The sequence below is a fragment of the Ziziphus jujuba genome, chromosome 5, assembly GCF_031755915.1.
Source record: "Ziziphus jujuba cultivar Dongzao chromosome 5, ASM3175591v1".
Taxonomy (NCBI): Eukaryota; Viridiplantae; Streptophyta; class Magnoliopsida; order Rosales; family Rhamnaceae; genus Ziziphus; species Ziziphus jujuba.
This window is the reverse complement of record NC_083383.1, coordinates 26,953,952-27,026,040: the sequence shown is the minus strand read 5'-3', so window position 1 is coordinate 27,026,040 and position 72,089 is coordinate 26,953,952. Positions and strand designations below refer to the sequence as shown.

The 72,089-nt window shown below is 31.6% G+C and overlaps 3 protein-coding genes and 1 long non-coding RNA gene across 8 annotated transcripts; all 4 read left to right on the top strand.

Moving 5' to 3' along the window:
- The first annotated feature begins 21,839 nt into the window (after positions 1-21,839).
- Positions 21,840-27,215, top strand: LOC107430464 (disease resistance protein RPM1-like). 3 transcript variants are annotated; one of them, XM_060816960.1, is made up of 3 exons: positions 21,840-22,880; positions 22,949-24,829; positions 25,641-27,211. In XM_060816960.1, the coding sequence occupies exons 1-2, from the start codon at positions 22,060-22,062 to the stop codon at positions 22,950-22,952; spliced, it is 825 nt and encodes a 274-aa protein (XP_060672943.1). In that variant the 5' UTR covers positions 21,840-22,059; the 3' UTR covers positions 22,953-24,829; positions 25,641-27,211. The 3 variants fall into 3 exon arrangements, with proteins under 3 accessions (XP_060672943.1, XP_060672942.1, XP_015896790.3); XM_060816959.1 differs by having other exon boundaries at positions 21,845-22,880; positions 25,641-27,215; XM_016041304.4 differs by having other exon boundaries at positions 21,847-24,829; positions 25,641-25,720; positions 25,854-27,214.
- A 15,485-nt stretch (positions 27,216-42,700) lies between these two features.
- LOC125423058 (uncharacterized) lies at positions 42,701-43,765 on the top strand. Its single transcript, XR_007241624.2, has 2 exons — positions 42,701-43,010; positions 43,311-43,765. It is a non-coding gene; the product is annotated as an uncharacterized LOC125423058 (long non-coding RNA).
- Positions 43,766-44,942: 1,177 nt separating this feature from the next.
- Positions 44,943-48,988, top strand: LOC107430460 (heavy metal-associated isoprenylated plant protein 41). Of its 2 annotated transcripts, none has more exons than XM_025078719.3 (3): positions 44,943-45,217; positions 46,967-47,003; positions 47,674-48,988. In XM_025078719.3, the coding sequence occupies exons 1-3, from the start codon at positions 45,025-45,027 to the stop codon at positions 48,599-48,601; spliced, it is 1,158 nt and encodes a 385-aa protein (XP_024934487.3). In that variant the 5' UTR covers positions 44,943-45,024; the 3' UTR covers positions 48,602-48,988. The 2 variants fall into 2 exon arrangements, with proteins under 2 accessions (XP_024934487.3, XP_015896784.3); XM_016041298.4 differs by having other exon boundaries at positions 44,946-45,217; positions 46,805-47,003.
- A 12,176-nt stretch (positions 48,989-61,164) lies between these two features.
- Positions 61,165-66,133, top strand: LOC107430472 (NAC domain-containing protein 30). Of its 2 annotated transcripts, none has more exons than XM_016041312.4 (4): positions 61,165-61,620; positions 62,937-63,111; positions 63,764-64,035; positions 65,305-66,133. In XM_016041312.4, the coding sequence occupies exons 2-4, from the start codon at positions 62,952-62,954 to the stop codon at positions 65,884-65,886; spliced, it is 1,014 nt and encodes a 337-aa protein (XP_015896798.1). In that variant the 5' UTR covers positions 61,165-61,620; positions 62,937-62,951; the 3' UTR covers positions 65,887-66,133. The 2 variants fall into 2 exon arrangements, with proteins under 2 accessions (XP_015896798.1, XP_060673052.1); XM_060817069.1 differs by lacking the exon at positions 61,165-61,620 and adding an exon at positions 62,326-62,864.
- Positions 66,134-72,089: the final 5,956 nt, after the last annotated feature.

Sequence of the window (72,089 nt, the reverse complement as noted above, 5' to 3'; positions counted from 1 at the left end):
CATTCCCCTCGATGATTCCTCAACCAATTCTCTATTTAACTCGTTGGTTAGCGGATCCGCAACGTTATCTTTCGACTTTGCATAGTTTATGGAGATAACTCCAGTTGAGATTAGTTGTCTAATAGAATTGTATCTTCGACATATGTGTCTAGACTTTCCATTATACATAACATTCTATGCCCTGCCAATCGCAGATTGACTATCGCAATGTATACTTATTGGTGGCATAGGTTTAAGCCACCTCAGAATGTCTTCCAAAAATTGGCATAGCCATTCGGCCCTTTCACTACTTTTATCTAATGCAATGAACACAGATTCCATTGTAGATCGAGCTATTACTATTTGTTTTGAGGACTTCACGTTACAGCTGCACCCGCTAATGTAAATACATAGCCACTGGTGGATTTTAAATCCTTGATATCCGATATCCAGTTAGCATCACTGTATCCTTCTAATACAGCTGGATATCTGGTATAGTGCAGGCCATATTCACGAGTATATCGTAAATATTTTAGTACTCTAATGATTCATTTCCAATGATCATCATTCGGATTACTCATGTATCTACTTAGTCTACTTATAGCGTAAGCTAAGTCTGGTCTTGTACCATTCATTAAGTACATCAGACTTCCAATTAGCCTTGCATATTCGACTTGAGATACACTCTCTCCTTTATTCTTGGATCGGTGTAAACTCACGTCAATGGGTGTTTTGGCTATACTAATATTATCTTTACTAAAATTAGTCAGCATTTTAACTACATAATGTGTTTGACTAAGAATGATTCCATTTGAAGTCTTAGTGATTTTCATTCCTAAAATCACATCAGCAAGCCCCATATCCTTCATGTCAAATTTGGATTTCAACATTGCTTTTGTAGTTCGGACCATATTGTCGTCACTACCTACTATGAGTATGTCATCTACGTACAAACAAAAAATGACATATCCATTCTCTGTATCTTTTACATAGATACAATTATCACACTCATTTATTTTAAACCCATCACTAAGCATGGCATTATCAAATTTTTGATACCATTGCTTCGAAGCTTGTTTAAGTCCGTACAAGGACTTCACCAATCTACAGACTTTCTTTTCTTATCCTGGAGTGGAGAACCCTCGGGTTGCTCCATGTAGATCTCTTTATCTAGATCTCCATTAAGAAAGGCTATTTTACATCCATTTGATGTACCTCAAGATCTCGTAATATAGTGATAGCCAGTATCATCCTTATGGAATTTATTCTCGTTATTGAAGAATACGTATCAAAATAATCAAGGTCTTCTTGTTGCTTGTATCCTTTAATTACAAGTCTTGCATTGTATTTATCAATGGTTCCATCTGCTTTCATATTCCTTTTAAAAATCCACTTGTAACCCAAAGGTTTACAACCTAAAGGAAGATCTGCTAACTCTCAAGTATGATTTTGTAAGATAGAATCTATCTTGTTTTTCACAGTTTTTTTCCATAAATTCTTTTTAGTAGAATTTATAGCCTCTTGGAAGTTTTGAAATTCACTTTCTAGCATATACGTAAGAAAATTCAGACCGTAGGACTTCTCCATTCTTATTCTCTTGCTACATCTAAGTTCAACCTCAGTCTCAACATCAGTTTCTTGATCTTTATCACTATCATGATTATTTTCATCAATAGTATCATAAGTTTGTTTAGACGAACTCGGTCATTCTTCCACTTTATATGGAAAAATATGTTCGAAAAATGATGCATTTTTCGATTCTATTATCGTATTCTTGTGTATATCAGGAATTTCTGATCTATAGACGAGAAACTGATATGCACTACTATTTTGTGCATATCCTAAGAAAATGCAATCAATTGTTTTAGGATCTATCTTCACTCTCTTCGGAATGGGTAGGACAACTTCAGCTAGATACCCCCACACTCGTAAGTAATTATAGGAAGGTTATCTTCCTTTCCATAATTCATAGGGTGTCTTTACTTGGTCCTTTCGGGGCACCTTATTTAAAAGGTCGTTTGCAGAAAAAACGGCTTCCCCCACAAGTTCTGAGGTACTCCAGAACTTATCAGCATTACATTCATCATTTGTTTCAAAGTTCTATTTTTTTGTTCAGCCACACCATTTGATTATGGCGAGTATGGTGGAGTTACTTCATGTATTATGCCATGTTGAGCACAATACTCTCCAAGTGGAGTCACATACTCTCCACCATGATCACTTCTGATCACTTTAATTTATTAGATGAGTTGACTCTCAACTTCCGTTTTATAGAGAATAAATTTCTCTATAGCTTCATCCTTACTCTTAAGCAAGTACACATAGCAATATTTCATGCTATCATCAATAAAGATGATAAAATACTTATTACCACCTCTAGTTAGTGCAAACTTTAAATCACATACATCGCAATGCATTAAATCCAAGGGTTCATTATTTCTTTCAATTGTTTGGTATGATAACCACGTTAATTTTTCCTCTACACAAGTTTCACACTTCTGTTTGGAATCAATATCAAATATGGGAATATGATTCAAGTTAATTAACCTCCACAGAAAATTAAAATTAACATTACCTAGTCTACCATGCCACAAAATGGAAGACTCAAGCAAGTAAACTGAAGAAATATTGGCTTTATTATTATTAATAATCTTAGGCTTTACAGTCATTACATTCAATTTGAACATTCCATTAACTACATAGCCCTTTCCCACAAACATCCTATTCTTGGACAAGATAATTTTATCTGACTCAAACATTAAGTGAAAGCCATATTTGCTTAGCAACGATCTAGACACCAAACGCTTTTGAATATCTGGAACATATAATACATTATTAAGAATCAGATCCTTCCCAGAGGTCATCTTTAGGACTACTTTGCCCTCCCCTTTGATTGCAGATGTGGCGAAATTTCCCATAAACAACTTCTTCCCATTTTTCTTTGGTTCGAAGGAGGTGAACATATTCTTATCAGCACACACATGGCGGGTAGCACCAGTATCCATCCATCACTCTCTTAGATTAGATCCCATAATATTCACCTCAAATACTATAGCACTAAGGTCAATCTCATTAACCTCTCAAGTGATGTGCTCTATCACCTACGCCTCTTTCTTCTTTTTCCTCTTCAATAATCTGCATCCTGCAGCTCTGTGACCCATCTTGTCACAGTTAAAGCATTTACCTTGGAACTTAGCCTACTTGGAGATGCCTCTTTCAGGCCCCAACTTGTAACTCTTTCCAGGTTTCTTCTTATTCTTGGAGCTATTACCATGCTCCACAACATTGGCCTTCACTCCGGCCTTCATGGATCTTTTATCAGACCTCTTATTGTCATCTTCAATTCGAAGCTTTCCAATAAGAGCCTCTATGTCCATTTCGTTTCTCTTGTGCTTGAGATAATTTCTTAAGTCTCCCTAACTAGGAGGCAGCTTCTCAGTCATTGCATCAACTTGAAAGAAGTTCTTAGATGAGCACTTGCAGCTCATGTACTTGACTCATCAAGGGCTTGGTATCTACCATCATGTAGTCCAAGAAATGACCTACAATAAACTTTTTGGACCCAGCATTCTCAGTCTTGTACTTTCTGTTCAAAATTTCCCATAGCTCTTTTGCCAATTTCGTGCCACAGTATACTTTGTACAGGGCATCGGATAGGCCATTCAGGACATAATTTCGACATAAATAATTGGAATTCTTCCAGCATCCATTGCCATCAGAGTTTCTTTGTCACTCTCTTCACTAGTTGGTGGTGCGTCTTCAGTCAGGAACCTCGCAAGGCCTAAAGTAATAAAGTAAAATAGCATTTTCTGTTGCTACCTCTTAAAATTCACTCCATTGAACTTCTCCGGTCTCTCTACATGACCAGAAGGTAGAGGCACTTGAAAAATACGAGTTTGAGAAGGCATATGCACAGCAAGCACATCTCCACTAGGCATTTCTAAATGTCACAAAAACAGAAATTCAATTAGTTGTTATTTACTATCTTAACAAGCTAATTTAAACCAATTTCTAAAAGAAAAATACACAAAAATGTGATTTTTAGGGTTTCTGTATACACCATAAAAATTACTGTATACACCCACAAAATTGCTATTCATGCATACTGTTAACATGTCACTGTTCACCGTACTGTTCATTGCCACATGTCGCTGTGCTGATGTGGTTCTGCCACATGGCAGCATGCTATGTGGCAACAACGGTTGACGTGGCATGACATATGTCTGATGATGTCACAAACCATGTCCACATAGCACTCCATGACCGACACATGTCGCTATCGGAGTCCACCACGTTTCACCTGTATCAGGTCGTGGGGCCATCGTGACGTGACACATGGCTGGACATCAGGTCGACATGTGGTCTTGCCACGATGTGCCACGTCGCCTTGCCATTGTGCGCCATTTGTCGTTGCCTCGTCTCACCACATGGCGCTCTATCATTGCAACACATGGCGAACTCATTTCAATTGGGCCAGGTTTCTAATGGGCCAAAATTCTGTTAGGCCTGAGTGTTGGGCTGAATAGTAACCTATTTTAACCACGAGTTGGGCTTTAATACTGGGCCAGGTCCAACAGAATTTTAAATTCAGGCCCATTGACCCAGAATCCTACCATACCCATTTTTCCAGCCCATTAACTCGATTTTTGACCCGTCTTCCACCTCTAGCCGGGTTTTCTCGACCCGTTTCACTGGTAAACGGGTTTTTTATTTTCGATTTCTATTTTTCTCAATTTTTACACTATTCTAGCATCAGAAAATTACTGGAAAATGGCCAAAGAGCTAAAAAATTCATGCGTAATTCAATTTTGGAAAAACAATTTATTTTAAACAAAAATAAAGAATGTCCAAAAATTTTCAAACCCACGGGATAAAAGTTTCTTACAAACCCGGTACAAAAAAAATTTAGATCCAAACATGGGCATGTAAATTTTATGAAAAATAAATATCAATACATATATTTTTAATAAAAAAAATATAATGCCCACCCACAAACTATACGAGTTTGAAGCAAAAACCCTTTTTTTTTTTCCCAACCGAAACAAGCTCAAAAAAAATCATGGCATGTCAATTTATGGGAATAAATTTTATAAAACAAACAAAATAATACCCACAAAAAATCAAGCCATGGGAATTTTCCTACTCCAATCACAGATCAAATAAATCTAAAACCATCCATCCACACATATATAAACATATACAAACGGGAAGATTGTCTTAAGATTGTAATAAATATATTATGGGAATATAATATATGTGTATATATATGTGGATCTACAAATATAAATAACAATTTACAAAATTAATAAAATAAAATTGAGAACCTGAATGTCTTTAGCTTTAATCTGCCAGTTGAAAAAATGGTCTGAGACTTGTGTGGTACCACAGTTTCCTTAAGACAATTTCCATCCCACCAGTGCGAATGTTTTCCGATGGCAGTCTCTCGGAATACAACGGAATCAAAATCTCAGGCAAAACACCATCTGAATTTCCCTCAGACTTTCAGAGTACCTGATCTTTAGCACACTCACTAACCAAAAATATGCATAAAACTAATTTTTCTCTAATTTTCCCAAAAAAACCAACGTGTGTGGGAAGAGATAAAAATCACTCTTTTTTCTTAATTCCTTCACTTTTTCCAAGGAGCTTTTTTTCAAATTCCAAAACGGTAAAACCCAATTATGGCAAGCCCATTAATGCAATTAAAGCCCACTAACTCATGTCATTCAAAACCTTTCAAAACGTTACAGAAAAAACCTAGATTTAATTGTTATCTAATTTGTGCTCCTTCAGCTATGGCTTTACAATAGACCAAACCGTGAAAGATGTTATCTTGACCTCCAACTCTCAAGGCTTGTGTAGTATCTGGTGGTTTTCTAATATTATCATCATTTTGATAGAAAGCAGTACTAAAAACCTTATCGGTTCGAAGGCATGGAAAAAAGCTCAAGTTCCCTTGAAACAAGGCTTAGACGACATTAATTGTCACCTCAACAACGACATTCAAGTTTGTTTAAGTAAGTATTAATTCATTTAGCATATGTAATTGCTATGTAATAGAGGAAAATATTACTACCGTAGCTTTGAAATAATCATCAATCCTTGCAAGTTGTTCTACACTTAATTGGATCATTTAAACTTAATTGAATCATTTAAATTTAGGAGGATGTATTTAATTGTTATTTTAATTGACTTTTGTAGATTTTTTTCAGAGCTTGACTTTTGCAAAATTCATAGATTTTTATTAACTTTTATGGAATTTATATAACTCTTATAGATTTTATTTCAAAAGGTTTTGATGAAGATTAATTGACTTTTATAAATATTGATCGATTTTCATAGATTTTAATAAACTTTTATTGACTTTTAAATATAACTATAAACTTTGTAGTAACAAAATTATATATCATATCTCAATAAAAAGAATTCATAAGAATCACTTAAAAAAATGAAAAATTGGTTAAAAAAAATAGAAATGAAAATTTATGACCTTCAAAGTTGTTGAGTGATTCATAAGAAATGAAATGGGACAAGAAAACCTATTTTTCAATCTTTTTAAAAATAATATTGAATATAATTAAAAAAAAATACTTTATTAATATGTGCTCCAAAATGACTTGTGAGATAATTCAATTGTATTCATTTTAAAAATCTTCAAAAGTTTTAGAATAAATGACTAGAGAATTTTTTTTTTCAAACAAATTTTTCCATTTTTGACTTAAAGTCAATAAAAGTTATTGACATTTTGAATACTACATAACATTTATTGATTTGTAAAATTTTTTAATTCAATACATGTTAATTTTAATACTTTCAAAAAGTCATTTAAAATCTATATTAAATACCCTCAAACTTTTATAGAATCTTCAAAAATTTAAATTAAATACCATATACCTTTTTAATTCCATAAAAATTTACGAAGGTCAATTAAAATCTTAATTAAATACACTTTCCTTACAGTTTGATAAGTTGTGCTTCTTAAAGCATTGTAAGTTTTTTCAAAATTATTTTATTAAAAGCTAATGTGCATTTTTGAAATGTACAACATTACAGTAAATAGGTACGATCCGACAAGTGGTAATTGGAATAGATAGTAGTAATTTGTTACATTTTAATAAAATTTTCTAAGAGCATTGTCAGAACCCGTCCAGAATTCCTTCCCCGGAACCCTAGACAAGCCCTGATCCCAGGGAAATACCACCGAACCTTCCAATGGAAAATCCGGCAGCAGCTCCCCTAAGGTAGGACTTACCACAAATTTACCTGCATTGAAAACACACTTATAAAATTCATCCCCTTATTCCTCCCACAATACTACAAATTGATTCCACAAATTTCAGCACTTCTCAAAAACAACAACAATCCAGTGCATAAATAAAACAACTACACGTCCAATACAGTATACAGAGCATTATACAGATAAACGTGAAATTTATAAAATGACAGATAAGAATGTAATACAAGATAGAGAGAAAAAAGGGAAGAAATACTTCTTGGACTTCGGCAACGAACTGAGACGTCGGGCTCACCCCGGACAATCAACATCTCCAACCTGGACCTGAGGGAATGGAATTTAAGAGTGTGAGACGCTAATCATCTCAGTGAGTGACCCTATCTACTATACAATATAATAACACAGTAATAACGTAGATAAATAATAATTAATTAGAAATAATAATTTCTCTCAAAACCCTTACAATTCTCTCAGTTGGAAAAGTTCCCCTTTTAAAACCTTTTCATAAAACCCTTTATTCGTATTCCCCGAAAACCAAGACATCAAATAAATAAATACCAGAAACAGTAACAATTATATTTTAATTCCAATACAGTTTCAAAACATTTTATTTTTAAAACACAGTTCTGAAAATCAGTTGATGCACCCACTATATACCAGTGGCGCCGACAGTACCCAGCGTCCCAAGGTACCGCCAGACAGGAGGTTATAGAAAGAAACCGGCATACAGTCGCGTGGCATCCCACTGCGCCGCTGCTAACCTGGTGTCCCGGTCATGGGGGGTGGCCTACCCTCATCCGATGGCAACCACAGGACAACCTCATAATATCACCTACGTGCTACTCACACCCACCTGCGCGCTAATCACAACCGTGTGCACACTAACTATATCACATATAAACAGAACACCAGTACGTCCACGGTGCATCCAAAAATCATAAAATTCACAAATTTAAATTATATAACAAATTTCACATTTTGCATAAACATAGCGAGTATATTCCATCCGCTTGAACCCGGAAAATTCTCCACAATTTCTTTATAATCAATACCATAAATTCCATCATTTTCAAATCCACCAATTCCCAAATCCACCATTTCAAATATTCACATTTTCCCAAGCATAAATAATTTCTCGAAATATAATAATTAAATCTCACAATATTCCATGGGCATATTTTATAAAAATTGGAGTCACCAACATAAACAAACATTTTCCTTGAAATATTTGAAAATCAAATCATGCCCGATTTAATGTTAAAACCACAAGAATTTCATAATTCTTAAAACCATAAAATAATTTTCACATGGCATAAATTTATAGAATGCACATTTTCTTAAACCCAATAAATTCACCAATAATTCCACAATAAATCAAATAAATATTTGGCACATAGAATTTAAATTCCAAATATTCAAATCACACATAATAATCACAATTTGATTCCCGAAATTAATTTGAAGGTGGGTCACTCACCTGGGGCACGCAATTAAACCATGATCCACCATGGGATCAATTCCACGTCTCACCGGTGCTCCTAGAACACAATTCACAGACAGTCAAATAAATTAATATTTTAATCGGGTAAATAATACCCGGTACCCGGGGGGGTCAAACACAAACGTTAACCAAAATAGGCGAATAATATACCGAATCGAAGCTTGAGCGATGAGGATTATAAATCCGGTCTCCATCGACCCCAATTCCGCCGGAGGTGGCCGGAATTTGGTCGGGAAGCTTCGGCCGGTTTTAAACTTGAGGGATCTTTCAAACGGTGGGGATTTTAGGCAATCTAACCCCGGAAATGGACTCAGAGGAGTCGAAAATGGTGGGATAGAGGTATGGGTCGGGCTGGTTTGGTTGGAAACGGCGAAAATCATCGGAAAATTTCAAGTCGCCGCCGCGGACTTCACCGGCCCGATCTGGGCGTGTCCGGCGGCGGCTGGCCGGGAGATTTGGTGGCTGAGGTCGCGAGGTGGTGGGCTACACTGGTGGCCGGCGCGTGTAGCATTCCGACGATTGAAATCCGGCCAACCGGTCGGTTAAAGAGAGAGGGTGAGAGAGTCAAAGGAGAGAGAGAGAGAGAGGAGAAAATTTTCTGCATTTTGTCTCTGTCGGGCTCGGGGAAGAAGGGAAGGAAAGGGAAAGGAAAAAAAAAGAAAAAAAGAAAAAAAAAGAAAGTGTTTTCCCACGTGGGGAAAAAAGAAAAAGAAAAGAAAAAGAAAAGAAAAAGGAAAAGAAAAAGATATAAAATAAAAATAAAAATAATTAAATAATATTAATAATAATATTATTATTTAAAATAATAATAAAATAATTTGATTTTTACACATGGTTGACATGTGGCTTCTCAACATGGTGACACATGGTCACCTTCATTAAGTCACACGTGGCACATCGTTACGCGTTTAAAAATAATATTAAAATAATACAGTATTTGAAAAATATATTTTATTATTTGTTTTATGTTATGGTTTTTCCAAGAGCGACTTAGGGGTTAAGTGTCACCAGTTGAGAATCCAAAGTAGGATCCTAAAGGAGAAGTACCACACGACGATCAACATGAATTGGATGCAGACACCTACGAATGACTACGAATAAGGTGAAGATTATCCAAGAGAGTCTGAAGACCGCTCAAGATCGACAAATGAGTTAAGCCGACGTGCATGGAAAAGATGTTGAATTCAAAGTCCGAGATTGAGTTTTCTGAAATTATCTCTGTAGAAGAGAGTCGTACGCTTGGTTGACAGAGAAAGCCAAGTTCTTGTTACATTGGTTCTACAGGGTTATCAGAAGAATTGGTTTTGTGGCATGCAAGTTAGTATTTTCGGGAAAGCACGCTCCGCGACTGATGTTCTTATACGTTTCAGCGACGTAAGAAATTTCGAGGATGAAATTTTTGTACGGGGGAAAGGTTGTAACACCCCGTCCCGAATCATGTCGGAAATTTTTACACGTTGATCGAGGTTGACCGTTGACCATTGACCAAGGGGTCAAAAGTTGACTTTTTGTTTCGGTTGGAATTCTAGGTTGACTGAGGTACCGTTACGGAGTACACGTTGGCACGAGTTCGTAGACTGGTAGCACGTTGAAAACGGAGCTACGGTTTGAAAGTTATGAGCAAAACAAGTTGAGGTTCAAACTGTCCAAGGGGTGCCGGAGTCGACTTTTTATTCATGCAAGGTTGAGCTTTGACTCATGCATGGTTGTGAAGTGTTCATCGATACGATTCCGTAGACTAGCAGCACGTCCGATTTGGACATGTGGTTTGAAAGTTATGGACCTGTAAAGTTTTTCAAATACTGTATTATTTTAATATTATTTTTAAACGCGTAACGATGTGCCACGTGTGACTTAATGAAGGTGACCATGTGTCACCATGTTGAGAAGCCACATGTCAACCATGTGTAAAAATCAAATTATTTTATTATTATTTTAAATAATAATATTATTTAATTATTTTTATTTTATTTCTTTTTCTTTTCCTTTTTCTTTTCTTTTTCTTTTTCTTTTTCTTTTTTCCCCACGTGGGAAAACACTTTATTTTTTTTCTTTTTTTCTTTTTTTTTCCTTTCCCTTTCCTCCCTTCTTCCCCGAGCCCGACAGAGACAAAATGCAGAAAATTTTCTCCCTCTCTCTCTCTCTCTCCTTTGACTCTCTCACTCTCTCTCTTTGACCGACCGGTTGGTCGGATTTCAGTCGCCGGAATGCTACACGCGCCGGCCATCGGTGTAGCCCACCACCTCGCGACCTCAGCCACCAAATCTCCAGGCCAGCCGCCACCGGACGCGCCCAGATCGGGCCGGTGAAGTCTGCGGCGGCGACTTGAAATTTTCCGATGATTTTCGCCGTTTCCGACCAAACCAGCCCGACCCATACCTCTATCCCACCATTTTCGACCCCTTTGAGTCCATTTCCGGGGTTAGATTGCCCAAAATCCCCACCGTTTGAAAGATCCCTCAAGTTTAAAACCGGCCGAAGCTTCCCGACCAAATTCCGGCCACCTCTGGCGAAATTGGGGTCGATGGAGACCAGATTTGTAATCCTTGTCGCTCAAGCTTTGATTCGGTATATTATTCGCCTATTTTGGTTAACGTTTGTGTTTGACCCCCTGGGTACCGGGTATTATTTACTCGATTAAAATATTAATTTATTTGACTGTCTGTGAATTGTGTTCTAGGAGCACCGGTGAGACGTGGAATTGATCCCATGGTGGATCATGGTTTAATTGCATGCTCCAGGTGAGTGACCCACCTTCAAATTAATTTCGGGAATCAAATTGTGATTATTATGTGTGATTTGAATATTTGGAATTTAAATTCTATGTGCCAAATATTTATTTGATTTATTGTGGAATTATTGGTGAATTTATTGGATTTAAGAAAATGTGCATTCTATAAATTTATGCCATGTGAAAATTATTTTATGGTTTTAAGAATTATGAAATTCTTGTGGTTTTAACATTAAATCGGGCATGATTTGATTTTCAAATATTTCAAGGAAAATATTTGTTTATGTTGGTGACTCCAATTTTTATAAAATATGCCCATGGAATATTGTGAGATTTAATTATTATATTTCGAGAAATTATTTATGCTTGGGAAAATGTGAATATTTGAAATGGTGGATTTGGGAATTGGTGGATTTGAAAATCATGGAATTTATGGTATTGATTATAAAGAAATTGTAGAGAATTTTCGGGGTTCAAGCGGATGGAATATACCCGCTATGTTTATGCAAAATGTGAAATTTGTTATATAATTTAAATTTGTGAATTTTATGATTTTTGGATGCACCGTGCACGTACTGGTGTTCTGTTTATGTGTGATATAGTTAGTGTGCACACGGTTGTGATTAGCGCGCAGGTGATATTATGAGGTTGTCCTATGGTTGCCATCGGATGAGGGTAGGCCACCTCCCATGGCCGGGACACCAGGTTAGCAGCGGCGCAGTGGGACGCCACGCGACCGTATGCCGGTTTCTTTCTATAACCTCCTGTCTGGCGGTACCTTGGGACGCTGGGTACTGTCGGCGCCACTGGTATATAGTGGGTGCATCAACTGATTTTCAGAACTGTGTTTTAAAAATAAAATGTTTTGAAACTGTATTGGAATTAAAATATAATTATTACTGTTTCTGGTATTTATTTATTTGATGTCTTGGTTTTCGGGGAATACGAATAAAGGGTTTTGTGAAAAGGTTTTAAAAGGGGAACTTTTCCAACTGAGAGAATTGTAAGGGTTTTGAGAGAAATTATTATTTCTAATTAATTATTATTTACTGTGTTATTATACTGTATAGCAGATAGGGTCACTCACTGAGATGATTAGCATCTCACACTCTTAAATTCCGTTCCCCTAGGTCCAGGTTGGAGATTTGATTGTCCGGGGCGAGCCCGACGTCTCAGTTCGTTGCTGAAGTCCAAGAAGTATTTCTTCCCTTTTTCCTCTCTATCTTGTATTACATTCTTATCTGTCATTTTATAAATTTCACGTTTATCTGTATAATGCTATGTATACTGTATTGGACGTGTAGTTGTTTTATTTATGCACTGGACTGTTGTTGTTTTTGAGAAGTGCTGAAATTTGTGGAATCAATTTGTAGTATTGTGGGAGGAATAAGGGGATGAATTTTAGAAGTGTGTTTTCAGTGCAGGTAATTTTTGGTAAGTCCTACCCTTAGGGGAGGTGCTGCCGGATTTTCCGTTGGAAGGTTCGGTGGTATTTCCCTGGGATCAGGGCTTGTCTAGGGTTCCGGAGAAGGAATTCTGGACGGGTCCTGACAGCCTCCTTAAAGGGCTCTTTAAATGTATTATATTCTTTATTTTAAAGAGTCAACCCAAAAAAAATAATTTTAAAAGATTCTTTATTTTGATTTTTTAATATAAAAGTTTACTTCAATCTCTCAACATAGAGAGTCAAATTCACTATTTGTCTCTTTATTATATTGATTTAATTTAATGTAGCATATATCCACATGCCACTAATATAACATTTAAAAAATAATTTATATAACAAGAAAGAAGAGCTAGAAGTATAGCAATAAACGTTTATAGATATAATAAAAATAAAAAGCACCGTTAGAGCTTTTAGAATTTTGCGCATTGTTAGAAAACCTTTTAAGATTTAAATTTTTATATCAAAAGATGTGTTTTATCATAAAGAATACGCTTTTTATATAAATTATCTTAGAAATGCTTTATGTAGCAGATTATATTATCATAAGATATATAGGTTTCAGTGGTAATGATTATCAATAATGCAAAATAATATTTTCTAAGTAACAAATATATTGTCACAAGATATATAGGTTTCAGTGGTATTTATCAATAATGCCAAATAATGTTTTTTAAGCATATTATATGGATTTAAAAACAACTCGGTACCCAGGTACAATTTTTTTTATTATTATTATTATTTTGGTAATATTGATAGTATTAGTAACTACTATTCCGACCAAAAAAAAAAAAAGTTGCAAGTGGCACGTGCTATGGTGCTCTATATTCTTTAAAAAAGCAACGGAAGTTGCGATTTGTTTTCAAAGAATTAATACCCTTTTTTTTTTCTGTGGCTAAAAGCAAAGAATAAATACTTTGGAGCTTTAAAGGTGTTTGGATATCTATTTTTCTGGTGTTGGTCAAAGAATTAATTTAAAAAATCTAGGGTTCTTTTTGGTTCTAATATACTCACCCCTACTTGCCTTCAAACCTCTTATATTTTCAAGGTTCCGCATTTAAATGATACTGGTTAAAGTCTTTGACATTTTGAATATTACATAACTTTTATATATTTGTAAAATGTTTTAATGGAATACATGTTAATTTTAATAGGCTTTCAAAAAGTCATTTAAAATCAGCATTAAATACCCCCAAACTTTTATAGAATCTTTAAAAATTAGAATTAAATACCCCATAACTTTTTAATTCTAAAACAATTTACAAAAGTCAATTAAAATCTCAATTAAATACACCTTCCTTAGAGTTTGGTAAGTTGTGATTGTAAAAGAATTGTAATTTTTTTCAAAATTAATTCATTAAAAGCTAATGTGCATTCTTGAAATGTACAACATTATAGTAAATATGTATGATCCAATAAGCAATAATTGGATTAGATAAGTAGTAACTGGTTGCATTTTAATAAACCTCTTTAAAAGCATCATTAAAGGGCTCTTTAAATGTATTATATTATTTATTTTAAAGAGTCAACCCATGAAAAATAGTTTCAAGGGATTCTTTATTCTGATTTTTTAATATAAAAAGTTTATTTAAATCTCGAAATAGAGAGAGCCAAACTCGCTATTTGTCTCTTTATGATATTGACTTAATTTAATATAGCATATATCCACGTGCCACTAATATAACATTCGAAAAATAACTTATATAACAAGAGAGAGGAGTTATAAGTAAAACAATAAATATTTATACATAAACTAAAAATAAAGAGCATTGTTACAAAGCCTTTTAAAACTTCAACTTTTACATCAAAAGATGCTCTTTATCATGGAGAATCCGCTTCTTATATAAATTCTCTTAGAAATGCTTTACGTAACAGGTTACATTATCACAAGATATATCAGTTTCAGTGGTAGTGATTATCAATAATGCAAAATAATATTTTCTAAGTAACAGATTATATTGTCACAAGATATATAAGTTTCAGCGGCAATGATTACCAATAATGCCAAATAATGTTTTTGAAACATATTGTATAGATTTAAAAACAACTTGGTACCTAGGTACAATTTTATTATTATTATTATTTTGGTAAGATTGATAGTATTAATAACTATTACTCCAAAAAAAAAAAAGTTGCAGGTGGCACGTGCTACAGTGCCTTGTATTCCTTAAAAAAGGAACGAAAGGATGCGATTTGTTTTCAAAGAATTAATACCTTTTTTTTTTTTTTTTGTGGCTGAAAGCAAAGAATTAACACTTTGGAGCTCTAAAGGTGTTTGGATATCTATTTTGCTGGTGGTGGTCAAAGAATTAATTAAAAAAATCTAGGGTTCTTTTTGGTTCTAATATAGTAACTCCTGCTTGCCTTCAAACCTCTTATATTTTCAAGGTTTTGCGTTTAACTGATACTAGTTAACGTCTTTGACATTTTGAATACTACATAACTTATATAGATTTGTAAAATGTTTTAATTGAATACATGTTAATTTTAATAGACTGTCAAAAAGTCATTTAAAATCAGCACTAAATATCCCCAAACTTTTATAAAAATTTTAAAAATTAAAATTAAATACCACATAACTTTTTCATTCAAAAATTCAATTAAAATCTCTACTAAATATACCTTCCTTAGAGTTTGGTTAGTTGTGATTCTAAAAGAATTGTAAACTTTTTCAAAATTAATTCATTAAAAGCTAATGTGCATTTTCGAAATGTACAACAGTGCAGTAAATATGTATGATCCGATAAGTAGTAATTGGATTAGATAGTAGTAATTCATTGCATTTTAATAAGCCTCTCTAAGAGCATCTTTAAGGGGCTCTTTAAATGTAGTATATTTTTTTTATTTTAAAGAGTCAACCCATAAAAATAGCTTCAAGGGATTCTCTATTTTGATTTTTTAATATAAAAAGTTGATTTTAATCTCTAAATGCAGAGAGCCAAATTCACTATTTGTCTCTTTATTATATTGACTTAATTTAATGTAGCATATATCCACATGCCACTATTATAACATTTAAAAATAATTTATATAACAATAAAGAAGAGTTATAAGTAAAGTAATAAATGTTTATAGATAAACTAAAAACAAAAAGCGTTCTTAGAGCCTTTTAAAATTTCGAGCATTGTTGGAAAGCCTTTTAAAATTCAACTTTTACATCAAAAGATCATCTTTATCATGGAGAATACGCTTCTTATATAAATTCTCTTAGAAATGCTTTATGTAATAGATTATATTATCACAAAAGATCATCTTTATCATGGAGAATACGCTTCTTATATAAATTCTCTTAGAAATGCTTTACGTAACAAATTATATTATCAGAAGATATATAGGTTTCAGTGGTAATGATTATCAATAATGCAAAATAATATTTTCTAAGTAACAAATATATTGTCACAAGATATATAGGTTTCAGTGGTAATGATATATAGGTTTCAGTGGTAATGCACAATAATATTTTCTAAGTAACAAATATATTATCACAAGATATATAGGTTTCAGTGGTAATGATTATCAATAATGCCAAATAATGTTTTTTAAACATACTATATGGATTTAAAAACAACTTGGTACCGAGGTACAATTTTATTATTATTGTTATTATTTTGTTAAGATTGATAGTATTACTAACTATTATTCAAAAAAAAAAAAAAAAGTTGCGGGTGGCACGTGCTATAGTGCTCTATATTCTTTAAAAAAGGAACGAAAGATGCGATTTGTTTTCAAAGAATTAATACTTTTTTCGTGTCTGAAAGCAAAGAATTAATACTTTGGAGCTTTAAATGTGTTTGGACATCTATTTTGCTGGTGGCGGTCAAAGAATTAATTTAAAAAAATCTAGGGTTCTTTTTAGTTCTAATACAATAACTCCTGCTTGCCTTGAAACCTCTTATATTTTCAAGGTTCCTTGTTTAATTTATGCTCGTAGAAGTTATTGGCATTTTGAATACTACATAATTTTTATTGATTTGTAAAATGTTTTAATTGAATACATGTTAATTTTAATAGATTTTCAGAAAGTCATTTAAAATTAACATTAAATACCCCCAAACTTTTATAGAATCTTTAAACATTTAAATTAAATACCACATAACTTTTTAATTCCATAAAAGTGTACAAAAGTCAATTAAAATCTCAATTAAATACACCTCCTTTTGAGTTTGGTAAGTTGTGATTCTAAAACAATTGTAACTTTTTTCAAAATTAATTTATTAAAAGCTAATGTGCATTTTTGAAATGTACAACATTATAGTAAATATGTATGATTTGATAAGTAGTAATTGGATCGGATAAGTAGTAATTGGTAAACCTCCCTAACAGCATCTTTAAAGGGCTCTTTAAATGTATTATATTCTTTATTTTAACGAGTCAACCTTTAAATAAAATGCTTCAAGGGACTTTTTAGTTTGATTTTTTAATATAAAAAGTTGTTTTGGATCTCTCAATATAGAGAGCCAAATTCACTATATGTCACTTTATTATATTGACTTAATTTAATGTAGCATATATTCACATACCACTAATATAACATTTGAAAAATAATTTATATAACAAGAAAGATGTCAGGACCCGTCCATTAGACCATGTTGGACCCAGGTAGCACTCTGTTATCCTTCCACTACCATGAAGGAATATTTATTTTAAATTATTGTTAATTTCATTGATGGATTTGAAATTGATAGAATTTATATCCATGGATTTATGATGAGGATCTAAGAGAATGTGGGTTTGAAAAATGGTATAATTCCCACGGTGAATTTTGGAAAAGTTTGGTATTTTAATAAATTTAGTAATTGATTTTAGACACACTCATACAGTACTGGTGTTCTGTACTGTATATGTAGATTAACGCGCAGGTTGTAATGTCTCCCGTGAGTTGCCATCGGACCGAGGGCAGGCAAGTTTGATATTGGTTATAGCCGACCCCTCTATGGCCGGGATGACAGTTTAAGCAGCAGCGTGGTGGGACGCCATGCTACCGTATGCCAGTTTCTTTCTTTAACTTCCCCGTCAGACTGTGCTTTGGGACGCTGGGTACCGTAGGACACCACTGGTATATAGTATGTGCATCAAGTATCTTTTGTGTATACATATATATGTTATGTTTATATATATCACATCATACGAGGACAGCGATCCGATATGCTCCATGAAGAGTTAGCCTTGTCACTATGTTGCCTACGAGTTCAATGGATTGGATGGCCAATCTAGGCAACCATCCCGGACTGTATTGGTAGCAGGGTGCTGGCAACAGCTGTAATCATGGATTGCGCAACATGTTGGAGGGTATCGTTTGTATCCCTCATACGAGTGTATATTTGATAATATTTTTTGAATTTTAAAATATTATTTGATCTTGTATTATTCTATCTATTCATAATTTGATTTTCTAGCATTATACTTAATTGCTTTTATTGTCATTACTATTATTAATATTATTCTCGTTATTAATATTACAATTATTATTTATCAGAATTATATTTACAATTATTTTCATTATTACTAATATTATCATCATCATTATGATTATTATTATTATTTTATTGTTATTGTCATTATTTATTTTTATTTTATTATTATTATCGTGATTTTCTTACTATAGCGTTGAACAAGTATCACAACCAATGGGTGAGAAATATGGCCATCGGGCAAGTATGATAGTCCTTAGGCAAGTGACAGCCATCGAGCGAGTATGACAGCCTTTGGACAGGTGTGGTTATATGATAGTCTTTGGGCATGTGGGATGACTGTTAATAGCCTCGGACAAGTTATATTAATATCATTATTAGCATTAAATGGTTGGTATTATTATTATTATTGATATAGCGGTTAATTTATCTTTCTTTCTATATTACACATTGGTATATTTTTAAAACGATGTGAAATGTATTTGAGATTTGCAGCATTAAGTGGGTGGTGTGGGCGATCATGAGCCTATGATGGTATATTTTGGTTGCTTACTTAGTAAATTATTTCCATTGCATCTATATATTTTATATCTAATTTGTTATCGTAGTGCTGCCATTTGTGGAATTTATTTGTAATAAGGTGAGAGAGATAAGGTGGTAGTATATAGGAGTGCATTTTCGTGCAGGTAAATTTTGGGCATGTTTTACTCTTAAGGGAGATGTTGCTGGATTTTCCATAGGAGGGTTCTGTAGGGTCTTCTTGGGATCAAAATTTGTCTAGGGTTCCAGAAAGGGATTATGGACGTGTCCTGACAAAAGAGGAGCTATAAATAGGACAATAAATGTTTATAGATAAAATAAAAATAAAAAGCATTCCTAGAGCCTTTTAAAACTTTGAGCATTGTTAGAAAGCTTTTTAAAATTTCAATTTTTAAATCAAAATATGCTCTTTGTCATGAAGGATATGCTTTTCATTTCAAAGATTCTCTTAGAAATGCTTTACGATGCGTTAAGTAACAAAATATGCTCTTTGTCATGAAGGATATACTTTTCATTTCAAAGATTCTCTTAGAAATGCTTTACAATGCTTAAGTAACATTTATACTGGCACAAGATATATAGATTTCAGTGGTAATGATTATTAATAACGCAAAATAATATTTTTAAATAACAGATTATATTGTTACAAGATATATAGGTTTCAATGGTACTGATTATCAATGGTGCTAAATAATGTTTTTTAAACATGTTGTACGGATTTAAAAACAACTCGGCACCTAGGTACAATTTTATTTTTATTATTATTATTTTGGTGAGATTGGCAGTATTGTTCAAAGAAAAAAAAAAAAAAAGTTGCAGGTGGCACATGCTACAGTGCCCTATATTCTTTAAAAAAGGAACGAAAGATGCTATTTGTTTTCAAAGAATTAATACTTTCTTTTTTGTTTTTTGGCTGAAAGCAAAGAATTAATACTTTGGATCTTTAAAGATGTTTGGATATCTGTTTTTGCTGGTGGTGGTCAAAGAATTAATTTGAAAAATCTAGGGTTCTTTTTGGTTCTAATACAGTAACTGCTGCTTGCCTTGAAACTTCTTATATTTTCAAGGTTCCGTGTTTAACTGATGCTGGTAAATATTTGGGACTTCTTTTTTAGAGGGATGGGTTATTGTGTACTTGAGCTTTTCAATTTGACTCCATGAAGAATTTATTTAACATGATTTTTAAAAAGCTGTTTTTGACTTTTAAAGCTCAATAGCCACTTTTAGAATGTTTGGATAACTTATTGGAAGAGTTTTGGGCCTCTAAACAGCTCCTAACTAAAATTAGTACAGTTGCTTCTTCGAAAGCTCTTTTTGAGTATGTTAAAATTTTGAAGAAGCAAAACCAAAAGTTATCCCAAACAGGGCCTAAGTGAACTTTCTTGGAAGGTTATCGTATGATACTAGAAGTGTGGGAAAACTAGAGTTTATCTAGAAATTTCTCGAGAACACAAGAATCCAACCCACCATTCTTAAAAACCCACTCAAGTGATAAGGATTTAACTCTCTACACTTAGAAACCGGCCTAAACGATACCAGTTTGGATAGAAAAATCGCCACTCAATGGAATTCACCAAAGAAATAAGAGTTGAAATGAAGAAATCCGTCCCCAATAAACAACCAACCGATTATATTTCATAAAATGATCAAAAACTTATTCTAAATACATAGAGAGAGCTTAAATACTAATTTTGGAACATCCCTCCAAACAAAGTCTCATTAATTAGACTTTAATACTACTATGAAACTTGATGCTAATAAATAAAAACGCATAAAACAATATGGCAGCTGTATTTCAGAAGTCCCAAGAGTTGACTTCCCAAGAATTGACTTTAATTCTAGATCTTAATACTTCAAAATTTCCTGTGTCATCTTATTAAGGATCTATAGTCTTTTTGGGTTCTCTGCCTTAAAGGCATCTACTTTCCAAATTTTCGGACCTGTGGAAACAAGCTCAAATTGAAACAAGACTTATACGACATTGTCACCTCAACAAACAACGTTCAAGTTTTTCAAATGATTATTAATTCATTTAGCGTACGTAAGTGCTAATAACAAAGGAAAATATTATTGCTGTAGCATTGAAATAATTCTCGCAAGTTGAGCTATACTAATTCTATCATTTAAATTTTTAAAGTTTGGTAAGTTGCGGTTCTAAAAGAATTGTAGAACTTTTCAAAATTAATTTATTAAAGCCTAATGTGTTTTTCGAGATGTACAACTTGACAAAAAATAGGTATGACGATGAAGAATGCTCTTTGAATTTCGATAATTTTGGTATTTGCCATTGCTTTTTATGATCACTAATGGAGCTCATAGCAGAGATCGATACACACGATAAGCAATTGGTTTCATTTTAAATTAAAATTAAAAGTTTAATTTGAAAAAATAAGCCCCTATATGTAACCAATCATATTGTTATATGATATATAAGTTTTGTTACAAATAATATTTTTCAAATATATTGAATGGAATTGGAGACAATTTGATAGGTACAGTTGAAATTGAGAAAACTAGACGTTATTAGTAACTATAATTGTTTGTTAAAAAAAAAAAAAAAAGTTTCGGGCAGCACATGCTATTTTGCCCTATATTCTTAAAAAAACTGTAAAGAAAGATAGTATTTGTTTTCAATTTTTGAGTTTCATTTTTGTATGGTACTTTACCAACCTTAGTAACTGATTGGTTGATTTCTGCTTTTGTGAAGTAAAACCAAAAGCTCTCACTTACTCGACTTTCTTGGCGAGTAGATTTCTTTATGCTAAGAGAAAAAGATATGATGGAAGGATATATAAAAATTGTTGATTTAATTTTATTCATTAAATACAACAAGTGGCGATCAATTTATATTCCAAACGTACCAATCACACTTCCCCCTTTTTTTTTTTTTTGGGTCCATAGTATATGATCCCAAACGTGTTATATTACAAAATACACCAGCTTTCATTATGGGTTTTGGTGTCTTTCTCGTTTAACAACCTGAAGCGAAAAAAGGTATCTCCAATAAATCATATTAAACACTAAATTATCAACATCAAAATATAAAGTAAGGAATTTAAGACTTTGCTTAGTAGCAACGCTAGCTGTCTCAGACCATAAAACCAACGAGACCACACATGTGTTAATATAGGTATAAACATATCAGATCAAACAAGCAAAGCAACTTAGCAAACGAAGAGTATAAGATATCAAACTGGAAAGATCAGAGGGTGAAAAATAATGGCGGAGACTGCCGTTGGCTTTGTTATAGACCAGATGATCCAGTTTTCAACTCAAGAAGCAAAGTTGTTGAGAAGTGTTCATGGACAAGTTTCCGAAATCAAGCTTGAAGTTGATATCATCAAATGTTTTCTCAAGGATGCTGATGCAAAAGCTGAAGCAGCTGAAGAGCATCACCGACGTAGCGGCCATGACGATGGAGTTAAAATATGGGTGAATCAAGTAAGGCAAGTAGCATTTCGAATTGAAGATGTTATTGATGAATATACACTTCTCCACTTGGCACGACCGAGAGGATGCACTGCTTATCTCCTCCCCAAAAATATTGTTTGCTTCTTCACCAAGCTCAAAACCCGCCACCATATAGCCAGAGAACTACAAGAAATCAAAGAAAGTGTTTGTCCAATCAGGGAAAGAAGTGCAAGGTATGGATTCATTTCCCTTGATAACGGACAAGCAACTCAAAATCCTGAATGGCATGATCTCCGGGACTCTTCTTTGTTCCTCAAGGAAGCTGAAGTGGTCGGAATTGAATCTGCAAGAGATGTACTGATTGACTGGTTGGAAGATAAATCACCTCATCGAACTGTAATTGCAGTGGTGGGGATGGGGGGTATTGGCAAGACCACTCTTGCCAAAAAAGTTCATGATCGTGTGAAGGCGCAATTCGATTGTCATGCTTGGATCCTAGTTTCTCGATCATACAACAAAGAGGAACTACTAAAGAATCTGCTGAAGAATTTGACTGGCCAGACAAGAAATGACGAAATGGATAGGCTGACACTGATAAGCAAAATAAGAGATGCTTTGCAAGACAAGAGGTACGTTATTTTTTTTGACGATGTTTGGAAACCTGAATTCTGGGATGATATTGAACTTGCTTTATTAGATAATAAAAACGGTGGAAGAATAGTGATCACCACAAGAATATGGAGGTTGCAAATTTTTGTAAACAATCCTCAGTTGTTCGTGTCCATGAGCTAGAATATTTGCCACCACGAATGGCATGGGAACTCTTTTGCAGTAAGATTTTCCAACACGATGATGAATTTGGAGGAATATGTCCTCCTGAGTTGGAAAATTTGTCTCGTAAGATTGTTGAACGATGTCAAGGGTTACCGCTTGCAATCGTAGCCATAGCGGGTCTTCTATCAACTAAACCTAAAACAGTTGATGAGTGGCGAAAGTTGCATGATAGCTTTAGCTTTGAGTTGGAGAGCAATCCTAAACTTATAAGTATAACAAAAGCCTTATCACTGAGTTATAATGATCTACCTTACTACCTCAAATCTTGCTTCTTATACATTGGCATGTACCCTGAGGACTACCCCATCAAATGTTCAAGGCTAATCCTACAATGGATAGCGGAGGGTTTCGTAACTCCAAAAGGGGATGAAACAGTGGAAGTAGTTGCAGAAGAATACTTGACTGAGCTAATACATAGAAGTTTGGTTCAAATATCGAGATCAAGCTTGAGTGGAAAAGTTAAAGAGTGTTGCATCCATGATTTTCTACGTGAGATGAGTCTTCAGAAAATACAAGAATTAAACTTTGGCCAAGTTCTGTCACAATCTGAAACTAGTTTTACAGAAGGTAGTAGACGCATATCAATTATCAAAAGTAGTCCATTTGACGTCCTCGAGGATTGCTACAATTCTCGTGTTCGTGGCATTCTTTTTTTCGAAACATATGGCCCTGGTTATGCATCATATCTTCCTGAGTGTGGATTCCATGCAAATTATAAGCTCCTTAAAGTACTAGATCTTGAAGGCATTCGTGTAGATCGTATTTCAAAAAGTATTGGAAACTTATTTCACTTGAAATATTTTAGTGTGGCAAATTCAATAGTAAAGATGATCCCAAGGTGCATAGAGAAACTACAAAACTTGGAGACTCTAAATCTAAAGAATACATTAGTAAATGAGTTACCAGTTGAGATCAATCGACTTCATAAGTTGCGCCATCTTTTAGCGTCCAAAGGAACTAAACTGCAAGAAGGGATTGGGAGTTTGACATGTTTACAGAAGTTATATGATGTAAATTATCACTATAAGATTGGTAGTGGTGGTGGTGCTGCTGATGAGCAAATGTTAGAGCTGAGAAAGTTGACACAATTGAGAAAGCTGGGCGTCTGCAACCTCAAAAGAGGAGATGGAGAAAGTCTTTGCGAGTGTATCAATGAGATGAAACACCTTGAATCCTTAATGGTAACTGCTGATTATCTTGTGGGTGATTATGTTGATTTGGAATCGTTGTCATCTCCACCTGAATTCGCGGAGGCTGTTTTTGGATGGACGATTATTGAAGTTGCCTGGATGGATCATAAAACTATGAAATCTAGTGAAACTAGAAATTCGGCTTTCGTCTCTGGAAGATAACCCACTTGAAGTGCTTCAAAATCTGGACAACTTGCTGATGCTTTCAATGACTTGGAATGCATATGTGGGTGAGAGACTAGAGTTCAAGCAAGGAGTGTTTCCAAAACTGAAGCTTCTGAATCTGATAGATTTGGAAAATTTGAATTCATTGGTAATTGAGGAAGGAGCAATGCCCAATCTTGAACAGCTTTTCATTGGAAACGACGGCTACCCCTGGCAACTCAAGGAACTGCCCTCTGGGATCCAACATTTGAGAAATCTTAAAAAGCTTGTGCTTCTGTATATGCCAGACGAACTCCAACAAAGCCTGAAACTTGGGGGACGACATTATCATATCGTTCAACATGTACCAGAAGTGAGATTCCGCCTTTTGCCGTCTGAATTTAATTGAGGTTAGTGCGTGTATGTTTATTTACATATCTGTATCACCCGTATCCTCTATCCTATTAGGATATCTGATTTTCACGGGAAAGAAAAGGGGCTGCTCCCATCATCCTTCGGCTTAGCCATCTCCGGAGATATAGATATATCTACCGCTTACCCAACTGAATTTGTACATTTATCACCCCATTTCAAGTTTTAAATGCTTCAAATGTTCATGCCCCTACTGAGATTGATTCAAGCAGGAAACTAGGAAGTAACATATAGACTAGCATGAAAGTTCTGTGCATATATAGGTTAAATATTTGCTTTACCACTGTTGAAAATATATATTTTTCTTAATTTCTTAGTAGTACTGTTGTTGAAGAGATTACTCATGCAAGAAGCTAGAAACTATTCTACAAGCTAGCAAAAAAAAAGTCCATAGTGGCATAAACTTTTGGTAATCTCCTCAAGAAAGAGATATTTACTAGAGTTTTGTGAGCTAGCACCAACATAAAGACTTGCATATAGAAATTGCAATGTGAAGCCAGTGTTTTCTCCATTAGTGTTCTCTTCTTTTTGGTAAATGAAACTTGAGATTTAAGAAAAATAATAATAATAATAATAATAATAAATAAATAAATAAATAAATAAAAAGCAAAAATGGAACAGGAAAAACTTGTGTCTTTGATGGCTTTACATGGGAAAATTTTATCATGTATGCTTCATATCAACAATAAGTTGTTCTTCCAACTCTTGATGCTTTAATTCCTTGTCTCTGGTTTCTGTTCGCTATTAAAAGTTGCATGTTTACCAACTCCCTTATTTTATTATTTACAGAGTTATGCTGCTGCAGTTAGCACAATTTTGAATTCACTGTGTTTTGGTTGTTCTCAACCGGTACCCTTATTATTAGGAAGGTAAAGATTTTTTAGTAGTGCATTGCTTAACCATATTGGTTCCTTTTCCCTTCCAAGTTATCTCTTCCTTCTTATTCAAGTGTTTCATTAAAGTTTAGGAAGTAGTAATTGAATGCCGTTTGAATGCTGCCAGGGCTGCAGAAGTGGACTTGTCTCTACGTATTTTCTCTATTTGTATATAGACAAATCATACGTGGTATTATTTTTACTTTTTAATGTACTGTTGGAAAACATGTGTACCTTTCTCTTCTTTTTTTTTTTTTTTTTTTTTGTAATTTTAATTTCAGGTAAGTGATATGTGTGCCATATGAAAGTAGCACTAGTTTATGGATCAGTTTGCTGATTTGCAAAGAAATTTCTGCCAATTAAATGCTTTAGCTAGGCACCATATGTGTGTCATATCAAAATAGCGCATTGACTTGTGGATCTGTGTTGTCGCAAGTAGATTTATGCAAATTATATATTGCTGCTTTGATTGAACCTGGCCAAGTGCAACAGTTTTAAGTGTGTCTAGAGAAAAGTTTTCACTTGGTGGAAAAAGTTTTCAATTTCTGCTGGATATCTTTTCTCTTTATCCGATCAATTATATATGGGTTAACATCGTATAAATTGCCTGTGTTCTATATATTAGAAATAATTCAGAAACATCTCTGCCTTAGTCAATTTCTCAATTTGGAGTAAATTTAATTGAAAAAGATTAGATGATAATTGTACATTGCTAAAAATCTGAAAAAGCTGAAAATTTTTGAAAACCTTGCAATATCTTATTAATATAAATAATGTTTTTAATTAGTATTTTAACAAGACCTGGCACTCAGAAGACCCATAAAGAAGAACCACTGTTATCATTTTTACCACGTAGACCTACTCTTCTTCTTCTTCTTCTTCTTCTTCTTCGTCTCCTTGTTGATTTGCGGGTGAAGCAACAAAAAAAATAAAAGAGAAAAAAAAAGATAGAAGCTTTCTTCTTCTCGTTCTTCTTGCTTTGCATTGATATGTACCAAATTTGGCTTATGAGTCCTAATCTCTATGGTATGTGTATCTTGTATTTTTAGCTCTATAAAAGGGTTCAGTGTCAGTATCTTTATAGAAGCAGTTGAAAGTAACAGTTAATAATTTCTTTATATGCTCCTTATTTTTCTCCAAATACTAATAACTACTTATGGATAGAGAAGTGGCAATACTAATAGTTACCTATGGATAGCGAAGTAGATTTCACTTATAAATATTATGTTGACTGTACAAAAACTTACAATTAAAACAAGTTTAACTCCTAATCCAACTTTATATTTATCACCTTATCTATTTCTATCTCTTCTTGACAAAAGGGAATGTATCATGCATATATTCTTCTTCTCCTATTTCTTTTCTTTTGCTTTATGATTTGCAGATCTAATGGATTGAAGAAGGACCAAAAAATAATAATAATAATAAAAATAATCATGTGCAATGGATTTTCATTTGTGGGTTTCAATTCCTTAATTTTGGATTCAAATTTCTTTGGGTTTTTTTTTTAATTTATATTTTCTCCTTTTTTTTTTCTTTTTTTTTTTTTGGTGATATGTTTATTCTCATCAATCACAGGTTATTTTGGTTTTCCATATGGACTTAGAGCATGATTTGATTTTTGGCTTTATTTGCTATTTGCATTTTTTTCTTTTCTTTTTGGCTTTGTTTTCTCGATCTGCAAATTTGAAACCATGAGATCTACAAATCATGACATCCCTGTTGGCTTGTAATGAGAAGAAGAAAAAGAAGAAGCAACACAAGGCTCGTCTGCATTTTTTTTTTTTTTTTAAACGCAATTTTTGTTCTATATTTTGTATATTATACATTTTAGTTATAAATCGATAGAAAAAAAAGGTTTCTATAAGTCAAATTTAAAATTAATAAAAACTAAAAAATATATTTGCGCAAAATCCTAATCAAATTTTGTTATGGTAAAGTAATAAAAAACATTTATGGTAAAATAACACAATAATTGATATATTTAGTTATTTACCAAATTTTTGTAGCCAAATATGAGAATTATTACATCATAAAATTAAATTAGTAATTTTTTATTATTATAATGGTATTTGTTAAACTAATGATAAATATAAGTGTGTATATAATATTAAATGTATAAGTAATTATCAAATTATTTTTTTAATTGTAAAAGTATTTAGGTCATTTTAGGATACCACGGAGGAAAGGAAAAAAAATTTTGGACAGAAGTTAACAATATAAGAGATGTTTTTGAATTATTTCAAATCATAAAGTACTTTTTTTTTCCTTTTTCTTTTTTTTTTTTTTAAAACAAAATATGTATTATTATTAACATACATCAGTAGAGTACGTATCAGCCTGAAGCAAGGGATCAAGCCACACAGGGTCAACCTCAAACCAGGATTCAACAGTAGTTAGATTAACAAAATATTTTGCAATCTGATGCGCTACAATGTTAGCAGCTCTGCCAACAAAAGAGCATGTAAAACCAGAATGATGAAATAACAAAGACTTAATTTCCTCGATCAAAAAACAGTTCTCATCTAAACTATCTGTTGACTGCTGAATAAGACTTGTTTCCAGCTTGGAGTCACTTATGACATCCCCATGAAAGAAACCTGCTTGACGACAGAAAATTAGTGCTTCACGAATTGCCAATAATTCTGCAGGTAAAACACTGTAAAAGTTCTTTATTGGCAATGCTAACTCTCCCATTAACTCGCCTCTGTTGTTTCGAACCACCACTCCAAGCTCCACATGGCCAAAAACACCCCGAATAGCAGCAACCACATTTAATGGGAGCGTTAACGTCAGCATCCACATCATTGTTAGCAAGCCAAAAGGCATAACTTGACCTTGTTAGAAATGGTTATGTTGTTAGACTTTTACGGATCTAAACATACATAATAAATTTCATAAATCATAAATTACTAACCTCCAAACGTAGGCATTGATAAATTAAATCTTTAATCCTACAAAATAGAAAACAATATGAAATAGTGTTTATGGATACACTACTCTCAAACCACTTTCAGATCTCTGAAAATTCTAATATCAAAATACAGTATGGTATGTGTTTGTTTGCTTACCCTAGACCTTTTATAGTCTCTGCAAGTCGTACTTACCCATTAATTTTAACACACACAAAATACTAATAATTTAATAATATAATAGTACTAAAAAAAATATAGGTAAGTCAATGAGCTTATAAAGAGAGTTGGTCCTTCAGTCCAATGGGCCAACTGGAGTCTTATAAAGAGTGTGTGACCAAGGGCCTTACTACAAAATATTAAAATAAACCAGTCCCATTAATGGCATAAATAGGCCTTGTAAATGAGTAATTGATTATGCTAAGTTCACAATTATTAATTTATTTAATATTCTCCCACTTGGACTGCATAATCATCATCATATATATAATCCAAACTCACTTACTATAGAATCTTCCGAACTATAATGTCATTTCATCTAAATATATAGTATACCAACAGGGCACAACAATATACTAGACTAGGCTGTAGAGATTCTCTCAGTAAATCTCCCAAAATATGGTACCATTTCAACTGAGCACTTTGCATGCTATAAACTCAGTCTAGATAGTAGAGATTTACCTAACCATGTGTAATCCCCCAACACACAATACCATTTCGTCCGAGCACATTGTGTATCGACAGGATACAACAATATACCCAAACTAGATAGTAGGGACTAACCATGGCACCTGTGGATCAACATACACATATACATATACTAATAGTCTTAACAGGCTTGTAAACATAGGAGCAATAATATGTGTAATATATCATCTCATAAATATATAATGATCCACATACATCAATGTATCAAAATAATAAATAATACTTAACATGGATATTACTGCAGAAAATATAACAAACTCCCACTGACCCACAGTAGTCTCAGCTGTCTAACAATCCCATACAGGACGCATGCTCCTCAAATATGCCTCTAGCTAAGGCCTTGGTCAGTGGATCTGCCACTATGCTGTAAGTAGGCGTGTGAACTACAGTAATGAGGTCTTGTTCAACTTTCTCCTTAACCACAAAATACTTAACATCAATGTACCTCGCACTAAGGGTACCTTTTAAATTATTGGAGAAAGACACTGCTGCAGTACTATCACAATACATCATAATAGGCCTCTCAATGGAGTCAACCACTCCCAAATCACGAATAAAATTTTGAAGCCAAATTGCATGATGAGTAGCCTCATAACACGCCATATACTCTGCCTCCATAGTCGAGGATGCTATCATTAACTGTTTGGCACTACACCAAGATACAGCACCTCCTGCCATGATAAATATATGCCCAGTGGTAGATTTCTTATCATCCACACAGCCTTTATAATCTGCATCACTATAACCAACAACATCTAGGGAGTTGGTACGTCGATATGTCAACATATGATCTTTAGTACTCTGAAGATACCTAAAGACATTTTTAACTGCTTGGTAATTAATAGAACCAGGATTGCTCATAAATCTACCAAGCACATCCACAGCAAAAGCTATATCAAGCCGTGTACATACTTAACCATATATCAAACTACCCACTGCTGAAGAATAGCGAACATTTCTCATCGCCAGCCTTTCTTTATCATTCTTGGGACATTGATCCTTAGAAAGTCTTTTACCCTTTGTGACCAGTACACTTCCAAGTAGGGGTGGGCAAAATCCAATCCAACCCATTCAACCCACCCAATCCAATCCATTTTTAACGGTTTGGATTGGATTTTTACATCAATTGGATTGGATTGGGTTCAAAATATTATAAATTGTATGGATTGGATTGGTTATGGATTGGAAATATAAATTCAATCCAAATAATATATTATATAACTAAAAAATTATATATTTTTTATTTTTTTCACTTTTATATATTAATTTTAGAATTTTTTTCATTTTTTATATTAATTTTTAAATTTTTTTTCCATTTTTATATATTGATTTTTAATATATATATATATATATTTTTTTTTTTTTTTTTTCTTTTACATCCCCATATCCCAAATCCCAAATGAAATTGTAAGTTGTAACCCTAAACTAAACATTTAACTTTGTTGCTGCCCACCACCAATCCATCACCATCACCATAATATATATATTTTTTTTACATCCCCATCATATATATATATATATATATCTACATATATTGTACTAATTGTTACTTATATATATATATATATATAAATGTTTAAATATAATTTATTGCTAATTTTATTGTTTTGATCTTTGTAGAGCTTACAGAATCAACTAAAACTAGTGAACCTGTCAACGTTGATTGACTTATGATTTACCAAAGTTTTAAGGTTAAAAAAAAAAAAAAGGAATTATGCATTGATTCTTGAGTGAATGAATTTTGACGAATGTATTATTTTACATTATTTGTTCTAACAATTTTAATTTGATTTTATAGGAGTGAGATGATGACATTAATGTTTGTTATTTAATAAGTGCATGATGTGTATCATTTGCTACATTTTCTTCTTTATTTTCCATTGTAGACTATGTTGTATTATTCTAATTGTATTTTATGTTTGGATAATTATAATTTATTATTTATATTTTATATTTGGAAAATTTTTTATTTGTATTATATATTTATAAATTAGTAAGTTTCAAACCGATCAACCAATCCAAGCCAAAACCGATCATAAATGGTTTCGTTTGGTTTGGATTTAATGCTTCAATGGTTTGGTTTGGATTATAAATTAGAAAAACCGATATGTATGGATTGGATTGTATTTCGGTCCAAAACCAAACCAACCCAATCCATGCCCACCCCTACTTCCAGGAGAACAATTATGCATATCAAATCTCTTAAGGATTCTATCAATATAGCCTCTTTAAGACAATTGTAACACATAATTAGTCCTATCTCGAACAATCTTGATGCCCAAAACAAAAGAAGCCTCTCCAAGATCTTTCATATCAAAATGGTTGCATAACATCTACTTTGTCTCAGCCAATAGGTCAATGTCATTAGTAGCCAGAAGTATGACATCAACATAAAACACCAGAAATATAAAACTGCTCCCACTGACCTTTATATATATGCATCTATCAACAACAATAAAGCCATTTTGGATGATAACCTCATCAAATTTAAGATACCATTGCCTCGAAGCCTACTTAAGACTATAAATTGACTTCTTAAACTTACAAACCAAATTACCATTCTCTATTTGCTGGAAACCAACTGGTTGAACCATATACACATTTTTAAATAAATCACCATTTAGAAAAGCAGTTCTAACATCCATCTGATGCAACTCTAGGTCATAATGTGCCACAATTGCCATAATGATTCTAAAAAAATCCTTTCTGGATACAGGAGAGAAAGTCTCTGTGTAATAAATTCCTTCCTTCTGGCTAAACCCTTTGGCTACAAGTCTAGTCGTATACATCTCTACTTGACCATTAGAGTCTCTTTTAGTCTTAAAGACCCATTTGCACCCTATAGGCTTGCTACCCAATGGTAACTCAACCAAATCCCAAACACCATTTGATACCATGGATTTCATTTCATCTTCCATTGTATCCAACCAAAAGTTTGAGTGCGAACTGCTTATGGCTTCCTCATAAATGACTGGATCTGAATCATCACTTATGTCAAAATCATGCTCCTGCGAGTAAACCTCATAGTCATCAGGAATAGCTGACCTCCTAGTCCTTTGTGACATTCTCAAAGGCACATCAGCATCTACAATAGCTGGGATATTCTGCTCCTCAATGATGGGTTCATCCTGATCAACCGCTGGTTCATCAATTACTGGATTAATAATATCTCTATCAAAAACTACAACACTGGGAATGAATACATTTTCTTCTCTAAATTGAGGCTTCCTTGGACCATTACTATCATCAAAGCCAAAATCATCTTCAAAATAAACAGCCCTGTCTGATTCAACAATTCTCATGGTGTGAGATGGACTAAAGAATCTTGAACCCTTAGATCCTATACAATAGCCAACAAAATACCCACTTATAGTTTTAGGATCCAACTTCTTAATTTGGGGATTATAAATCCTTACTTCAGCTTTGCAACCCCATACTCGAAAATGATGCAAATTAGGCTTTCTCCCTGACCACAACTCAAAAGGAATCTTACGAACGGATTTACTTGGAACTTGATTCAAAATATAAGCAGTCGTCCTTAAAGCCTCTCCCCACGAGTAATCTGGCAAGTTATAATTTGCCCACATAGATCGTACCATGTCCAACCAAGTGCGATTTCTCCTCTCAGCTATGCCATTCTGCTGAGATGTACTAGGCATTGTATATTACGCATCAATGCCACACTCACATAAATAAATTGTGAATGGCCTTGGGTTCCATCCAGTCTCATCATATCTACCATAAAATTCACCACCTCTATCAGACCTCACAGCCTTTATCTTCTTATTCTTTTGAAGTTCCATCTTTACCTTAAACTCCTTAAAAGTAACTAAAGAATTTGACTTCTCACAGATAAGCTCAACATGTCCATAACAAGAAAAATCATCAATAAAGGTAATAAAATACCTATAACCACCCAAAGTAGTTGGAGTGAAAGGTCTACATACATCAATATGGATTAATTCCAAAACATCTCCACACCTTACTATCTTATCCTTTCTAACCTTGAAAGTTAGCTTCCCTTTCACACATTCTACACAAGTCGATAGATCGGAGAAATCAAGATTAGGAAGTATTCCATCCTTCACTAACCTTTCCATCCTATGCCTAGAAATATGTCCCAGACGCTTATGCCACAACATTGAAGAATTATCATTAACTCTTGGACATTTAAATGCAATAATAGGGGCAACAATAGAATTAATAGAAGAATTGAGACCATTACTAAATAAATCAAGTCTATATACATTGCCACATAAAGTTCCTAAACCAACAACTTTTCCATCCTTATATACTTCTCACCTTTATTATTCCCAAACAAAAAATTAAAACCTTGACTATCCAAAAGTGAAATAGATAATAAATTCCTCCTAATTGAGGGTACAGATGAAACTTCTTGTAATTCTAAACCATATCCAGTGGCAAGCTTCAACTTGATTGTTCCCATGATATCCACCTTCGCTCTTGAGTTATCTCCCATATAAACATGCTGCTCAAGATTGGTTGGCTCCCTTTGCCTTATCATCCCCTGCAATGAATTAGTAACATGAATTGTTGCTCCAGTATCAAACCACCAAGTATTCATAGGCACATTAATAATATTGGTCTCAATCATTAAAATATTATCTTTCTTCTCTTATTTCCCTTTAAATTCCAACACTCTATCTTCTTGTGTCCAACTTTATTGCAGTAGCCACACCTTTCATCGAAGTACTCTTTCCTTTCTCCTATCTAATAGGCATCATCATACTTAGTATTATTCAAAAGGTCCAAATAATAATGCTTCTCATCATATCAAACTTGATAAATTTCTTTCCTATCTCCTCAAGAAGTTCCTTTGCTATATCAACCTTAGGAATACTAGCATATATAGCTTCATCCATGTAATTCTTCATCATCATCATGCAGCACTTATTAGAATGCTTCCAATACTCATAAAGTTTCCTAATTACTGCACTACTATCATTAGTTGGTATCTTGGATGCATCTATCTCCAAAGGCAAATCCAATTTCATAAATGTCAAATTCATAACCAAGGTCTTTTTCTACTTCTGATAATTTATCACATCCAATTTCATCATGGCAGTCATAGGCAGAACATTTGAGGTGCTACTAACTGTGAAAATAGTAAACACAATAAAACATTTAATATATATAAAACAATAATTATTTTCAGCCTCTTAACACAAAACATAAAATATCAATATCGCTAGGATCTTAGTAACATAAAGATACCCTTTTGTGGGCCAGGGACAGTCAACCAAATAACCACAATCAAATGTATTGAACTGAATTACCGACAGAGCAACTCAAAACCTGCGATACATGGCATTTAATTAACTTCCACGGCCATTCCAGGCATCATGCAAAGCAACTAAAACTACCGACAGGGTAGTTTAGTTACCTGTATAGACCCTGATTAATAAGTGGGAGAAAATAACTTATTGGCAATTTCATGAAATAGGTAAATATAAAACATCCCATCCACTATGTCATCATACATTACATTGGTATACATAATGCAGACAAAATAAGTCTCACGAAAGGTGAGTACCTAAAATTCCATACTACTATACCAATTAGACACAAAATCTCTTTAGGGAAAGCTAACTTGTTCCAATTCCAAACATATATATTTAATTTTAATTCAAACAAATTGGAATAGAATAATTAAACAAATAAATAAATAAACAATAAATAAATAACATATTTTTTTTAATAATATTAAACAATAGATAAATAAATAAGCATACAAACAAATAAATAAAACAATATATATATATATATATATTTATATATATATATATATTTATATATATATATATATTTTTTTTATTATTATTATTATTTTTTTTTTGAAATATCAGCTGCTGACATCAGTAAGAGAATGCTGACGTTAGCTTTCTCCTTCCTTCAGCCGGGTCGCAGGTCGATCTGGTTTTCTGGTTAATGGGTCGCCTGACCCGCTTGACAAACTGGCTTATAAAACACAATTCCGGTAACCGTTTTCTACAATACCGGCGCCATTCTTCTCCTTTCGGTGTGGGCAACAATTTTGAAGTATCGATTTGGCTAAAGAAGAGCTTAAAACAAACACCCAAACTTAAGATTATAATTGGCCAAAACTCAAAAATAAACAACCATGGAATCACAAGAAATTCCAAAAACTTTTGAGCAAAATAGGTGCCTTTTGATTCGTCTCCCCTTGAGAAAGTTTTGCCCCAAATCAATTTGGTTCAAAAACGCAGAAAATAAACACCCAACACAAGAATTATTTCAGCCAAAACTCAAACAAACACCCATGTAATTCCAAGAAAATTGCAGAAAATTTTTGGGCAAAATTGATCCCGTTGTTGTCATCTCATTGTTGGCATCAATTTTGGCCAAAAATTAACCAAAAACAATTCACAAATCCAGGTTGCATTCGGCCACGGTTTTCTCCAATTTTTTTTTAATTATTTTTTTAAGGCTTTTTCAGGTCCAATTTGAGATTTTAAACAATATAAAACACATCGAAAAACAATTTTTCACCATGCCCAGGTCTTAATTCGAACTAAAACGAAGTTTACATATTTTGCACAATTGATTTAAAACCCAATTACCACTAGTGTCGCAATCACAATTTTTTTTTTTTTTTTTTTTTACAAATAACAATCGGGCATGTATTATGTTTCTTCACACATCAAGATTATAGCTTCACAGATCCATGCACGCAAAAAGAAAAATAAAATAAAGAACATATATTTAAATTCCACATATCATTCAATGGCCACATACAATTCAATCCAATCATCATAGATACAACGAAGACTAATCACAAAAAAAAATTATTATGCATATTAACCATGCTCTGATACCAATTGTTAGACTTTTACAGATCTAAACATACATAATAAATTCCATAAGTCATAAATTACTAACCTCCAAACGCATCCATTGATAAATTAAATCTTTAATCCTACAAAATAGAAAACAATGTAAAGTAGTGCCTATAGATACACTACTCTCAAACCACTCTCAGATCTCTGAAAACTCTAATATCAAAATACAGTATGGCATGTGTTTGTTTGCTTGCCCTACACCTTTTATAGTATCTGCAAGTTACATTTATTCATTAATTTTAACACACATAAAATACTAATAATTTAATAATATAATATACTAGAAAAAATATGGGTAAGTCAATGGGCTTATAAAGAGAGTTAGTCCTCCAGTCTAATGGGCAAACTAAAGTCTTGTAGAGAATGTGTGACCAAGGACCCTACTACAAAATATTAAAATGAACAAATCTCATTAATGGCATAAATAGGCCCTGTAAGTGAGTAATTGATTATGCTAAGTCCACAATTATTAATTTTATTTAACATAGGTGCCGTAAATTCTTCCAATAACTTTGGGAAGAAGAAGTGCTAGAAACCGCAACAAATCCTCCAACACCCAATTTCCTTGCTACCCAATAATCAGATTTGACAGCATAGGTGCTTTTCAAATTGAAAAACCAAGCCAAACGATCCAAACAACCAAAACCACCAATTGGTGATTGTGTAATTATCGAAGCTTCTTCCAAATTGAAAACAGAGCATATTAATGGTAAAGTCCACCCTCCTGTAGTTATGAGTAGCTGGTCCACCGTGGCATCCTTTGGTAGGCATCATGGAGAGAGAACATGTAGAGAACATTTCCATGGAATCCAGGATCTCTATATATTTGAATGCAGGCTCCATTGCCCACACACCAGATACCACCCGATTCTAAAACCTTTCTACCCCAAACAAGGCTCCTCCAAAGATGAGAAGGATTCAGCCCTAAACCTACCATCCATAAAGCGCCATCTGGAGAGTACTTACCCTTTAAAACCCTTACTGCCAAAGATACTTGATTACATAGAAGTCTCTAGCATTGTTTTGCTAGCATTGCTCGATCAAATTCATCCAAAGAACGAAAACCTAGTCCACTTAAATCCTTAGGCTCACACAACCTATTCCAACTCACCAAAGCAATTCCCTTTCTACCACCCAAATTTCCCCACCAAAACCTTGAGATAAGACCATTAATGCTATTCAGAAAACATTTCACTAATTTAAAACAACTCATAGATATGTGGGAATTGATTGAGCTACAGCTTTTATTAATATTTCTTTTCCTGCTCTTGATAACAATCGCTATTTCCAACCCTCCAACCTTTTCCACATTCGATCCATAACTGCCTAAAACAAGGGCCGTTTTTTGGGTCTAACAAATGCTATTAGACCCAAGTATTTAGCATGCCTATCACACCTTTGATTCGAGAAAGACTTGAGATACAACCCCTTGCACATTTTGAGGTGTAATCAAATTGAAAGTTATTTCAATCTTTGTCAAATTGATCATCTGTCTAGAAACAAGCTCATATTTTTTCAGTAATTATAAAATCACTTGACTATCATGCTGAGTTGCCAGAGTGAAAGGAATAGTATCATCAACAAAATAAAGATGTGATAAAATGATACTTTGAGGAGCAACCTGTAGACCACAGAGATCACCCACAGAAATAGCATGCTTAAAGAGACTCAAAAGTCCTTTAGAACAGATAAGAAATAGGTAAGGAGATAAGAGGTCGCCTTGGCCAAGACCTCGAGTAGGTGCTATTAAACCATATTGTGTGACATTTAAAAGCACTGGAAAAGACACCGAAGATACACATCTCATTACAAAATCCACCCATCTAACTTCAAATCCCATTTTTAGCATCATTCTTCGTAAAAAGCTCCGCTATACTCGATCATGTGCTTTGCACATATCCTCCCATCCTGCAATTGTCTTATTAATTAAGTGCATGGTTTCAAATGCTACCATGATATTATTGACACAAAAGCACTCTGCTCCTCTAAGATAATAGCAGGTAAAATATGTTTTAGCTTGTTTACAATCGTCTTCAAAACTAGTTTGTAGACTACTGTGCATAAGTTGATGGGTCGATAATCAGACACTCCGGTTGGGTTTTAACCTTCCAAACTAGCGTAATAAGTGTTTTATTAATAGTGCTCCTATCCCCATCATTATTTAACACATTTAAACAAGCATCAATTACTTTTGGATCCATAATAGACCAATATTTCTAGAAGAACACTGCTAGCATACCATCAAAACTAGGAGCTTTTGAAGGGTGCATTTGATGTACGGTAGTTTTGATCTCATCAGCAATAAAAGGACAACATAATAAAGAATTCATAGGGGTTGTTACTCATCCTTGTATTCCATTAAGAACCTTCACATCAACAAAAAAGCCGGAAGAAGAAAAAAGCTGCTGGAAATAATCAATAAAAACTGAAGAGATAACATCTTGATTATCCACCCAATTACCAGCAGTGTTTAAAATCCCACAATGAAATTACATTCTCGTTTAGAATTAGCGTGGTTATGAAACTAACATGAATTTCTATCTCCCTCACACAACCAAGAAATCCGTGAACGTTGCTTCCATTTAACTTCTTCTTTCTTTAATAGGAAATATTTTTGGCGTTCAACTGCTTGAATCTCCTAAAGATTGTCCTCTGTTGGTGGACAAGAGGGTAACTTCAGTAGACGTTTATGATACTCCTCCAATTTAGCCGTGATGTATTTAAAAGAGTATTCGTTCCACACTTTCAACTTTCTTGCACACTCAACCAAATTTGACTTTATCAAGGACATATCTACAATCCTAGCGCAAGTAGAATTCCAACACTCTCCACCGTATTCTAGTGCTCATGTTCACCGATACAAATTGCTTCGAAATGGAATCTGCGGCTAAATCTAATTGTATGACTCTTGAAGCCATCCAAATCCAACAAGATTGCAAAATGATCAAAAACAAAATTTGGTAGATGTAGAACTCTAGAGGTAGGAAAGAAACAACGAGCCCCATAATTAGTAAAGTAGCTATCCAAATAGTCTTTGACATTAGCTTCCCCTGTTCGTCTGTTACTCCAAGTATACCTGTAATCCGAAAAAAGAGACAGGCCTGAATTGATAGGTGTCAATCGCTTGACAAAAACTATCCATCTGAGAAGCCAAACGAGGAGAACCACCCAACTTGTCTAAAGGAAACAAAACTTCATTAAAATCTCCAATAACAAACCAAGCCAAATCTCCAATAAAATATAGGAATTTATATAACATTAATGCTATCATAATAGGATGCGAAATTGCAGACAATGATGCGTAAATGATAAAAAGAAATATTATATGCAACTCTATTACATTGGAGAAAGTCAACCACTCAAGTTTTCAATGGATTTTTAGTTGTAATAGGATGCGAACATCCATTGTTGAAAAATTAATATCACATATATGTATAGTCAATTTTCCATTAAGTAAATCGGATATCTTTTTTATTAAAGATTAAGATTTATTTTAAAAAAAAAAATGGATTCATCTCATCTGTGGACCCAAATGATTACGTTTCAAACATCAAGAGTTGATTAATAGTGTATTTTATCAAAACATTTTCCAGAGAGATAAAATTTTCCTTCGATTATTTAAAAATTCAAATTCTTACTTTGACAAAATACATTAACAAATAATACATTCAATTCTTCTTTATTTTGACGTTGTTAATATGGTGTTAAACAATATACTAAAATATCCACTAAAAATATTTCAAAAAAAATATCCACTAAGACAAAACAATATACTCAAATATGATACCAAAAAATATGTAAATATCCTCAAATACTATTCACAAATTCTTTTTAGGATAATACAAAGGTATAACTCTTTATTTTCTATCATATAAAAATCTTAAGTTTGAACCCCCAATTAAAAAATAAAACTATAAATATATATATATATATATAGTTTTCTTTTTCTGAATGATCATGCTCTGCAATACATTAGGTAACATGTAAAATTAAAATAAAATTAAAATTGACCCCTGCAATATGTCCCAAATAGTATGTGGTTGAGTATACCATAGCTTTCCTTATCTAGTAGAATATTTTATAAATCTATATAATATATAAAATAATAAGAATGAGTGCCATGTGTCAGTATATTATCATTTTAATTTCCCTTCAAAATCATATTGTTTTTCTTTTAATTATATTTACTTATTTATATGTATGATCTTACATTTTATAGTTGTATACAAATATATATATATAATTAACTTTTGTTTTGAAATAAATTTTAAAAAATACTTTTTTAAAAAAATGGAGAATCATATATTGAACACAACAAAATAATGATACATTATTATACTCAAGAAATTGCAAACTCATTCTATTATAATATTATAATATTTTTATATCTGTTTTATTTTTACATATAATAGATTTTCATTTAGGAATGAAGGAATAAAAATATATATTTTTGTTATTATAAATATTTTTTATCACATAAAATGTATTTGTATATATATTGTTTTCTTAATTAAACATATTTTATATGAAAATAATAAAGATATCTTTTTTTTTGTAACATAAAAAATATAATATCACAATTAATAATTGTTAAACATAGCAAAGTAAAATTTATTTTTATATATAATAGATTTACTTTGAGGAATGGAGGAATAAAAATTTTATTTTTATAATATTATATATCATAAACATATTTGCAAATATATATATATATATATAATAGTTCTACGGTACGGACCACACCAAAGCTAACACTCTTTGGAAAAAAATATTGGTTTTGCTGTATACACATACACAACAAAAGCCGACGTTTTTTTTCCAAAAAGCATCAGCTTAGGTATGGTCCGGACAGTAGAATTTTTCTATATATATATATATATATTGTTTCTTAATTAAACATATTTTAAGTATTTTTACATATACAAAAATGGTTATATGGAAATGAATAACGACATCTTTTTATTTGGATATAAAAAAATATAATAACATAAATAATAATTTTTAAACAGCAAAATAAGTTTTATATTCAAAAGCAAATTATTTAATCTTAATTTATTTACTAATTAATATATATTTTTATTATTATATTATAATATTATATACATTATTGACAAAGTATGAGATTTTTGACCTTTTATGGTTGTATTAAAAAATATATAATATCAATTTTTGTTTTGAAGAAATTTAAAATAAACATATTTTTTTATTAATATTGATAACACTATATATATATATATATATATATATATATGTGTGTATATAAATTCTAACACAAGTCATTATATGAATATTTAAGTTTCCCACCAAAAACATAAAAAAAAAAAAAATCATTAATTATTATTAGGTCTTCAAGTAGCTATAATAAGATTTTATCATATCAAAAATGTATATATTGGATTTTATTTATTTTTGATAAAATGGACTGTAAAATTAATGAAATGAATATTTGATTATGAATACTTTATATAGAAAATCGATTGATATTGTATATATTTGATTTTATTTAGTTTTGGTAAAATTGAGTGTTAAAATTATGGAATGGATATTTGATTATAGACATTTCATATAGAAAATCAATTGATATGTATATATATATATATATATATTTATATATTTATATATTTATATATTTATATATAATATTTTATGTAACAATCATTATGATAAGATTATTTGTAGTTATTTAGGTAAATATTATATGGAAAATATAATTTGAATTTGAATTTAAATTCCATAGATGAAAATATTAGATAAATAAATTTGAATTTGAATTAAGTTATATAAATAAATTTAAATTTAAATTTGAATTTTACTAGTGGAAAAAATTAAATAGGTAAACATTTTTTAATTTGAATTCCATATATAATTTATCTTTTAAGGTAAAAATATGTTTATAAGATAAACAATAATAATAATAATAATAATAATAATAGTAAATAATTAAATTATATTATAAGTATATAATATATAGAAATTAATTGTTTGCAATGAATCAAAAAATATATTCGAATCTGAATTTTAAATATGGAAAATATTATTTAAATACATTTAAATTGGAATTAAATTATATAAATGTATTTGAATTTGAATTTAAATTTTATAGATAGAAAAAATTTGATAGGAAAATTCCATAAAAGAAAAAAATTATATAGATAAATATTTTTTAATTTGAATTGTATAATTGAATATTATTATATATGTAGGTCAAATTTATAGTTCTTAACAAATTTTTATAGTATCGATTGAAATAAAAATTCAAATATATTTATTAACAATAAAAATTTTAAATAAGTTTTCAAATATAATTAATTATTATAGATTATTTTTAAAATTATCTATTATTATTACATCTACTGTACTACAGAAATGAATAATAATATGTATATATATATATATATAAAAGCTTCATCAATTTATGGCTATTTAATTGTACAAAAAAATTCTCCCTTTTTATCAAAAATAAAAATAAAAATAAAAAGGGGACAAACTATCAAAGAAGAATTTGATCCATTGTTCTTTTTTAGAAGGTGTAATGAAATATACCTTTTTCTTTCAAAATTTTTTTCTTTACCCACCTATATCTATTTTACCCTCAATAAAAATTAAAAATAAACTTGAATATCCTTCTTTACCTTTGAGAAACCCACTCTACGATCCCAAATCCTTGCAAGGTTTCTTTTCTTCCTTCTTCCCACAGACAATCCCATGGAAAAAAAAAAAAATCTTCACTTTTGCTTTCTCCTTCTACTTTCTTCCTTCTGTGTGAAAATGCATCCCTTAAAGGTAAAGATTTGTGTTTTTTTTTTTTTTTTTTTCCTTTAGTTGGGTTATTTGCAAAAATAGAAAAAATAGCTTAAGTTGATACATGGATATTGCTGTGTGTATTTTAGATTTGTTTTTTAGGTGGTGTGCTTTGATTTTAGCTAATATATAACATTTTTTGAATATTTTATCATAAATTTAGAACTTCAAATCCATTAATTTAGCCTGAAAACTGGTTAAAAATTGAAAATTTGGTCAATATATGTTGAATTAAGTTTTTTAATGGAAGTCATACTAATATTTGGGAGAAATTGATATCAGGTATTATTCGGAAATGAAAAGGCAAAAAATAGGGCCCGATTTGGCTAGAAGAGATGGCCAGAGATGAGAGATGTGACTAGATCCGAGAATGGATTCAAAACCCGATCTGCTGTGAACGGGTCAACCTGTCGACCCAACTGAGCTTGAAGATGAATCGAACGACATATTGTTTGGGCCTGGATGACATGTCGTTTTGATGATGTCACTCTCTTTTTATTTTTTTTTTTTAAATATATATTTTTTCCAATTCAAAAAATTATATATATGTTTTTTTTTTTTTTTAAATATTGCTTTTCAAAGCTAAATAGTCATATATTAATTTTTTTGGTCAATTATGATCTCTCTTAATGAATATGGTAGACCATTATACATTGTTTTGATATGTTTTCATTTGTTTTATAAGATTCATTATGTGATCGTAAATAAATAAATGTGTTGGATCATTTTTTATGTTATTTAATTGATTTATAGGTAGTTATTTATATATATACGTCTATATCTTTGAACTCAAAATGTGGATAAAAAAATTATCAGTGTTGTCAATGTATATTTATAGTTTTTTTTTTTTATTGATTTCATTTTTATATATTTTATCTTTAATTTAGGGTTGTAGTTATATCTATATATATATATATATACTTATATGACTATGCACTTAAATGCGCATAAAAATTAATTAGTGTTGTCAATTTATGTTTATAGATTATAGTTTAGAATGGCACCAAGGAAAAACATATGATCTCATTTGAAAAAGGAAAGTATGAAGCTGCAATCCAAAAAGTGCAGTGGAAGCACATCACCACCTTCTTCGAAATATCAATGATCTTCTAGATTGCGATTCCAAGTGAAGAAGGAAAGCTCTTAGCTGCAATCCCAATTCAGAAATAAAAGCACTAAGCTTATTTCTCCAACCAAATTTCCAACTGATATTCCAATATCCTCTCCCCCATCTAAGATGAAAAGTTTGATATTTATTTATGTATCTTGATGTGTTGAATATATGGTTTAGTTTAAGGCTTAACTCATACATGTTTTACTATATTTATTATAAATATGCAAAATAAACTATAAATTAAATAAAGAATAATAAATTAATATTTATTTTATATAGAAAGGTAAAATATACATATCAAAATCAGCTTATCAATCAAAAATAAACTCTTAAAAATAGTGATAATTCACCAATTCTAAGTAGATAAGTGAATATTTTTCAAAGTCCATAATAATAAATTTCATCAAACCCCTTCTAAATAGATAATTTTTTTTCCTAATTATTAAAAAAATTTAAATTCTTACTTTGGCACAATACATAACCAAAAATATACCAATTTTTTTTTTTTTTAATGTTATCGGCATCGTGTTAAACAATATACTAAAATGCTTTTCCCAAAATCTTTTTTAGGATATTACATTACAATGATATAATCTAACGTTCTCTCATATGTTGAAACATCTTGTGTTTGAACGCCCAATAAGAACTATCCATATTGGGCCAGACAATGAGGGTAAGCCCAAGGAAAGCAAAATGTTGGGCTGGACCTACAATTAGAGAACAAGGCAAAAAATAAAAGTGAAAATAAAAAACAATGAAGCCGTAACGCGCTTTCGGTGACTGAGTGCTTGTACCACAAAAAAGACCAAACGTTTACTTAAAAGTTGTACTCTCCATCTTTTTTGTTCAGAGTATTTTCCATGACTGTGGAATTCAGCGTCAATGGCAAGGCAAGCTGATCAGAAAGAAGAAGAAGAAGAAAAAGACTTGGAAGGAGAAGAAAAATGGGTGAAGCATTATTCATCAAAGCACCAAATATTATTGGTGGGTGAGGGAGATTTCTCTTTCTCTCACTCTTTGGCCAACTCTTTTGGCTCTGCCTCTAATATCGATGCTACTTCTCTAGACCCTTATGGTAATGTTACACTTTTTCTTTCATTTCCTATGTCTCTGCTTCTTTGGTATAGAAATTTTTTTTTTTTTTTTCCGGAGTGCTTTTTGACCCAGGTAATTCTCTTTTGCCTCTAGAAAAATTGATTAATGCATGGCATAGCAAATTATGTTTGATGTCAATTCTCATTTGATTGATCATTTTGTGAGGTTTTGATTTTGCTGAATAATAACATATTTAATTTTTTTTCCCCCCTTTTTGCTTGGTAGTTTTAGTCGGGTTTAAATTGTTCTTTGAGTTGGTTTGCTTATCTAATTGTAAAACCTAGTCAAAATTCTAAAGTATGTGTAATCAATAATCTTGTTCAAATCTTTGAGCATTTTTTTTTCTCACATTTATTTATTTTATTTCGTTCTTTTTCTTTTTTTCTTTTTTCTTTTTTTTATCAGGATAAAGAAATTGTTGGATTCTTGTGATCCTATTGTACATTATTTAACTTTGTTGGATGAAGTTCTATATCGGTTGAAAAGGAGAACAAAACATATCTTATAAGGTGGTATGAATATCTTTATCTTTATATACGTTTTGACAAAACCATAGGGGCTGAGTTCAAAATAGATAATATTTCATACGGATGGTCTGGGCTGTTACATGATAAGTTAAAATCTTATTCTCAATCTTTATTTGCTTCTAGGTTGGATAAAAAAAATATCTTTTTATTCACTTTCAGTCAAGTCTTTTTACCCTTGCTCTTTTAGCTTCTCTCCATGTTATTTGAAATAAGATTTTACGGGTTCTTTAGGTTATTACTTTCAAATCTGATACCTTGGAACTTCAGTGATTGTAAAGAAAAAGCGACATGATTAAAGTTTAGAACTGATTTTTAATATATGATTGGGACCTGTGAATACGAAAAGATTATCTTGTTAAGTGTATGCATGAATGTGCTTAAGAATACTCTGTCAATCAATTGTCTACTTTTGTTTAGGTTAGGAGCTCTAGGTTAATGTTTTTCTGGCTATGATCAACTCATTGGCATTAAAGAACTTTGAATGGATTAATCTTTAATCTACTTTTGTTCGCCATGAGTTTTACTCCTTTTGGATTTTGAACACACAAAATTGTTCGTTTGAAGAACCTTTTTCAAAAATGTTAAACTAAGAACAAATTTTTGGGTAACTAGTCCAGCAACAGCACATCCCAAGTTTTCTATACCTGTTTACCTTTTCTTCTCTGTAATTTTTGTTATAGCTTTTCTGCAGTCTTTCAAATGATAATATTGTTATTATAAATTTAAGTATCGTTATCTTATTTCTTCTTCTTCTTCTTCTTCTCTTTTTCTTCTTCTTCTTCTTCTTCCTCTTCCTCTTCTTTATTTTATTTTTTATTTTTTTTTTGGGGGGGATTTTGAAGTTTATATTGTTCTGAGCTAATGTCATAAAATAAATACGTTGCATTCGATTTTTCAGTTCCTTTATTTGATTCATAGCTCTTTTGGAAACTGATATGTCAACATTACAAGTTTCCGTTCTTGCTTTTACTTAACTTTTTATTCACTTTGTTACTGTACGTTTTGGTTATGCTGTCCGATATTCTCCTCTCTTTAATTAGATGAATTGATCAAGAAGTACAAGGAAGCAAAACCAAATTTGGAAAACTTAAAAAAGCTTGGAGCTTCTGTTTTACATTGTGTGGATGCAACTAAAATGAAGTCACATACGGATTTGAAAATGAGGAAATTCGATCGAATTATTTTCAACTTTCCTCATGCAGGCTTTCATGGAAGAGAAGATGATGCCCAGTTAATTGCGTAAGTTGCTTGGTTTTAATATTTATATGCTTATCTCTTAACCAAAGGGAAGTTTTACGCGTTTTCCGTCCTATGGCCATTATCATTCTGTTATAATCTAAGCCTAAAAAAGTTAGAAAAACAAAATTTGAGGCTCTGTTCTATATTTCATTCTGCTGTTCTCGACGGCTATTAATTATTTTCTAATTTTGTTGTTGCATGTTTAGTGAAAATCATGATTATGTAAGGTTTAATGTGTAGTTTTTTGACAGACTACTAGAGTTTATTTGAGTCAAATATGTGTTGCACAATCAAGGAATTAGGTATAGACTTTTTTCTTACTTTGTATTGGTAGAATGAAAGTGTTTGCTTGATTTTAATAAGCTCAAGTTCTGAACTTGAATTGTCATTGCAGGACTTTATGTGATCCAGCATTGGGATAGCTTTTCGATGTGTGAGTTTGAAACCATAATGAATGTTATTAGGGGCTTCTGGGTTTGGAACATAATAGACATATTTTTTGAAATTGATTCCCAACGGCTTCAATGATTTTTAACAATACGTCATAGAAATAGTCCTTATTGTGTCGATTTGAGCTTGTATCAGTTATATCTACTCAATATGCTTACTAATCTCTTAATTCTTGTTTATATATGAAGTCCTTAAACTATTTTCTTTCTTACCCCCACAGCAAGCATAGGAGTCTTGTTTACTGCTTCTTTAGGAATGCCAGGAGCATGCTTCGAGCAAATGGAGAAATTCATGTGAACCATAAAACTAAAGCTCCATTTTGCGATTGGAAGATACATGAACTTGCTTTGGGAAACTGTTTGTCATTGATAGAGTGTGTTGATTTCAAGATAGAAGACTATCCAGGCTATAACAATAAAAGAGGGGATGGCAATAGATGTGATGAACCTTTCTATTTAGGTGAATGCAGCACCTTTAAATTTAGATGGTTCAGCAAATCTAACAAGAAGCATGGAGTGGCTTCAAATATGAGCTCAAGACGTGGAATACCTCAACAATTTCAAGTAGGAAAACCATCATACTCCTCACTTTTCAGGATTTCTCAAAGAGGACATGTTGTACCCTCAGATTACAATCCTGATCATTCTGCATTTCCAGTAACCAAGCAAATACAGAAGAAGCCAAGTTCAATTGATGTAAGCTATCCACTAAAAGGGTACAATACAATAGTCGATCACAGCCCTCAACATGTAGCAGTACTACCAATGACACCCAGTTTCCAATCTCAGCCAACTTCATTCGGTTTTGCTTATCCTCAAACAGATCGCATCAGCAATAGTAGTCTCAACTTTAGCCATGGAGGGTTTCCACCAACAACCTTGGACAGGAAAGAACATGTTGGTTCGTTTTTCTCGTGCATTGGATATATGACAGAAATCTCTGGAAGAGCGGATAACAATGTGCAATATCCAGACAACGGGTTGAGACTTGATATTAAAAGAGAGTTGGCTATGTTTCCTAGAAGAACCTTGAACGGTGACAGATATTTTTGGAATGAACTTCAACATCTGAGTTCTCTTCCGTTCTGTAGAAGACAACGACAACATGGCAGGGAAGAACATTTCTACAAGCGAGGTGATTATTGTTAAATACCATGACTTAGCATGATCTACTGTTCTGTTGTCGGATTTCTGTCAGGTTGCTTGGGTGGTGAAACTGTGTAAAAAACGAAGCTGTTTTTGTGATGCTGCTCTAAAATGTCGCAAGTAGTTTATGAATTATTGGCATAATCTACTTATGTAATATGTGTTTCTGTGTATTATATGAAGTTAAATGTGGTTAAAAATGCCATGGAGCTGCCTAATAGAAGCAGCAGATGATAATTGCTGTGGCTATTTATTGATAAGAATATTTTGGTGATTGAATCTCTCTTATTCAGTTTTCAACTAGAATTAAGGGTGCTTCAGAATCACGGGACTGATGTTCTTTGTTCTATTGAAAATATTGTATGTCAATTTGGGAAAATATTGGATGTTGGTCGGTGGTCTTCTTTTCTTTTTTTTTCCCCCCTAGAACAGGTATTTTTATATCCCGTAACATTGCTTAATGGGGCAGAGTTAGCTCTATTCCTGTAGTGTTGTTGCGGGCAAGGCTGGAATGGGCCACAAATCTCCAAATCTCCACTTGTTTTTTATTCTTTAAGGAGTTGGGGTGTTTGTTTGCAAACTTTTTTTTTTTTTTTTCCTTCGTTCATCAATTTTCTTATTGGCAAAAAAAAAAAAAAAAAAAAAAGAAAGAAGAAACGAGAGGTAGCTTCTCATTGGATCAGTTTCATTGTATATTCATAAACCAAATAGTGTATGATAAACAATAGTAACGCTGGGGACACCAAATTTTATTTACTAAATGATATGGTAAGAGATTAGTGGTTGACATAAAAATTATATCTAAGATTCATAGAAAATGAATCCAATAAAATTCTGCTATATCATTTGATAATTCTTTTTACATTTTAGCATAAACAATATGTAGTTTTTGATGGTTGAAAATCAATCATCAATTATTTTTAATTTTAACCTTATAGATATGGTTAAAATGGTCATAAGCTATTTAAAAAAAAAAAAAAATTTCCAAAAACAGGTGAATTGCACCTTTCATTTGGAACTTGAATATGCAGTCACTATTATTTTGTTTTTTGGGTGTTTCACCCTCTGGCCTATTCTCAAATTCGAGCCCTACTCGTATATCATAATGTAGTGATCCTTTAGGGACAGCCCAGAAAGGTTTCGGCTCGTCATTATCGAAGTTTTCATACGGATTTGAGTCTTATCAACCGGCTATATATCTTGTAGTACTTTTCAATGTAGTTCTGACGCATTAGAAACATTCTTCTCCCTTACAATTTGAACTAGAGGTTTTTTGCACTTACACCTTCTTAACTTTGCAATGATTTCCAATTTCCCTTCTAAATCTGCATTTGTTATCTATATTCCACAAACTGTTAAAAATTTTGCAGCTACAATCTTATGTTTGGGGACATAAGTATACATTTTTGTAAAATTTAGGGGAAATAAGTGACAAATGCAGAGTTCAAAAGCAAATTGCAAATCGATGCAAAATTTAGATGACACTATATATGCAAATAACCCTTCAACTATACTAATGTAGATAATCGTTAAAAGATAATTAAAAACAAATATAAGTTAGATAAGGTTTAATAACAAGTTGGTTTTTGGAATTTTTTTTTTTTTTAATACTTAAGTGTGTGTGTGCGAGTGCGTGCATGTGTGTTTTTAAAAAAAAAAAAAATTTAATTGTGTGTACTTTGCTTAGTTTATTTTTAATCTTAATTAGCATTATTTAAATTTAATAAGATATCTACATTTACTACAAATTTAAAAGAAGAACAAAATTTTTATAAAAAAATAATAATTTTTTTAAATTTAATATTTTATTTTAAAATTTTATAATTATTTAAAATATCTAAAAAAAAAACTTTAATATTATACTATTAACTAATATTAATAAATATTTAAAATAAACAAATTATACAGTAATTAATTAGAAAAAACTAAAAGCTGAAGGCCAAGACATTACCAAAATAAAATTTTTTTTTTATTTTTTTTTTTTTTTGGTGGTAATATTATGTATTAAAATTCTTGAGAAGCAAGAAAGTAGGGAAAAGTTTTGACTCGTATTCATGACGAATGACGCCATGAGAGAAGTAGCATGGTAGTTTTATATTATGAAGGGTTGGAATATCAAAACCAGAAAAGAGGAATGTTGTCCCTAGTTCATTATAAAAGACAGGGACTTTTTTTTTTTTTTTTTTTTTTTGATGAATTGAAAAACAGAAGAATTGGAACAAGAAGCAGACAAAGAATTAAGCCAACAAGTAATGATTAAGGCTTGTATGTCCCACAGTTGCATTTGAGGAATAATAACCGAAGGAAAACAGACACTCCTTGTTGGGGCTGCAGAGTGAGGAGACATGTCATTATCAATCCTATCTAACCCTCTCTCGAGACATGTCATTATCAATCCTATCTAACCCTCTCTCTCTCTCTCTCTCTCTCTCTCTCTCTCTCTCTCTCTCTCTATTTATATATATATATAATTAACAATTTTTTTTAACTATTAAATCATATTAAAATTAAAATTTTTGATATAATTGAACTGTTAATAAAAAAAATTATTTGATTTTAAAAATACTAAATTAATTTAATTTAAATCTGATTATATATAAATACAATTTTTTTTTCCCCTCTTAGGCTTGAAGCCCATGCTATGATGGGCTTTAATAATTTTTTTATTTTTAATCTATATAAAGTTGTGACAAATGATAGTATATATATATAGTTTAGAAATGATGATTAAGAAAATTCAAACAAAAAATCCCTTAATTTCTTGCTGAAGCTTATTACAGCATGGACACCAAAGTCTAGGAGAAAAAACCTGTATATCTGTTATAATACAAAGACACACACATATATATATATATATATATATTTATATAGACACGGTTTTATTTGCCTGAACCAGTTCAAACTAAGCAGTTTGACAATATGTCTATCTACATGTGGATAGGTATGTAAAATTGTTACATTCTTATCCATATGCTCCATCATCCATGAAAAATTACTGTATATAAAATATAATATTTATATTCAATTTTATATTGGAAACCATATACATTGTGACAAATGCTAAATATTATTATTTGCTTAACACAAAAAAAGTGGGAGCATATTCATGACAAATCAAACTTGTATAATATAATATATATATATATATGTAGGAAAAAGTTCAAATTAGAATGATATAACTTTTTTAAAACCAAGTTGTGAATCCTGACTTTTAATTTCTTACATTTGGATTGGACTTTACCATTTTTTGGTAATAAAATCAAAGTTTAAAATTTAGGATTTGGACTTTACCATTTTTTGGTAATAAAATCAAAGTTTAAAATTTAGGATCTGATTTTATAAAAGTTAGATTATCCTGTTTGAAACTAATTGTATATATATGTAAAATATACATTTATATATTTATAGTTTAAGTCACTTTCAAGCTTAGTTAAGCCTTCTTTATCATCAGTAGCTATGTATATATATCTAGAAGGTATTGTAAATATGCATAGGAGATATGGATAATAATGAGAGGATTGAATATAAAAATTTGGATTTCATAATTTTGTTAAAAAATAATACATATTAATGTATATGTGGGAGGCCAGGAGCACAACCTCCAGCAGTCCCACAAACCGCCCCAAAATATATATTCCCACTTGCTTGCTTTGCACTATTTCTTTTGTTTGCTAAAAAGCAATACCCCACCACCAGGGCCACCAATATCCAATTCTAAGATGCTGATTGCTATTTACTTCTAGCTAGGTCTTTTCATTTTTCTTTCTACCACACAAACGTCTATTTGTTTTCTCAATCTTATTGGTTCAATAATTTTCACCCTCCAATAATATTTGCAATTTGTAGCACTTGGACATATATATACCTTAACATATATATAGAAGAGAGATTAGACAAATATATGGCAGCTATATATATATATATATATATATTATATGCTGGTGGATATATATACACACACATCAGTAGTGATGCTGAGTGGTCATTACACAATTACTATTGATCAATAATTACAGGTTAAGAAATATGTGATCTTTAATTAGTGACCACAAATTTTGTGACCGAAAGTTATAAAATCATGTACTATTTTTAGGGCATATACAATACCCTGTGACTGTATATTTTCCCCTTAATTGTTGATATTACCTTCCCATGGATGTATTGCCTAATGTGGTATGTGAGTGTGTTAAGATGATACTTTAATAGGGTGCCTTAATGTTTTAAATATTGGAGTAGGATGATTATTGTCTCTATATATAAGGATGCTTTGATAGCACATTAAAGCACTATTTATAGGAAAATGGCAGTGTGTGTTTTAACAACGTATTACTATGTAACAGAACTTACATTCTTAGTTACAAATTCATTTTATGAAAATTAATAATAACGATGTACAAATATTTGATCACACCAAACATTTTTTTTTTTTTGTTTCTAATGTATATTTAGCTATATAATATGTCAAATCTATTCACAAATATGCGTACAAATCAAGTAATAAAATAGCATGCACTATATGCAAGTTGTGAGCATTTAGTTGCTAATTGTTTGTGACTAAATGTAATATATTTAAAGTGTTATGATAATATGTTATCATGACGAATTACATATTGATAGTAAATACTTTTTCTCTCATAAAAGTACGTACTATAGGGTAAAGTTTCTTTTAGTGAAATATTCTAATTCATCACACATTTGTTACTACTAAATTATCCTTATAATTAACAATATGATTATTCTATAGAAATTAGAGTTATAGTCTCAATATCAAATAGGAAATTCAAGCATAATTTAAAGATGTGATATATATATATATATATTAAAAAAAAAAAGGAATTATGAAACTAAATCATTAGATAATTACAATCATAAGCCTTAAAAAAATTTGAAATTGGGTGGCCTTATAAACCACCTAACCCGTAGAAATGTGAATCATGCCAACAGAGTTTAATTGAAACCGCCCACAATAATGAGTGAAAATTGATCACATCAATCATTACGTTTCTTATAAGAACATTCTTCAAATTTAATTTCATTTTAAATTAAGTGACAAAATCCATGAGAATGAGATCCGAATCACCATGATCTCATCATTTTATGCTTTGATTTCAGAAACAATGAGTGCATTTTCCTCATTCAAATTTAGGGTTTTGAGGGGGGAAAAAAAATTCCATAACCTGCTTGTTCACATAGAAATTAAAATCTTATAATTACATGATTTAAAAAAATATAATACTACTAGCTTTCAAAAGTCCTCAGAAAAGAAAAAAAGCCCTTTTGAAGATTTCATGGAAAACTCCTTCACCCACAAATCATAATGATATACAATTCGCATGAACAAACACAAGGAAAAAAAAAAAAAAAAAAAAAGAAGAAGAAAATTTCAATTTATTTCTTATTTTATTTCCTTCTCTTTTTTTGGGTTTGCAGTCCTTTATAAGAGTCGCTTTCAGACTGTCAGTTAAACAGCAGAATCTAGCACAAGATCCTATGCTTAAAAACTCTTTCTAAGGTCTAACACGCCAAGCATCATAAACACTAGCTTTATGATCTACCAAACCTTAATAGTAAGTTTACTATTTTTCTTTCTTTTATTTATTTTTTTATTTTCTTGCAAATCATAATCTTTGTTTTGTTCCTCTTAATGGCTATAATTGCTGCTTTGTCTTTCTTACTTGTAATTTGACTTGTATAGTCCTTTGTCCAATAGAAATAATTAAATAATGACCCTCAGATTAAATTGAGTTAATTATCCATTATGCTAATTAGGATTGAAAGAGAAAGTTTTAAGTTTTAACCAATTAGAAAAGAGTCACTATCTAATGCCATGTTTGATGATCAATTACTCTATTATATATAAAAAAAAAAAATAGTAAATGGAAAATCACTTGCAATATGCAATAAAATACAAAATAAAAGAGGGAAAGTCGGTAGATCGCATCAGATTGTGATGATTTTATCAGATTGGGTTCATGATACTTGTAGCTGATGAGGATAAATGGGACCCATCTAATAAGAAGGGCCAGCTTGCAAAAGTCAATTTTCCCTTGAGATATTTTGCTAAATTGAGAACAAGTCTAGGGTTTTTTTTTTTTTTTTTTTCCTTTGATTTTATGAAATGAATAAGGCCAGGGTTAAATGTATTGGCTATGGTCATTGACTAAGTTGTTTGGCCAAGTCTGTAAAAAGTTTGTACAAGCTTACCTTTTTTTAGCTTTCTGTGCATGAAAGTTGATAGCCTTTGTGCACCGGCCTGTGAAGGAGGTCTTGTTACGTGTTGGGGGGGAAAAAAAAAATCACAATCAATTAAAGTTTTTCTTTTTTTTTTTGAAATAAGAAAGTCAATTAGTGAAAGTTGAATTACAGTGATCAATGATTATGGATGACATCTTCTTCATGCATGCTAAATGTTAAATCAATAGAGACAAAGAGAAAATAGAGTTACATTTCACGAGGAATCAAATTTCACCTTTTTTTTTTTTTTTTTTTTGAATCTTATCCAAAATTATACATGGGTTTGTCCTTCTAAATTATCGAGGCTTTTTTTTTTTTTTTTAATTCTTTGACAACAAATTCTTCCTTGGTCTATCAAATTTACAAAATCATAAGTATAGCTTTGAAAGACATATTAACTCAATTAATCTTGTTTGATAAATTATTCAAAGATTATATAGAATAATTTATTAGCTAAGGATTATTATTATCTTATGTATATATATATATATATTATGGAAATTCATCATATACATTAATTATTGTTAGAGAAATAAATACAAATGTAAGGATGATCACCTTTCATTACTTTAAGATTTTGGAAAAAAATATAATTTAACTTGATAGCAAAACCAAAATTGTCTTAGGTTCAAAATTCAATCACTCCACCAAAAAGTAAAAGCATATGCAAGGACTTAAAAAAATTTCAAAATATAAAAAAAAGTATTAAAGAAAAATACAGAAGAAAATGTACCTCTCATCGACTAAAGCTTTTGAAAAAAATTCATAATTTAACTTGGTATTAAAACCAAATATTAGTCTTGAGTTCAAAACTTAATAACTCAAAGTGTTATGCATATTTCATAATTTATTATCTAAGATGATATTATGATCACTTGAATTTTTCAAAAAAGATGAAGAATGATAAGTTTGTTTTAACTCTTATATGTAACAAATCTTGGTATTGATTTCCAAGGACCGGCTAGGAAGGAAAATTGGAAAGAGAGATTCTTTTAATGCTTCTTTTTTTCTTTTTTTCTTTTTTTCTTTTTTTCTGGATTTCATAATACATATATACATTATGTACGTGATCCAGCTTAATTAACTAATACAAATTAAACACTTTTAAAATATACCATTTGATAAAACTAAAACTATTAAGAATATGAGATTCGAATTCATAATTATTATTTATTAATATAATAATTGTGCTTTAGCACATAGACAAGTGGCGAATAGAACTCCCCCTATGTGGCTTGACAAAGACAAGCAATAGATCTTATTACCTTAAATTTTGCCTAAAAATAATAAATTAAAGTTATTTATGTTTACAAGAAGTTTAAGACAGTAATTCTTTTTCCTTGTTATCAAGGGAAAATAGTTTTCCCTTTCACAATAATATTAATAATAATAATAAAAATGGTACTCAGGTTTTGTTTTTTTATTTTTTTTTTTCTTTGGGTAATGAACTCAGGTTTCCCATTGGGAGAGGAAACATTGTATTAGTTTAATCTGAATTGCGTAGGCATTAGTGAAGGACAATGTTTGGTACAATAATACTCTCTAACAATAAAGTATTCCTATCCGTACTTTATTCAGGACCTAAAATAAAATAAGATAAAAAGCATTCGTACTTTATTTAATTGAGAGCTTTTTGCATAAACAATATTATTTGCTTTTTTTTTTTTAAGAAAAAATATAATATTATTATTATTTTTTTTTTTTGCGTAATATGAACAGAATTATTTGTGTTATATGTGTGTAAACTATACTTTATTGATCACCAAGACTTTTTTTTTTTTTTTTTCCTTTCTTTCTTTCTTTTTTCTTTGCACAGGTACTTATAAATTTTGGGGATGGGAAATTTATTTGTACACACAGCCGAATCAAACGAAGTCTTGTAGTTGGAGGTGACTCGAAATAAGTATTTGAATAAAATATCTAAATAACTTCAGTTTTCCGTTAGAATACATGATTTTTGTATTAAAATAATAATTTTTTTCATATATGATTTGTTTATTTTCAAACCATTGTAGCTTAAATAGCTATAAAAAATTATATTGGCTTTTTTTTTTTTATTGATCTATTATTTGAGTCCACTTCGATCAATCTAAAGACTTTAAAGGCCGAGCATAAGTTTAATTTCACTTATTGGAGATGAACAATTTATAAACATGACTTTTGATCAAATCCCTCATTCAATTAATCGAGATCATGGTTCTCTTCAATATCAAGTTTTTGTTCAAGTTTCAAACAATTCTTTTAAAATAAAATATAATTGTATGCTGCAAAATCTTAGCAGCATTAATTGTTTTGTGTCTGCTAACTTTACCTTTGAACTTCAAATAAGAATAGTCTTGATTTTTATTTTTATTTTTTCCTTTTAATTTTGTCATGATTATTTTATTTTGAAAAAGGAAAGGGGATTTTACCTCGATCGAAGGTGTATTCTTTGTACCAAGTCTACAAATACCTTGGTTGAACATAGCTTGAGCATGTTATTTTAATTAGCATTTTCCAATTATGTTAACATTAAAATAAATAAATAAGAAAGGCCATATGCAACATGCTTCACACGGGCTGACAAGAATATTCAGATAAGTTTCAAGTGTGAACGCACGCGGGCTGTAGTGACAAAATAGTTGGTAGTAGAGCATGCGAGAAGATAGTGTTATTAGGAAGGTTTCTATATGTATATATGCAGCTTTGTATATTCATAATGGAGGATAGGAACATGTAGATTCCAGAATTCTTTATTATGTTTGTGGTAATTATAGTATGTATACCATATATGGAAAAACCAATGTATATACCTATATGTGTAGACTATGTTATATATATATATATATATATATATATATATATTAATAATAGTTTTATTTTTATTTATATTTTTTTACGAATTCAGAAAAAAAAATAGATAGTTATTAAAAAATATATTTTCAATTGTTATATTAAAATATCTTGTTAAACTGATGTGATAAAAATAAATAAATAAATATTATTAGCAACCCTATACTTCAAGAGGGTAAGCATAAGCAGACATTCTGATAAAATTTATTAAAAATTAAACCCTTTTTTTAAAGGGCCAATTATTTTAAAAATAAAATAAAATAATAAAATATTTAATTGATTAATAACCATAAATAAATTTTTTGTACATTACCATTCGACAATAATTTTAAAATTAATTTTATATTTATACCAATTAAATTTAAATAATATCATTTTTTTACCATATAAGCAATAATCTATATTCACTATTGCAGTTGCTCTTAAAGCATTTCCAATGACTGTCTATTGCCAGATTATTTTTACCACAACAGAAAAATAGACAGCCATTAAGAAAAACTTTTTCAGTGGGTCTGTTTAAATAACATATCAAGCTAATGTGGTAAAGAAAAAAATAATAAATACTGTCAAAATAATCCTCTCCTTCTAAAGTATCTATCAAATATTGTAAAGTTTTCTTAAAAATATATATTTTTTTAAAAGTCAATTTTATTAGAAAAAATAAAAAAAAAACTTAATAAAATATATATAATTAATTAGCAACTATAATTATAATTTTTGACATTACTATTAAAAAATAATTTTAAAATTGATTATCCATTTATGTAATCTGGATTTATACAATATTAATTTTTATATCACATGAATAGCAATTTATATTGACCATTAAAATAAAAATATAATGAGGTGCTGACACCCATAGATATATTTATATATCACATTTCATAATTTGTATTATTCTTTTAATTGGTTGACTTAATATATATTATTTGGCTTTGATTTTTTTTTTTTTTGGCTTTTTAGTGCATATTATGATAGTAAATGTAATTAATAATTAAACATGTTATGCAAAATGTTTCAGAAAATAAACTGCGCAAAGTTTATAATGTAATTGAACTCCATCTTTTTGCTCTTAAGCCTCTAACAAGATTTCCAAGTGTAAATATCACTATAATTAATTAGTCCATCTACGAAATTTGAATAAAACCCTATTGGCAAATGGCGAACTATATAAATATATATATATATATATGTATATATATACCTACACAAAGCCGTCAGCAGCTATATATATAAATATATTTATAATCCGGAATAAGTAGTTTTATTTATAGTTTAAAATAAATCCAATACCAAATCAGTGGGTTTCTAATGGGGGATTGCAGATACAACTGGTTTTAGACCAAATATTTAATAGAGGTTTATTTTAGGCAGTTCAAAATTCATTTCCTTGGATTAGCATACGGAAGTCTTCGGGTCCGTTATTCAATCACTTAAATCGGTAGACGCCTAAAATACTATATATATATATATATATATGTACATGGTGAAGTTTTTAATATTGTATTAATATTTGAATTTTTTTATTTTAGCATTTAAATTATATTAAAAATTAAAAATTAAAATTACATTTATTAATTATTGAATTCTGACAAAGTTTATTTTTCCTAAATAATATTTTAGTAGTATATTATTAAATTTATATTTGTATATATTTTTATTTTAAATTTTAACTTTTAATGTAATTGAAAATTAATAAAAAAAATACATAATTTAAAATTATCAGTTTATCCTGATTTAAACTTGATTTTATATATATATATATATATATATATGCATTTTTGTTTAACTAGTCTTTGTTTAACTTGATTTTTTTAACTAACATTGTCAATAAAACATAGTCTACGTTATGAAAGAGTAATTTAGTTTGATATGTTCTTGAGAGAAATTTCATATGTAGATAGATCCAGAATAAAGGACTTATTTCTTCAAAATACTAACCATGCAAATGAGGTTTGGAAGATTTTGAATTTTTTTTTTTTTATTACTACTGAATTCATAAATAAGGTGCACCTCACTTTTTAAAATAAAATCCATCTTTCATAGCTTTGGATTTCTTAATTTGATTATGAGCCTTATCCAGTGGTCATGAAAATTTTTATAATTTAACTATTTTCCATATTTTTGAGTTCCAATCCCCGTTATCCTATCGATAAAAAATTAAAATAAAACAAAAATACTAAGTGTGTGCACAATGCGTAACATTTAAGAGGTAGATTGCGATAGAATTAAGTACAAATAGAATTTAGTACAAACCACTAGTAGATTCAATTACTTAGACAAATTAAAAATAAGAAAATTTCCTTTTGCTATTTTCAACTACAAAAAAGTTCCTTTATGCTATATATTAATCGCTAGTTGATCTTTTAAAAATGATTATATTTTCTTTTCCTTTTCTAAGTTGGTTGTTGTACTCCAGCCCTTCTTATATTTTCAAAAGCCTAAGCCTATATGTATAAGAAAAAACAGCAAGAAAACGTAAAAAACATAGCATTCTCTTTCTGGTGTGTAGAGTTTTTTATGCCTTTGGAATTAATAATAAAATGAATGGGACCAGGTCTATTAATTAATTTAGAAAAAGCAGATCAAATTAAACAACCTAGATAGGATAATGACCTGACATGTTTTTCTTTTTTCTATATAGAATGCTTATGTTAAAATCATTCAGAATTCATTAAATAGAACAATCAAAGCAAACCTTTTTCCTGAACAAGTCATTTCTTTAACATATCCCAATAAATATACAAATGAACATCAAATATTATAACCACTGAAACATTGAAGGGTTACTAAAACATTTTTTTTTCTGATCAAATAAATAAGAAACATTATCTCAAGTTATTAACATTTCATTATTGATTTAAATGAAGAAAATTTATATATAACTATTACATGAATAATGTACGTAATATAACAATTGATAATCGAACACTTAATCATTATTTTATAAAATTTATATGTTTTACTTTGATGTTAAATAATGACATGTATTTGATTTACATTGCATAGGATATTAGCATTATATAAATAATAATGGTGTAACGATTACGTATAATACTTTCTGGAAGTAAACCAATACCTAAAGCTAGTGAGTAGTGATCCCCGCAAACAGTAAGCAGCTAAGCCAATAAGCCAAGTACCCAATGCCAATGCCCCAACAAAAGGTTAAGATAAAGGGAGTGATCGGCTTGGCCGAGACTCATACATATATACATTATCTTTGTTGGAGAAATAGAAATGATTAAAACCATGTTTAATTTGATGTGGACAGGGTTTGGGGAATGACATGGCATCCAGGTGGCAGAAAATGGGCGGAGCCAAATGGCGAAGGGCGGCGCACCAAACAGAGACAAGAGGAGCTGGATTGTGGGAAGAGAGAATGTGATTTGTAAGTCAAAAAAAATAATTGAATAGAAATTAATGAGGAAAATCAAAATGAGAAAGATTGGTAATTTACCAAGTGGAAAATAATCTTAGGACACAAAATAGCGGTGGGAGAGGAGGGGGGGTGGTGGCGTGAAAACTCGGTGTCACGCCGTCCAAACAAACATTTGGATCCCATCTGCCACCCCACGCGCAATCAATAACATCCCTTTCTCATCTCTTACTACATCTCTTACTCTCACTTTGGCTTGTATATATAAATGCATTTGTTGTCTCTCTCTCTATTACTCATCCAATATATTTGTTATCTTCAACATTCTCCACCATTAGAGATTATATATACATTTTCTCAGATCCATATATATCATATTCAAAGCTCTCCATCTGATCGATCCGTTTGCACAAATTTATAACCAAGTTCTTTTGTATATCTATATATTCTGATCTCTTGCTTCTCAGCACCACCAACTTTACAATCTTTTTTATTTATTTTTTTTTCCTCTTTTTCTTGATCTCTTTCTGTGTCTACAATACCAAAAGGACAAGAAACCTTGCAGAAAACACATTTCCCTGTGAGTATTTCCATATGTAATCCAATTATGAATCCATGACGTTTCTAATCATATCAAGATATATGTATTTATGTATGCATGTATGTATTTAGTATGTATGCACGCATGTATATGCTGGTTAGATATAGGGCTTCAGGTATATATAACTGTAGCAAGGTTTTGTTTTGCTTTGCTTTGTTCTTATTTTTGTTTCGTTTTTGTTTTTGTTTTTGTTTTCTTCCTTTTTTTGGATAGTGGATTTTCTGGGATGAAACTATTATGGATCGTTTGAGATATGCATTTGCATATATGTTTCAAACTCAATGCAGAGATTACATCCCAAAGTCCAAAAATTCATTTTTGTTTTGTTTGAGTATGTTGGTCATATATATTAATTTCACAAATCCAACGAGTTATGTGTGCTAGCTTGATCGATCTTGCAGAAGAGATATATCGGATCAATCTCATTGCATATTTTCCATACCACTTATTGGATATTGTCGTATAGATGATTTTGGAAAGAAAGCAAACTTTTTGCAGCATTGTTTGGTAGCTATGGCAAGTGTGTTTTGGTGAGAAATAATAATTAAATAATCTTAAGCTTCTTATAAAAATAAAAAAATAAAAAATAAAAAAAGGGGCATGTGAAAGCGTGTTGGGTATGAAAACGTTATTCCACTAGCATGAGAGGAGGAGAAGCAGGGGAGTGCACTGCACTCAAAGAAATAACAACATGCTTTTGCCAGCAAAGTCAAGCTTTTCGGCCCAGTTCCCTCTTTTTCTCTTTCTCTCTAGCTATAGTACTTCATGCAACTAAAAAGCAAACCATAAAGACGCTCTCTCTCTCTCTCTCTCTCTCAAACCATAAACACTCTCTCTCTCTCTCTCTCTCTCTCTCCCCCCATCTCTAATTCTCTTCTTAGGACATAAAATCTGTATATTTGTGTTGGAATTTGGTCGGTTTCCAACATTGCTCTGCCATCATTGTTTTTTCCTTGGTGCTAAAATGACATGCAGTGGACCACCCTATAAACCTTTATATACCTGCTATGCCCCACAACTCAAAATTCTTCATCATCAACACTTCATCATGATGATCATGATCATAATCATCAATAGCCTTAAGCTTTAGATTTACAGGAACCCCAAAAAAATCATGATGAATGCCATGGCATTCAAGCTAAACCATGCACAATATGCATGTGGATCATCAACTTTAATTACTTCTCTTTGGGATTTTAACTCATCCAATTCCTAGCTAGCTAGTATGTGTTTGTGTCTTTCTCTTTCTTTCTATGGCTTAGTTTGATTTGTGTATTTAATTTTTTGATGACCAGGAGGGAGATATATCAATGGAAATGGAATCTTGTGTCCCACCAGGCTTTAGATTTCATCCGACGGAAGAAGAATTGGTTGGTTACTACCTCAAAAGAAAAATTCACTCACTCAAAATTGATCTAGATGTCATCATTGACATTGATCTCTACAAAATGGAGCCGTGGGATATCCAAGGTATATTTGAAAACCACATAATTGAATCACTGACTTAGGCTTAGGGGGGAAAATGTGGATCTAAATTAAAGTTATTTTTGTTACTTTTTTCATTTCAATCGTGTATGAAATTGAACATGAGTAGTTGAGAAATTATAAATCTTTTTCAATGATTACGAAGTTTGAATTTCTAGGCATCAAAATAGTTACTATATTATAATTTCTTCCAAAAACTTTAATTGTTGGGAAATAGATAATTATTATACTGATATTTTAACATTATTTGACAAATTTTTTTTTGTTAGAAGAACGAGTATATTTAACCCTATAAATAAAGCATAGATGAACTTAATAATTAGCTCATTTCCTCTTCTTTTTCCAATAAATTAGTTAATAATTAGCTTTTAATTTCTTCTTAGTCAATGTGCATGAACACTTCTCTTTCAGCCATATATAGCTAGGAAGAGATGTATTCACTAATGTCACATCATGGTGCAAACGAACCAATAACGAAATTTCTAAGAAAGTAAGAAAGCAACGTTGCTTTTTCCAAATTGACAAACACTAAATCATAGTAGAACAAAAAGAAAAAACAAAAAAAAATTACTTTATTATTTTTGATATAGTTTATTTGTTTAAATAATATTTTTATGTGAATGTGTTTTTTACACAGCGAGTTGCAAGTTGGGGTATGCTGAACAAAATGAATGGTACTTCTTTAGTCACAAAGACAAGAAATACCCAACCGGAACAAGGACTAATAGAGCCACAGCTGCCGGATTTTGGAAGGCAACGGGACGGGACAAGGCGGTGCTTTCGAAGGAAAGAATCATAGGGATGAGGAAGACGCTGGTGTTCTACAAAGGACGAGCTCCAAATGGAAGGAAAACAGACTGGATTATGCATGAATATCGTCTCCAAACATCTGACCATGCACCCCCACAGGCAAGCTGATTTTCTCAGAAATTAAATGACCCATTTTGTGAGAAGTCTTTAGTTTATAAAGTCAAATTTTTCTGTCCATTTATTGATTTGCTTTTAATATATATATATATATATATATATATATATGTTTTCTTAGATTCTTTTTTAGGTTACTAGCTAAAGAATGATTTGTATGCTTTAATATTGCATGCGCGAGTTTAATTTAATTTTCTTTCTTTGACGAACTTACCCATTTCATATATTCAAAATAAACGAATAAATAAAAGTCTAGTCATAGTCAAAGACCACCAAGGTAAAAAGATAAGAAAACCCTTTTAATAGAAGTTACCATTTTATTAATAGATGATAAGGTAACATAGTTTTTAAAAAAATAAATAAATAAGATAACATAGTTACTACCGATTAGTGATCACCTAAGGAATGAGACCTTTATGATATATTTGTTTAATTTGTTAACGAGACAGTGTATGTTTATTTGAAGGGTTTTTCTGTCTTTTTAACCTTGAAATAAATTCTCATTTTAATTTATGCTAAAATGGGTATTAAAGAAAAAGAAATTATGGATTTTGTATGTAACAAAGTATATATAATAATAGAAAAAGGATAAATATAAATTCACCTCTTTTCAAATTTGGCCTAAATAATATATAATAATAGAAAAAGGATAATATAAATTCACCTCTTTTCAAATTTGGCCTAAATACTCTTTGACCTCTCTAATTTTCAAAATATCATCAACCCATTTCATGGTTTTATAACACAAATTTATCCGTATTTGTATTAGTCATGTTATGTGCCTGTATCGTATTTAGCCCATATGTTATGGACTCATGCCATGCTTAACCATGCATGGCCAATTACATTTATGGGGTCGACATGGCAAGGTTTATTTCATATTGTGCCTTATTATTACCGTGTTTGTATTGTCTGACCCATTTTTACAGCTCTAACCTATATCTTTTTCTCTTATTATTTTTTTTAAATCAATTAATTAGATTAATATCATTTGCACCCCATATAAGTTTTGTAACTGATAATTTTGAAATAACTGATGATTTTGAAACTACAAATAGCCCTTAACTTAAAAAAAAATATATATATATATATATATATATATTTAAACTTCCGTTATGCACTTATATGTTTATATTATATATATTTCTTCTATGGCCTGTTATGCACAACGGAAACATGAGAATTGAAGAAATTTGTATAGTTTCTAACAATCAAGCCAAAATAATAACGATGGTGGCTAATTATGCCATGCAGGAAGAAGGATGGGTTGTTTGCAGGGCATTCAAGAAGCCAACTCCAAATCACAGGCAAGGTTATGAAGCTTGGCACCATGCTTACTATGTCAGAGACCATAACAACCATGTTAGGCTTCCTTCTTCCATGGACCTTCTCGTCACTGAAAATCACATGATGAACAACAACAACAACCCTAATATCAACGAAGCTGCTTCGTCGACTTTTCATCATCGATTCGATCATAATAATTCGGTGCAAGAATTCGTCTCCAACCATATATTCTCTGATACCCAGCTCATGAATGAGCTCCCAAAGCTTGATAGCCCTTCTTCCATTTCAGCAACTTTGGCAACCAACAATGAAAGTTTGCGGCAAAACACTACTACTAATGGAATCAGTGAAGAGTTTGAGGATGAAAGAAGCAATAACAGCAGCCAATACATTGATTGGAAAAATTTGGACAGCTTACTTGTTTCTCAATTATCAGATGCAACTACATCCTTTGCTCAATTCTCGAATTTGCCATCTTCCATAACCGAAAATTACAGTGAGAAAGAAAATTATAACCAACATCTTCTTGGTTGTTTTCCTGATTTGTAGCAGAATTTATGCACTTCCATGTGATCACATATTATTTGTGGTGGATGATCATGAATTCAAATTGGAAAATAACAAAAAGGGGAAAATATTTAACTATGTAACCATCTTATCTTAATAAATATATGTAGTTCATGCATGCTTAAGGAGGAATAGGGTTAAAGTTATGTTTAATTAAGATGTTTTCGAAGTTCCCATGTGAATCTACAGCGAGTTAAGAGTCGTGTCTAATAATTAGGTGAAACTAAGTTTAAATTCACCTTTTTTTTTTTGTTTTGTTTTGTTTTGTTTTGTTTTGTTTTTTTTTCTTTTACATCATTTAAAGCTTTCTTTTTGGGTAATAATTGTGATTAAATTGAGTTTTACTATGTGCATTTTATTGACATTTTAATTCTTCTCTCTTCTCTCTTCTCTCTGTGTTTGTGTTTATGTTTTTGTTTTTGTCTTTGGTTTATCAGTCCCCTATCTTCTTTCTATTAATGCATGAAAAATTACTGTGTGAATAAAACATCTGTTTAATAATACCTAAAGTATTTCTCAACTCATCCAATCTTCACTCCCTTTGACTAAAGACAGCTAGTCTGATTTAAAGGACTAGGACAGACTTAAATTGGGAATTAATTTTTTAAAGGGTTATGGCTTATATGTTAAAAAAAAAAAAAAAAAAAAAACAATATATCGTATAGTATAATTAGTAGTATTGCAGACACCAAAATGTATATACTAATAATGTGTTTATATATTAGTAAGTTCAAAATTGCGGATATTAGCACACCATTCAGTACATAATAAAAAATTAATTTATCCATTTGAGGCCTAAAACAAGGAAGATTTGGTTTTCCTGTAAGTATGTAACAATGGAAGCACATTTTCCCTCATTAAGGTTTTATGAATCTTAAAAATTTTAAGATGGTTAGTCAATCCAAAAAAAGAAAAAAAAAAAAAAAAGAAAGAAAGGATGTTAACGTGTTTATATACTAATAATGTGTCTATATATTAGTAAGTTGAAAATTTCGGATATTAACACACCATTCACTCCATAATAAAAAATTAATTTATCCATTTGAGGCCTAAAACAAGGATTTTGGCTTTCCTGTAAGTATGTAACAATGGAAGCACATTTTCCCTCATTAAGGTTTCATGAATCTCAAAAATTTTAAGATGGCTAGTCAACCCAAAAAAAAAGGATGTTGACGTGAACATGCACATACATAGTGTCAAATATGGTATACATAGCCACGTGGTGTCCTTTTCAATTAGCTTCTTTTTTTTTTTTTTTTCTTTAAAGGGGAGTTGTATTAACTAAAAGGAGGCAAACATACAAAAAAGCACACTATTGATAAATCAGGATGTGGTTAACATACCACATTCTTGATGCATAATGTCTACAAAATGCTTGGAAAGCATAAAGGGAGAGATAAGTCCATAATAGTCATTAGAAAGACCCTAGTGCAAGGCTAAATGTGCCAACTTATTATTTTGTTTCAAGGTCCAAACAAAAGTAATAGTGTGAAAGAGGGGGCACAAATCTAAAATCTTCTTGATGATTCCAAGACCAATGGCCAGATCGATTCTCCAGGTTGTTAAGGTTTTGAATGACAATTTTGACATCACTCTTGCAGCAAAGATTGAGATGGCCATCTTTAAGAGCTAGCAATACGGCGTTGAGAATTGCAACAGCTTCCACAACTTCACAGATTTCTATTTTTTCCTTTAGCACTTGGACTTTTAGTACTCTTCCAGTATGGTTCCTCTCTACCACCCTAAGACTCACATAACCATTCCCTAGAAACATCAAAATTAATTGTAATTACTTCATTCAGAGGAGGGGACCACGAGCAGTCTACAACCGGGTTGAAAGTTAGGGGGCCACTAGAAGTAGACTTGGTGTTTATAAACTCTTCAAACTTGTTATACAAAACCCTAACTTCTTCTTCAAGAAAACTCATTTTCTCCTCGATGATTAGCTTGTTTCTCACTTTCCAAATGGTTTCAATAATCAGCATTGCAAAGAAGAAAAAATTCTTACCTTCCTTGTGATGGATTGGAAGCTTTCCCATCGGTTTAGATAACCGAACTAGATAAGCTTCCAAGCTAGAATGTTGATCATCCTCCCATTTGGGACTCATAGGAAAGCCAACCACAGTGCCCTAGCAACAGTTTAATGGAAGAACAAATGAACTTGGTCCTCAGACTTTTGCAACCACGGAGGCAATTTGGGTTGTCTACCTTTCATCTATGATGAAGCAAAATAGATCTCATCGGCAGGCTATAAGATGATAGTTTCCACATGAAGAACTTAAGTCTTTCGTGGATGTATCTGGACCACAGATAACGCCACCAGTTCAACTCCTCACCTGCCTCTAGGTATAGTAACCTATAAGCAGGCATGACTTGGAAGCTTCCTGATAAGCTTATATTCAAATAATCTTGTCTTTCAATGTAGCATTTGTCCAGAATATCTTGGTGATGTTGCTAACTGATTCCTTGTCAAAAAGATGATCCAATAGAGATATGTTTCACTCACAATTAGGAAGCAACAAAGAATCTATCATTCCTCACTGAACAGTCTCCACATTTGGGTTTGGCAAAGGCCTGAAGTTAAGACTGTTTGGAATCCACAGACTCTCCAAATAATTTATATTGTTTCCTTTTCCAATTCTAAAACAAATTCATTTAGCTAAGATTAGTTTAGTGCTTAGGATACCTTTCCACTGCCAAGAACTTGACTTCTTTCGAGCATAACGCATGAAAGATGTAGTAGAAAAATATTTTGCCTTGATTGCTTTAACCCAAAATAAATCAAAATTATTCTCCAGAGACCAGCATAACTTACGTAGCATGGCTAAGTTGACATCTTCTAGTTTTTGAATGCCCAATCCACCTTGTACTTTAGGTTTGCAGACTTTATTTTAAGAGTTTAAGGTGAAGGATGCCTTTTGCATTATATCTCCCTTCTAAAGAAACCTACTAACTAATTTATCAATATTCCTGCACTAGCCTTGAGGGAGTTTACAAGAAAACATAGCATAAATGGGGATTGAGAAGACCACATTTTTTACCACAACAAGTCTGCCAGCTTGCGATAGCAACTTTGCTTTCCAATCTTGGAGTCTCGCTTCCACACATTTTCTCAACTTTTCATAGTTCCTTAGTTTGCTTTTCTCAAAAAATAAAGGATTACCCAGGTACTTTGCATCCTTAAAGATGTTCTTAATATTGGCTTTAAGCCTTCTCGACATGTTCTACGAGAAAAAACAGCCAGACTTTGACTTATTAACTAACTGTCTAGTCCAATTACACTATTGCTGCAAACATTTGGCCACTGCTTGAACTTCTTCTTTATTAGCTCTACAGAAAATTAGCATGTCGTCTGCAAAGAAAAGGTGCGAAATTGGTGGGCTTGACCATCCTATCTTGATCCCGTGTATTTTCCCCTCAAACTCCAACTTATTAAGCATTCTAGACAATAATTTTGCAATAGAATATACAAACAGGGAAAAATCGAGTCTCCTTAGCAAATGCCTTTTTCCAACTTAACATTTTTGAAAATGCTTTAATTAAGAAGGATATAAGCATTATCAATAAAGTAGTATTGACTTAGCATCGAAACCACTCTAGCCAAGAACCCAAATCTAATGAGGATTTCATTGAACACCTCCCTATCAATGCATTCATAGGTTTTGTGTATATCAAATTTGATTCTTAAAGGACCTTTGGCGCCTTTTTCCTTTTTATTGTATAGATAATTTCATCCTGAAGATGGTATTCTCACAAATCCATCTTCGTAGGATGAATGTTGCATGATTGGGGGATATAAGTTTTGTCATTAATGGGCAACGGCTGTTGGCCAAAATCTTAGAGATTACTTTGTACACCATATTATATAAGCTTATCGAGTAAATATGGTTGAACTCAAATAGTATCTTAGTCTTAGGGATGAGCATAATCATTGTTCTGTTTATAGCTACAAGGATGAGACTAGATAAGAATACATTTTGAATTGTTCTCATAACATCGTCCTCAATGATGCTTTAGTAGCGTTAGTAAAATATAGCCAGCATCCCATTTGATCCTAGAGCTTTAATTGGGTTCATTTTCTTAGTGACATCTAAAATTTTAAATTCTAAGAGAACTGCAGCTACAAAATTGTTTTCAAAACTCGACACCAGTGGTTGAATAAGCTTTTCTAAGATCGGGCATTGAACTACCCCTTCCTCTTTATATAGATCACAGAACTTGTCAACCAAAAAACTTCCTATAGCCTCTCTGCTATACAGTGAAGATCCTAAGTCATTTTTTAGAGCCGCTATGAAAATCCTTCTACAATTGGCCAAGTGGATGTGTGGAAAAATTTAGAGCTCTTGTCTCTTGCTTGCAGCCATACCTTTCTAGATTTTTGTCTCCACATACTTTCAAGTCTAAATTTCCATTAGTCCAACTCTTTTGCAATCTGGTCTCAAGAGATAAGTTAACAACCAATGGTTCTAGACTTTGTAATGCAGCTAATTGATCTTTAAATCTTTGATTTTGACCTTACAGAATCAAAAAACTTCTATGTTCCAGATTTTCAAAACTTTTGTTGTACAATGAAGCTTGGCGATCAAGGATGTTTTTCTGCCTCTACTTTCAACCTACTCTCAAGCATTGTTAATCACCACTATACATGAAGGGACTTAAGTCCAAGCTTCAAGGAATCTAAAAGGCCTTAGAGCTTTAACATGATTCAAAATATAGCACAACATTATGAGGGCATGATCAACCTGGTTACAGTGAGGTAGATAACATAAGCACATTCAAAGATGATTTGCCACTCAGAACTTACTAAAATCTTGTCCAATCTTTCTCTGATATTGGCTTGCCCCCCTCTTCCCCCCCCCCCCCCCCCCCCCCCCCCCCCCCTCTCCTATTGCACTAGGTAAAGGGATTTCCAATGAAACCCAAATCAAGAGCTCCCACATTGCGCATAAAGTTTTTTAGAAGGAAGTCAAATTTCGCAGAAACTCTTCTACCTCCGCACTTCTTTCTTTGGTTCACAACGTCATTAAAACCCTCAATGTAGATCTAAGCATTTAGCCTAAATAAAACACACAATGTCAAAGTACTTCATAAATCTTTTCATAACGCACGGTCAATGGGGCAATAGGAGCACCAAATATTCCAACACTCCCCCTTTTGAGTTGTTGCTTTTGCTCCAATAATTCAATTGGAACTAAAGATAATGTCCTAGCAAAGTTCATCTTTCCACAGAAGAGCCAGGCCCCCACAGCCATTAATGGCTTCCACAGTATTAACATGGTCAAAATTTAAGGTTCTCGTTATACCTTCCATCCTAGCCAAATTTGCCTTGGTTTCTTCAAGGAAAAAACCTAAGGGGAAAGATTTTCTAATAAGGCCATGCACTATTGAGCATCCTTTTAGTCCTTAGTAGTTCCACAAAAGCAGCTTCATTGGCTGGGTGAAGGCATGGTAAAGCCCACTTCCTCAGCCGTAAACAATCCAAATGAAAATCCACTAGCCATTAAGCTTTGGTCATCTCTGCTTTTTCTTCTTTTTACTTTATCCTTTAGTCTCACTCTTGTTGAATTGGTGTCTTGAAATGGAGTAAAAGAAGCAAGCTCTATCAAAAAGGTTGGGGCTTGTAACTGATTGGAAACACAATCTGATTTGGAATGTGTTCTATCCTCACATGTGGTAGAGTTAGAGACTAAGTCTCTTATTGATGCCCCCGAGTTATAATTTGAGACCTTAAATTTCTTCTTAGGTCCAATAGGAGTTGCCTTTCTCTTTTGGCCCGCATAGCTCAACTTAGTGATGGGCGTTTTAGAAGGATCTTCTAGTGCCTTAGCTTAAAGGTCCAGCCTAAACTTTTTTTCTGAAGAAGTAGGAAATGCAAATTTTAAATCTGTATTCTCTAGGCCAGTGTCAAAGAGTGGTTGGGGCCTGTCTTTATGAGCATCTACCTCATACATGTGTCCTTTCATAGTTGGCTTGTCATGACTCATTATTTCCAAATGTGACTTTTGCTTTTCCTTTATGCTAATTCTGACTCAGTTTTGAATCAACTCAGCCTCCTCCTCCGCCATGACATACTGCTCGTTTGTACCGGGTGCTCTGGCTTCATCTTCTTCTTGTCCATCTTTAGCGTTTATGTTAAAATCATTTGAGAAAGTATTAAAGATTTCACCTCTAGAAATTTTAACTCT

What these genes read in the sequence shown, in the direction of transcription:
- LOC107430472 (XM_016041312.4), top strand. Translation starts at nt 62,952, where the DNA reads ATGGAAATGGAATCTTGTGTCCCACCAGGCTTTAGATTTCATCCGACG. An exon ending in GGAGCCGTGGGATATCCAAG is followed by an intron (nt 63,112 to 63,763) that starts GTATATTTGAAA and finishes TTTTTTACACAG; the next exon opens with CGAGTTGCAAGTTGGGGTAT. An exon ending in CTGACCATGCACCCCCACAG is followed by an intron (nt 64,036 to 65,304) that starts GCAAGCTGATTT and finishes TATGCCATGCAG; the next exon opens with GAAGAAGGATGGGTTGTTTG.
- LOC107430464 (XM_060816959.1), top strand. Translation starts at nt 22,989, where the DNA reads ATGGAGGTTGCAAATTTTTGTAAACAATCCTCAGTTGTTCGTGTCCAT.
- LOC107430460 (XM_016041298.4), top strand. Translation starts at nt 45,025, where the DNA reads ATGGCAAGGCAAGCTGATCAGAAAGAAGAAGAAGAAGAAAAAGACTTG. An exon ending in TACTTCTCTAGACCCTTATG is followed by an intron (nt 45,218 to 46,804) that starts GTAATGTTACAC and finishes CTCTTTAATTAG; the next exon opens with ATGAATTGATCAAGAAGTAC. An exon ending in GATGATGCCCAGTTAATTGC is followed by an intron (nt 47,004 to 47,673) that starts GTAAGTTGCTTG and finishes TTACCCCCACAG; the next exon opens with CAAGCATAGGAGTCTTGTTT.